The sequence below is a fragment of the Gymnodraco acuticeps genome, unplaced genomic scaffold (assembly GCF_902827175.1).
Source record: "Gymnodraco acuticeps unplaced genomic scaffold, fGymAcu1.1, whole genome shotgun sequence".
Classification (NCBI taxonomy): domain Eukaryota; kingdom Metazoa; phylum Chordata; class Actinopteri; order Perciformes; family Bathydraconidae; genus Gymnodraco; species Gymnodraco acuticeps.
The window spans coordinates 52,791-124,879 of NW_022991435.1; the positions used below are offsets into that span (position 1 = coordinate 52,791).

Here is a 72,089-nt window from a genome sequence, read left to right on the forward strand (position 1 = left end):
TAAAATAGTCGACCTGAGAAGCAGCCCATGATCGCCTTCCTCGATCCTCGGTCCTCCGGCAGAAATAGAGCCATGGGACGGTACTCAAGATGGCGCAGGCAAATCAACTTCCGGTGAGACCGAGGAGCGAGGAAATGAAAATAGTCGACCTGAGAAGCAGCCCGTGTCAGATTTTGGTTATTTTGGGGAGGTCGAGATAAATCATATTGTTTGGTGGATGCAGTTAGAACCAGAGTAGCAGCATGGAGGTCGGAGACAGGGGACAGGAGACACCCCCTTGATGAGAAACTCTAATAAATGATCGGGGAATCCCTCCGGAGTGGAGTCGACGACTGGATCTGAATTATGTTTTTGTATTTGGTGGTTTGTGTCCCAGCTGTCGATCAGCTGTGCGCAGCGTCTCCACTGCAGCCTGTGCATCTCAACCATCTCAACCCCCCCTCGCAGCAAATATCCAGTTAAAGGAAATACAACTAATGTGTTATATTAGCTGTAATTTACCACATATGGTGTTCTTAGTTTCCATACCTCCTGTGTTTTACGAGCGACTTATCAAGTCTTGGCAAACGGCATAAAACCGATTAAACATGGTAGTAAACCATGCTCATATCTACAACCTATAGAAATGCAAAACGGCGTCAGTTTAGACGTAATTCTGTCCTCCTGCTTACCGCATAATTTAAGAGAAAACATTTCATAACATTAACACAACATATTCGAGGTGGTTTTAAATAACATCCGTATTTATTTATTTCTCCAAGTGATGTGTTTGTGTGTGCACTGAGGAGTCGCAAACAGGCGTTTGTTTAATCATTTTAAGATTGGCTTTAATCAATGTTTGAAAAATGAATTCTTCATATATGATAAATGAGAGGTAACATTTTATTTATGGTATTATTTCCACATATTTCTCTCCATTCTTCCTTCTGCCAACGGTGTCGCAGTTTCTCGTCTCTCCCGTTGTTGTGCTTAGTGCGTACGCATGGGTTAGAGCAGGGGTGCCCACACTTTTTGGGCTGGTGAGCTACTTTTGAAATGACCAGCTCACCGAGGTCTACCAACCAAAAATAAATCCCAAATTGCAAGGGTTGCTGAATAACACGTTTTATTTATACATGGGATAATAGGGCTGCAACAAACGACTAATTTGATAATCGATTAATCTATCGATTAATGAAACGACTAATCGACTATTCAGACTATTACTGTATGCCTTGCACAATTTCTCAAACCCTCTTGTTTAGCCATCAACTTTTAGATTTAGCTTGAGGTTGTTTAGGGCATGTTGGAAACTAACAATGAAGACAATAAAGATGAATACTTGATTCAAAAATACATATATTATTAAATTAAACAAATTGTGAACAAAACTAACATTGCTTTTTATTTAAATTAAATAAATAATATTTCACATCAAAAGAAACAACAATGTTTTTAACAAATCGTATTAAATAATCTGATGACAGAACTGTAAACAGAATAGCTGAAACTTTAACAAAATAAAGAGTAACTCAGTTTCCTATAATCATTAAACCCATGTTTGAATCATTTAGTTAACTGCGTGTGTTGCTGCTAGCATACATAACACCTGACGTGGAAACGTTACTCGTGGATGGGGGCTACCGAGCTGCTAGAAAAGACAGTCGAACCCGGTGCATTCCTCCGTCTGGATGTGGTGCACTTTTGCTAAATGTTTAGACACATGCTCGTGTTACCACCCGGCCCTCACATGCTGAACTCTCTTGGCCAAGGAGCAGTGTCCACCTCAGACGGGTAACATTTAACCACACCTTGGAGCGCTTCTCTTCCGCCATCACTCCTCAGTGTGTTGCTGGTCTTGTAAGGCAGCCGCGTGTGTGTAACACTGCCCCACCCCCCTCGCGCACAGACGTGGGGAGAAGAGATCCGTCGTCTCGATTGGAAAAGGATCCGAAAATACAACCGACATTTGTTTGTCGTTTTTGCATGTTAGAAACGAGGTGGCGACACTAAAAGGAAAAAATTGCGGAGATAATAATTTGTGCTATGCAATAATACATGACCTTTCTCTTTCTCAACTCGCTTACTCGGCAGGGGGAAGGTCGCTGTCATAAGTGCCTTGTGAAAACACTCCGAATAAGTGCCTCTCCACTTAATCCTTTCTTTGGGCAGAGTCGACGCTTGCTTACAAATAAGGGGCAAATAACCTTTGAAATGTGACATCACAAACAAATATTCTTCCTCCCATTCTGGGTGCAAGTGGTATGTCTTTAGCTTCTTGCTCGGTCCCGCACTCATTTTGTGGTTTGTCTCTTTAACTTAATTTGAGTTTTCCCGGCACTTGACTGATTTTGTATCGCTTTGCATTCTGGGTTAACCTAGACTGGAAAGCGATAGGTCGCTTTTTCTGCTCAATCAAGTAACTCCTGAATTAAGTGGCAGGGAGGCCAAGGGAGGAGGGATCAAAACCTGTTTTGTCTATTTTACGGAACAGGAATTTTTTTTTATGAATGACTTCGCGAATCTACCAGCATGCCCCCGCGGTCGATCCCGGTGCTGCTGCCGCGGTCGACGTACTGGGCACCTCTGGGTTAGAATTTGCGTGGAGGACCGCACATTTTTCCCGTCAAGTTTAGTATTTTATAAATCGCAAACATTGCGTAGAAACTGGCGTACGCTATTTTTTGAGCGTATATCCCTTTATAAATGAGGCCCCTGGTCACCCAGACGGCTGAGCTGACCGCAGTGCATGAATCGCTGTATAGTTGAAATCTCCTAACAATGTTGTCCATTTTAGAAATAGACCTATTAGGCCTATATTTAGCCCTTAATGCGTCAGGCCGTTGTGTCCTTGGGCAAGACACTTCACCCGAATTTGCTCCTGTGGGTATTGTCCACAGTAGATGACCATTACATGTATGTATGATCTGTATGTGTAATGTGTATCTGTAAAGCGCTTTGAGAGTCATTGATGAAGCGCTATAATAAATATAAGGATTATTATTAATAACATTCATTTTCTGGGCTCAAAGTGTGTCTTGGCCGTTTTCTTTGTGATCGCTAAATTCCCCTTGTTTATCCTTCAACAGGATACTGTAGTGATTCAAAGTGTGATTTTAGCATAGCCTACAGTGCTTTTGTTTCGAAATCACTTTCGTGAGTTTCGTCTGCGCTCTTATTTTGTAAGGTAATTTCCGGTAGCAGAATATGAAAAAACTGTAGTTTTTTTGTTTCTTTTTTCTAGATATTTTATTTTGAGAAGTAGAAAATGAAAATCATCCTGTTTTTTAAGTTTAGTAAATCCCTTTTTGACCATGATAAAGAAAAACGCCTTGTATTTCAATTTTGGTTTTTCAATTTGAAAACGAAAATCAAATATCCAGTCGTTTTTTGTTTTTGAATTCTTTCACACACAGTGACGTCACGAGCTACCCACAATGCAACACGCGCCATATATATATATATAAATACGCCATTTTCATGGAGGTGCAAATATCCTGGAAGTGCAAATATAAACAGCTAGCTAACGTAGCAAGGCAGAGCGCACTAGGTTTTTTTTCTGAATTAACGACCGAAAAAATCGCTGCATGTCTTCGGATTACATCTCTGGACTTGAGGGGTGTGCTCTAGGTCGTTACCAGCGTAAACTAGAGCTGTGTAGGTTGTCGGATTGCCCTTACAGACTGCGTTGATTTTGGCTGCATCTACGTCTAATTTCTGGAAACACCAGGTGAATACCCCACTTCACAATAATATTATCATGCCATTGCATATATGTGGTATTTTAGAGTTGACTAGATATTGATTAAGGCAATAGACTATGATATTCAGTACAGGAAGCTTAGCAACACCTAGACGGTGTACGACTAAACCCTTGGCCTGCTTGCACCTCGCATAAAACGGCGGATACCGGAAGTACGGTGTCGCCCTCAGCCCAATACCCGTATGTGTGTGTGAAAGAATTTCCATTTGTGAAAAGAAAATCCAATGACCAAAACATACACTGACCGTACACGCCTTGAAATACAAGGCGTTTTTCTTTATCATGGTCAAAAAGGGATTTACTAAACTTAAAAAACGGGATGATTTTCATTTTCTACTTCTCAAAACAAAAAATAAAATCACTAGAAAACAGAAACAAAAAAAAAAAAACCCGTTTTTTCATATTCTGCTACCGGAAGTTGTCTTTCAAAATAAGAGCGCAGATGAGGACGGTCAATCCGTGTATCTACGGTCCATTTGTTTTCACAACTAAAACAGCCAAGACACATATTGAGCCCAGAAAATAAATGTTATTAAGGGCTGTAAATATAATAGGCCTATGTCTAAAATGGACAATATTGTTAGGAGATTTAAACTATACAGCGATTCTGCACTGCGGTCAACTCAGCCGTCTCTCGAGTTTGTTATAATTTTTTCTGCCATTAGTTCTTCGTGAGATCGATCCTGTTGGACTCAGTAGGCTATAGTGAAACTACTCCCACAAGTAGGCTACTATGAAGTAGCCTACTTACTGTGTACTTTTTGAGTAATCCGCTGTCAATGTCCCCTCCTGAGAACAAGAATGCATGTTTCTCTGCTATTTTGAATCAGCGTTAAAAAACATTTCTTCATGAGACTTATATTGTTGGACAGAGTATTTTAAGGAGGAGGTAGACATGATATCAGCAATACTTCCAGTCAGTAGTCCGGCAGCAGCATTTTTACCCCTTGGAAAGTCTTGCTCGCTATTTAAATGGACTTTGATTGAAGTTAATAACAATATTGATATTCTATAGATATATAGATATAGCATATGTGATGCAGTCTTTCTGAACACTTTTCAAATAAAATACTGCAAATGAGGAATATTTGTAATGTTCTGCACAAATTTGAAAACAAGTGGCAGATTTATTAATACAGCAGTTGAAAAGATTTGTGGAAGGATACATTCTTCAAGGGCTTCAATGGCTCTCTAGATAAAGGGTGTTTTATGGTTGCTTGTATTATCCTCAGATAGGGGTTTGTTTAAATAACTAGTGACATTTTAATAAATATTGCAAAAAAGGCATATATCCTGGCCGGCTTAGCCAGTGTGTATTTTTTCAAGCACCACAAGATTCATAGTTTATAAAAGTACAATTCTGGGCCATTGATTGTGTTATTTCTCCAAACACCTGTTTTGAAGCCTTAAAATGGTGCAGGAAAAGGACTTTACATTGTATTATACTTAAAGACAGGACTATTCAGTTAAGAGAAGAGAACAAAGGAAAGAAAACTGTTATAATGGGTGATGTAACATTAATGACAGACATAATATGAGGTCCTTGGCACTCAGACTTTAGAGGGGTCATTTTGTGATCATGGGGCATCACCCTTACAGCATCAGGACAATATCCTATGGAGTCAGACACTGGAAGTGTGCTGGAGGCGTTGACTGGGACTGATGGAAGGATGAGGCTGATGAGACTAAAGAATCTGCGAGGAACGAATTAGCGGCTGAGAAATGTATATTATTAAAAGACACCAGCATCATAAGAGGCCAACCAGAGTAACATATGTGTGTCAGTGTGCTGAAGGATATTTGTGACCAGCTATCCAGGCCAGTCTCTAAAGAAGTTCCAAGGTGTAAAAATGCTGCTGCCGGAGTACTGACTGGAAGTATTGCTGATATCGTGTCTACCATCCTCTTAAAATACTCTGTCCAACAATATCAGTCTCAGGAAGAAATGTTTTTTAACGCTTATTAAAAGAAAAACATGCATTCTTGTAGTCGGGAGGGGACATTGATAGAGGAGTGCTGGAAAAGTACACAGTAAGTACTTCATAGTAGCTACTTGTGGGGGTAGCTTCACTAGTACTGAGTCCAACAGGATCAATATCACGAAGAACTAATGGGAACAAAAAATAATTCCCTCATCAAACTTAGCAGAAGTGGCTTGATTTTGTTCTCAGCAGGGGACTTTGACAGAGGATTTCTCAAAAAGTACACAGTAAAATTACTTCAATGTATTGTAAGTAGTAGGCTAACTAATACAAAGTCAAACAGTATCAATTTCATTCAGTGTTATAGCAGAATGTTTAATACAGCGTATTTCTGATATTCATTAAAGATCACATGGCATTCCATATGATGTGTGTTATTGAGTTGGGTCACACACAGTTAAAGAGACAATGGTCGTTCTGAATTATCAATAGATGTATTCATTTTAAGTGAGCTGATGAGGGTAGAGGAAGTTCAGAGAAGGCCTCAGGTTATAAAAACAGTTCACCTGGACTTCCGGTCCGACACAGAGATGGAAGCATAGAGCAACACGCTCCCGACCCAAAATATCTAAAAACACTGTCCGAACAACGCAATCCAACTCTCTGAGAGCATTTAAATCAACGGGGAAATATCGGACTAACGAAAAATGTCCAGAAAGGGAAAGAAAATCAATACCCAAAGTAAAAAGCACGACGAGGAAGAAATCGATCAGCTGTCTCAAGCAAGCAACAGCATGGATGATGACAAGCAGCCAGATGACGCAGATCACAGCGGGGAGGCTAATATGAGTTTAATTCTAAAAGAGCTGCGAGACTTTAGAAAAGACTCCTGCCAACAACTCAATGGAATAAAGGAAGACATCAATAAAATTAACAAAAGAATGGAGGAAGCAGAGGAACGAATTGACGCAGCGGAGACCAGGATCCAGTCATGGGAAGAGGTGGTGACAGGCCTAGTGAAGCTACAGGTACAGACCGAGGCTAAACTGACGGACCTGGAGGGACGAACACGGCGCGAGAACATAAGGATCTACGGAGTAGAGGAAGGTGCAGAAGCCATGTCGACATCTGTGATCGCTTTTGTGGAAGAGCTACTAGTTAAAGGCCTGGAACTGACCCCCTCTACGCTACAGATCGAGAGGGCGCACCGTGCGCTCGGCCCCAAACCTCCGGCAGAGGCCTCACCGAGATCACTGGTGGTGAAATTCTCAAGTTTTAAAATGAAAGAAGACGTAATCAAAAAAGCCTCGCAGAAAAAGGGTTTTTATTTCAAAGAAAAAAAGGTCAACGTGGACCACGATTACGCACCTGAATTGCAGAGAAGGAGAAGGCAGTATGCGGAAGCCAAATCGGCACTTAAGGAAAGAAACATAAGATTCCAGAGCCCATTCCCGGCCAGATTAAAAGTGTTCTATGAGGACAATCCAGTGGTCTACAACTCGGCTGAGGAGGCAACAGCAGACATGGTGAAGAGAGGGATACCAGTGTCTATCCTGCAGAACCCAAGCTCGTTAATGGACCAGATTAACCGGCTGACCTGGGAACCCAGCAGAAAGCGAGGAGATCAACTGCACCCGAGCTCCAAGTTACACTTCAAGGAACGGCTTCGAAGCTTTCGACATCGGGATACCTGATAAGTAGCACTGAGACTATTTTCTTTTTTTCTTCCTCCTTGCCTTTACTATTATTATTTTCCTCTCTACCCAAAGGTTGAGATCAAACTGAATAGAACGCTTATACCACGGGCACATGTGGGCACATTTTGGGTCGGTTTGCTACCCTCTGTATTTTATGGACCTATGTATCAGCTTAAGGGCTGAAGAGGGCCCCCTTCCATCACTAAGAGGAAGAGACTTTCCCTCCACATTCCAACACTCCAAGGCACAATATGTGGCCTTAAATCTGGAAGTCAATGTCATTTATGTTTGTGGATATTATTCTGTTACATTTTTTTTGGTTATAGTTTTGTATTTTATTAATGTTATATACAACAGGGGATGTTGGAAATGATTTAAATGTAGGAACTCATGGATTTAAAATAAAGGCAAATAATCAGCATGCAGAGTAAAGGGTCAATTAAAGTAATTACATACGATGTGAACGGTCTGGGAAACCCAATTAAAAGGAATAAAGTCATGTCAAAATTAAAAAGAGATGGAGTTGAAATAGCCCTCCTTCAGGAGACTCATCTAACAGAACAGGAACACCAAAAACTTAAAAAGTGGAACTTCAGTTCATATTCATCCTCATACAGAAAGGGATCCAGGAGGGGCGTAACAATCTTAATCTCCAGTAAATTAAACTTTGAATGCACATGTGAAAAAAAGGACAAAGATGGGAGATATGTACTGATTCGGGGAAATTTGGAGGGTACTTTAGTTACCCTCCTGAATGTATATGCCCCCCCGGGATCTGAATGGTCATTTTACAAACACATTTTTGAAATAATAACATTGGAGGCCCAAGGAATTCTAATTTGTGGGGGAGATTTCAATGTTAGACTTAACCCAACTTTAGATACATCAAAACCCCTTCCCTCAGGAGGGAAAAAAATCACCAAGAACATTACATTGATCTTGGGAGACCTAGGGCTCTCAGATATATGGCGAGACCTAAATCCGTCTACGAAATATTTTACCTTTTACTCACACTCAGTATATTCAAGGCTCGATTATCTGTTTATGTATCAGAAAGATTTTTACAGGGTCCAAAATTGCAGTATAGGGACCATGGACTTATCAGACCATGCCCCGGTCTCCATGGCACTAAATCTAGGACTAGAAAGGAAAATCACAATCTGGAGATTGAACACAGGAATTCTTAACCAAATTAGGCCTCAAATCAGGACCGATATAAAAGATTATCTGAACGACAATGACAATGGAGAAGTGTCCCCAATAATCTTGTGGGATGCATGCAAAGCTGTCCTAAGAGGAAAAATAATTGGCTATTCCTCAAACATAAATAAGCAAAGAAAAGAGAAAACAAATCAGCTTCAAACAGAACTAAAACATCTAGAAAATATACATAAGAAAACCCTAAATACAAAAACTAAAATGGAAATAGATAAAAAAAAGAACGAACTCCATGAAATCCTCTCTAACGACATAAAAAATAAAATGATCTTTCTAAAACAAAGTTACTATGAGGTAGGAGGTAAATCAGCAAAACTATTGGCTTACAAACTAAAAAAACAACAGGTAGAAAACACAATTTACAAAATAAAAGACCCTGAAAACAAGTATTATACATAGTAATCTAAAAGACATACAACAAACGTTTGTCTGTTTCTATAAAAACCTATACACACAGCCTAAAATAGATAAAAACCAACATCAGGAGTTTCCTTGACTTGATCACTTTCCCTAAAGTGAGGGATGAGCAAAATCACAATTTAATTAGAGAAATTACGGGAAAAGAAATAGAAAAGGCAATCGCTGATTTAAAGCCCCAGGCCCAGACGGTTTCCCTTCTGAATGGTACAGGGAAATGATGGATCTACTGATCCCAACAATGAGGGATGCTTTTAACCACGTGCTTCAGACAGGTATAGCTCCCCCCTCATGGGGCGAAGCAGTAATCTCCCTGATACCAAAAGGAAGGGAAAGACAAAATGTGACTATGGAAGCTATCGTCCAATAAGTGTGCTAAATCAAGACTATAAGATCTTTAACCCACATTTTGGCAAAAAAGACTCGAAGAAAATCCTCCCTTCGGATAATAAATCTAGATCAGACAGGATTTATCAAACAACGGCAAACTCAAGATAATATCCGCAGAACTCTACATATAGTTGAACATATATCCAAAAACAAACTCCAGGCAGTACTTTTGAGCCTTGATGCAGAAAAAAGCCTTCGATCGAGTTAATTGGAAATTCCTATACCAAGTTCTTGAAAAGTTTGGCTTTCACAAGACATTTATTAATACTGTTCAAGCATTGTACGACAACCCTTATGCAAGAATAAAAATAAATGGAGCCATATCAAATTCTTCAACCTTGAGAGAGGGACACGACAGGGATGTCCAATTAGCCCTCTGTTATTCGCAATTTATATCGAAGCTCTGAGTTTGGGGGTTACTCAAAATAACAATATTACCGGCATAAAAGTATATGGCCAGGAACATAAATTATCATTATTTGCTGATGATATAATTAATATACCTGTCCAAACCCAGATGAATCATTCTTGAGTTTACTGACCTTTTTGGATACTTATAGTTCTGTCTCAGGGTACAAACTCAATATAACAAAAACCCAAATACTGAGCTTTAATTACAAGCCAAGCCAACATATAAACTCGACCATTGTTCTTAATTGGGAACTGGACCACTTAAAATATCTGGGAGTAAACATTTCTAAAGATTCAGAGGACTTTTATACACTAAATTTCAACCCTCTAAATCAGAAAATAAAAGAAGACATAAATAGATGGAACTTGATCCCAGTGCTGAGCTTTGAATCTCGAAGTAGAATCAGTGAAAATGAACATCCTACCTAGACTTTTATACCTTTTCCCAGAATCTACCAATTGAAATCCACAGACAAGCAGTTTAACGAATGGGATAAAACCATATCAAGGTACATTGGCAAGGGAAGAAACCAAGGATTAGATTCTGTACTCTTCAACTAGCAAAAACAAGGGAGGAGTAGCGCTCCCCTGCTTGAAGGACTACTATATATCAGCCCAATTAAGAAGCTTGTTCTGCTGGTGCAAGCCAGACTACAGAGGTAGATGGAAAAGAAATTGAGGAATAATGTATCAGGAGAAGTACCAATCGAGGCAAGGTTAGGGGATTAAAAAACGATATTAAAAACTTACTGGAAAAAGATAACCGCTGGATTCAACCTCTCTTTAAAACTATGGCTGAGGGCCATCACCAGGAGTGACTTGCTGGACGGAAATGAAGATATTAAATGGTGCTCACATGATCTTGATTTCACCCCAAGCAGCTAGATACAACATTTAAGGCTGGGCCAAACATGGCCTTACTTCATATTGCACATTTTTCAGCAAAGGAACTATGTTTGATTTTCAAAACATTAAAAAAACGATATGGGTTGAATAAACGGTGCATTTTTTTTAGATTTCTACAGGTACGCCATTACTTAAATAGTTCCCTGTCAGACAGCCAGAAGGCCTTGAAAACCCTTTATTAATAGTTTTCACCAGTGCATACACATCAGACACAGGGATGAAAGTAATCTCCAAACTTTACCAAGCTCTTCAAGATATTAAAAAGGAAAATACTTTCTATATAAAACACAAATGGGAAAACGAACAAAAAAACCATCCCTGACGAAGTTTGGACAAGCTACTGTACTTTTCAATGGAAGATCTCTAGCTCAGGCACCTACAGAATGTTTAGTTGGAAGATGCTGAGCAGGTATTTTTTCAGCCCTGCCCAGTCATCACATCAGCTAGGGCCCCCCAGCTGCTGGAGGAAATGTGGTTCTCAGTTAGCACATCACTACCATTTGTTTTGGACTTGCCCTTTAATAGTAACTTTTTGGCAAAAGATCCATGTAGAAATTGAAATAATACTACAGGAAAAAATCCCATTAAACTGGGACGAATTTCTATTTGGGCTCGTACATTCAATCCCCTCAAACTTAAAAACAAAACAATTATTTGGAATTCTTACTGTTGCAGCAAAAAAAAGCAATAACTAGAAAATGGCTCAAAGCAGACATCCCCTCTCTTGACAACTGGTATGACAAAATCCATGAAATCTATATCATGGAAAGAATCACATTCTCAATGAGGCTACAGGAAAACAAAATTTGAGGAAATATGGAAAAAGTAGAGAATTGACATATCCCAAAGACGACCATCCCTTGTTTGACTGTTCCTATACACCGATTGAATGTATATAGATGTGTATGTATGGACACATGTATGTGTGTGTTGTATTGTATGCATATATGCATGTTGATATGAATGCATATGTACATGTGTAGATATTTGCTATTTCAAACAACCCCTGTGTACTTTTTCGTTTTTATTTTATTTTGACTAATTTTGTTTGCTATTTCATTTGTCACTTTTGGGTCTCTAAAAATATATGATTTGAAAAACTGTACTTGTATTATAATGTGACCCCAAATAAATAAAGAATTAAAAAAAAAAAAAAAACAGTTCACCTTTTTGTTTGTTAACTACTACTAAAGATGTCAACGATGACGTTTAAACATATACAAGTATAGCTTTCAGAGATGACATTTGTGTGGTAGGCTGCATGATCAAATGTGTGTGCGTTAAACATGCTTAGGGAAAATGTGTGTGTGTGTTCATTACAGTGGCTATATATGCTGTATGATTGTTGCTACTGTGGGGGGCATTTCCGCGATTGGCTGCTGTGGCAGCAGGTGATGTACTTCCCATTATTGTTTTGTTTTTTGTTTTTTGTTGCAACAACTAAATAATAATTACTGATCAGCTATGTCTGTGTTTGTGTTTTATTGATTCCTCTTTGTTTCATTCTTTCCTGTTGTGTTATGCTGGAACGCCACAATAAACTAATGGTAACACTGTCTTTTTATCATTCATCAAAGATGAAAGATGTACTCACAAAGTACACAGTAAAAGTACTTCATTTCATTTCTGGTAGTGTAGCACCCATAAGGTCAACCTGATCTCACCAGAATGCGTGACTCCACCACGACTCCTTAACACACATTGCGTGGTGGAGTCACTAACTTTGTTACATTTACGTGTCGGCACCACGCAAACAACCCTAATGTAAAGTGAATGAGGCTCCTTTGTCGTGGTGCACACACGCATGTCTACAACGTCCTGCAGTGAGCTTTGTATTCTATAAAACGTTTTTAAAATCTACTTTATAGCTTGTAACTCACGGGAGGCTTCTTTTATTTTATTTGTATTCATAATCATTTTTGTTTTTCGTCAGAATGTTCAAGGGGTAAGGTCACAGGGCTCGAAATTAACTTTTTTCCTCAGTGTCCCACAACTGTCCCGAATTCTACTTTGTATTGTCCCGGATATAATCAGCAGTGTCCCAAATTTAAATTTGTATCGTCGCCCCCCCAATTATGCAGAATACATATAATTTGATACTTTTTTGTCACTTAATCATCACACCATAGACTCTGGTCCACCATGTAAGTTTAAAATACTTGTTCTTTTAAACATATGAATATTAGTCTGATCTGTTGCCTCTCCTAGAGTAGAAGGGAAGAGAGTTGTTTTAAGACATGTTTTTCTATTGTTTCTCAATATCCAGACTAATTTATCATTGTCATGTCAACATTGAAGAATTCTGATTTGTATTTTTTCAATTCAATATGGTATGGTATGGTCTCTGTGTTTTATGATCGGAACCCTCCATCTGGCAATAAAAGTGGTATGAATGATAATAAAAAAACAGTTCCATAATACAGTTTAATAAATGTATCTGTTTTCAGTTCTAATTACAAGTTATCCTCACAAGTCAGTAGTACTATAGGAATATAAATTGATCTTCTATCTTCATTCATGAATGTCAATCATCTTGCTCTCACTCATTCACCTACCCCCCCCCCCCCCCCCCACCCCCCACCCCCAGCACAAAAAACAACTGGAACATTACTCTCTCTTAACATGACACATTATTCTCATACCAGAGTTGATTCTTGACAAACTAAAATTACCTTGCGACCCCCTTTCTAATCGTCACCCCAATCTGACTGACGTTCTTGACCCAAAAAAACTAAAACACTAAAAAAAGATGAAAAGCTAAATGATTAGCTAAATGCCTTACGTTTTTGCAGCCTGGTCACTGACTGGCTAACAAAGAAAATACAAAAATGATCGGCTACACCTCTTATTCTGATCAACTGTATTTCACATCATTTTCACAAACTTCAAAAGAACATGACACCGCATTTTAGGACGTTTGTATGCATTGTAAGGCACACTTCAGTTGCTAGCGTTAGTTAGCGCTAGCAGCAGTCAGCAGCATAGTGGATGACGTAGAATGCATTCTATGATTTGACAGCCCAATGACGTTGCAAATAACACCCATTTTGAAGTTTACTTTTAATTTTTTTTTCACTGTCCCGAAATAGTCCCAGACAAAATAGATTTGTGTCCCAGTAGGAATTTGTATGGTCCCCGGGACATCGTTAATTGCGAGCCCTGGGTAAGGAGTCTTAGTGCAGTCACGCATTTTTTATATTGGCCTACAATACCCCTTTATTGATCAAATAGGAATATAATTGTCTTTTGAAAAACGTAAACTAAAGGGAACAATCTATTTGACACAGCTGAAGCTCTGGCCTTCCTTAAAAACTAAGTAATTTAAATAACAGTTGTATTACACACAATGCACTGTTTTTTGAGAACAAAAATTGGTAAATAATGCACCATAATACATTCTGACGAAAAACTAAAATTATTATGAATACAAATAAAATAAAAGAAGCCTCCCGTGAGTTACAAGCTATAAAGTAGATTTTAAAAACGTTTTATAGAATACAAAGCTCACTGCAGGACGTTGTAGAAATGCGTGTGTGCACCACGACAAAGGAGCCTCATTCACTTTACATTGGGGTTGTTTGCGTGGTGCCGACACGTAAATCAATCAATCAATCAATGTTTATTTATATAGCCCAATATCACAAATGTTACATTTGTCTCAGTGGACTTTACAGTTTGTACAAAATATCAGTATGACAATACGACACCCTCTGTCCTTAGACCCTCACATCGTACAAGGAAAAACTTCCGAAGAAAACCCACAGTTTAAAGGGAAAAATGGGAGAACCCTCAGGGAGAGCAACAGAGGAGGGATCCCTCTCCCAGGACGGACAGACGTGCAATAGATGCCGTGTGTAAATTACCTGTAACAAAGTTAGTGACTCCACCACGCAATGTGGTGTTAAGGAGTCGTGGTGGAGTCACGCATTCTGGTGAGATCAGGTTGACACACACACACACACGCCTCCCTCCAGAGATCCTGGGACGGGGAGATCTGCTTTTTAACATACTGTGACGTGAATGCGCCTGCATGGGCACTGATTAACTGAACTGAAACAAGTGTGTTAATCAGCGGAGGAACTCACAGCTGGGAAACTGACAGCGGAGAGAGAAAAGACAGTGGAGAACTGTGAATGGGGGTGGAAGGACGCTACATGTGACTCGGCACTCTTTTGGGTGGGAGGGTGTCGTTCGCAGCGGATAGAGCTGCGAGGCAAACCTCTCCTGTGACAAAATGGCATCCAATGTAATAAAAAAAAGTAAATCAAAGAACTAGATTCCTATACCGGATCTCCTCTCTGGTAAACAAAAACACCCTGAAAACTCTGGCAGGAGCACTCATTCAAGGGTACTATGACTATGCTTGCACGTCATGGTACCATAGCACCTCCAAGGCGCTAAAAATAAAACTTCAAACATCGCAAAATAAACTGGTCAGACTACTGCTTGACCTTTCATCTAGAACCCACCTCACCTCTGCCCACTTTGACAACCTAGGATGGCTTAGAGTAGACGACAGAGTACAGCTACTTGCAATGGGCCTGGTCTACAAGATCCACTACACCTCTATGTACATGTCAAAATTCTTCCCAAAGGTCAAGGAATACCATGATCATAACACCAGAGGGAGCTCCACAAATCATGTAAAACCCAGATTTGGCACAAAAAAGGGGGAATACACGTTTCGCAATTATGCCACATCAAGGTGGAACGCTCTTCCCACAACTGTAAAGGAAAGTAAAACTATACTTACCTTCAAAACCTCTCTTAAAGAGCACCTTCGGGGGAGAGCATTGCAAAACTGGCCCCGGTAATGGTACAAATCTCAACCTGTCGTTCAATGGACAGCTTCCCCCCTCCCCCCCATCTATGTATATACTCGCATTTTAGACTCTGTTACTAACCGTATATCTGTAGACTTGGTATGTCTTAAATGTCCGGTTAGGATGTATTAGAACGAAATCTAAAATGAAAATTGTAAATAAGCAATCTGTATGTAAAAAACCACCTGTATGTAAATTGTAAATAAGCCATCTGTATGTAAAATATGTCTTATATGTCTTAAATGACATGATGAATTGGAAATGGGGGACCCTGATGTAAACAAGACGAAAGTCTTTCTCTGGTCTGCATCCCCTTAACAATTGTATGTTTTGAGCTGTACTGTACTGTACCCAATATACAAGCTGTTAATAAACTTTTCAATCAATCAATCAATCAGCTGCCGGCGACGAAGACGTTAGAGTGTCAGGATCGGGAGGCCTGTTACCTCAGATAGTCAGGGCCGGGGTTTTAGTGAGTGTGAGCCGCGATCCCTCCTTACGCACGGCGGTGCCCAAGCAACACGGACACCAGCTGTAGTGACTCAGTTCACGTCGTCCAGCGAAGCCGATCCCCGGGGAGTTGGACGGCGTCCCAAGCGTAGACCCCGGGGGAGGGTCTCGCCAACTGGCGAGTTACGTACACCCATTTATATTGTTGTATGTCTGATTTTAGAAGTATTTTACAGTGTATGGAAGGAGAGCAGCAGGGGAGAGGCTACCACGAATTGGAGCTCTCGCCCTAAATGTGTGAGGATTTGCAGTATCTCCCTCCTTCTTCTCTTCTTTGTTTTATGTTTGTTATGTTCGTTCTGTCTGTCTGTGTGTCTGTCTCCCGGGCTGGGTGTGGCTGACCCACTTCTGATTCCCTCCAACTCACCTCCGCAGCTGCTGCTCATCATCCTGATTACACTACTCACCTTCACCTGCTTATATGCCCGGTCCTCTCCTCCAGTATTCACCAGTTCGTCGTTTCACCTCGCTGGTAATTCGACTTGGTACATGTAGTTTATGGTAAAACTAACTCTCTGTGTTCCTGCCAAATCTAACCCTTGTGTTCTCCGTCAGAATCCATCTGCCTACTCCTCTGCCTGCCACATCCAGCCACGTTCCTCTCGTCTGAGTATCTCCGTGCTTCCACGCACACCAGCTCCAACCTGTCAACTATCGCCAGCTCTGGATCCCCGGCTTCCCTCGCCAGTGTACCTTCGTGCTTCCACGCACACCAGCTCCTTCCTGTCAACTCTCACCAGCTCAGGTTCCCCGGCTCTCCTCGCCAGAGTATCTCCGTGCATATCCGCACCACCTCAGTTGACAAACCCTGGCTTTGGGTTTATTGGATATTAACTCCCTCGTCTGACTCTATATAGGTTTTTGGTTAATAAACCTTTTTCTACCTCAAAAGCTCTGTTTCATCGTCCTGTGTTCAGCATTGTGAGTTCACTCCTGTAACTACCGGTGAGCGTAACAAAATGGTTGGTTGGGTCATTGCCGTGTGTGCTGTGTGTGTTCATTTTGCCTAGTTGTGTACCTCCAGCAGAGGGTGTTTGCATGCCGTGTTCTTGGTGTGGTGTGCCGCGTTAAACGCTAGTAAAACTAGCCCTGCTGAAGTGTATTTAAAAGTGGACTACCGGTGAGCGTAACAGTACGAACTGGTCACTATGAGCTCCGCTGACGCCGGATCGGATCCCGCCTCAGTCAAGCACGCCATTTCCCATCAGGGAAATCTTCTGGGCCATCATGAGCAGATGATTCGAGCCTTAGTGGAGAGCAATCAGTCCATGGCTCTAAACGTCTCAACCCTTGCTGCTCAGGTCTCAGCTTTAACGTCTTCTGCTACATTTCCTGCCTCCTCCTATCCACCTGTGGATTCCACTCCATGCCGGGACTTCCCCATTACCGATCCTGAGCCTTTCCACGGAGAGGTGGAGAAATGCAGAGGATTTCTTTTTCAATGCAATAAGGTATTTCGCCAGCGCCCCGTGTCTTTTTGCTCTGATGGAACTAAGATTAACTATATGTTGAGTTTGCTTCGTGGAAGAGCTTTAACCTGGGCCGAAGCATTGAATTCTTCTGTGGATTACTATACACTTTCCTTTGGAGTTTTTTCGGATCATTTTTCCTCTGTTTTTGATCATCTTGAACACTCTGGCTCAGCTGCTAGTCGTCTGTTGAATCTGCAACAAGGAACTCGAACCGTTGCAGATTATTCTATCGAGTTTCGCACACTGGCGGCAGAAGCCCGATGGGACGAGGCGGCTTTAAGGGCGGTGTTTGTTAGGGGATTGAGGGATCAACTGAAGGATGAGCTGGCTGCAAGAGAGGAGCCTGCTGACCTCCAATCCTTAATCTCCTGGGTTTCTCGTCTCGACAGCCGGCTGCGGGAGCGCCGTGCGGAGCGCACTCAGCGTCCTCCTTTTGCTTTGCCTTATCAGCCAAACAGTTCACCCAGGTTTGCTCCCTCTGTGTCCGGACCATCTGGCTTCTCCTCACCAACCCGCGTGCCCACTTCTGCTATGGCGGAACCTATGCAGTTGGGACGCACTGGATTATCCCCTGAGGAGCGCCTTCGACGTATGAGGTGTGGAGAATGCCTGTACTGTGGAAGGGGTGGCCATATCCTCTCTGGCTGTCCTGTCCGCCCAAACGCAAGGGCTCGTCAGTAAAGTTGGGGGTCCTGACGAGTTCGCAACCTACACCTATTGTAGCCCCAATTTTGAGCCGTTTTTTGATTCCTGCTAGACTTGGTTTCAACGCTCAGACATTGCCCCTTTCTGCTCTCGTTGACTCTGGTGCTGAGGATAGCTTTGTGGACTGTGAACTAGCCAAACAGCTGGGGTTACATTTGGAAACTCTAACGGAACCTTTGACAGCATATGCTTTAAATGGGAAAATCATTTCTAAGGTTACACAGCAGACACAACCCGTAACCTTGTTTATTTCTGGTAATCACAGAGAGGAGATTCAACTGAAGGTTATTTCCTCACCAGCAACCCCTTTGGTTCTTGGATACCCATGGCTTCGCACCCACAATCCACATATTGATTGGGCCGGAGGAAGAATCATGGAATGGAGCCAGTCGTGCCACCTTCACTGTTTACAGTCTGCTGTGCCTCCCGTCCCTGTCGAACCTAAGTCTGCTCCTTGTGTCTCTGCTGAAGTTGACTTGTCTGGTGTTCCTGAAGTTTATCACAGCCTGAGTGGGGTCTTCAACAAGAAGAAAGCTCTCTCTCCCCCTCCTCATCGTCCCTATGATTGTCCCATAAATCTGCTGCCTGGAGCTCCTTTACCCACCAGCAGGCTTTATAATCTGTCTCGGCCTGAAAGAGAGTCCATGGAGAGATACATCGGTGACTCCCTTGCTTCTGGGATAATTCGTCCTTCTTCCTCTCCTCTGGGTGCTGGGTTTTTCTTCGTGGACAAAAAGGATAAGTCTCTCCGACCCTGTATTGACTTTCGTGGGCTAAATAACATTACAGTTACAAACAAGTACCCACTTCCCCTGATAAACTCAGCATTTGAACCTCTCCAAGGTGCCACCATCTTCTCCAAGCTCGACCTCAGGAATGCCTACCACCTTGTTCGAATTCGCCAAGGAGATGAGTGGAAGACAGCTTTCAACACCCCCCTTGGTCACTTCGAATATCTTGTCATGCCCTTTGGACTCTCTAATGCCCCCGCTGTTTTCCAGGCCCTGGTTAATGATGTCCTACGAGACTTCCTTAACCGATTCGTGTTTGTTTACATTGACGACATCTTGATTTTTTCCACGAGTCTGGAGGAACATCAGGACCACGTCAGTCAGGTGCTGCAAAGGCTGCTTGAGAACAAGCTGTTCGTCAAGGCTGAGAAGTGCGAGTTTCACCAGGAGCGGGTCAGCTTCCTGGGATATATCATCAGGCAGGGCAAGTTGGAGGCTGATCCAGGAAAGATCCTAGCGGTCTCCGAGTGGCCAGTCCCCACTACTAGGAAGGAGCTGCAGAGGTTCCTGGGTTTTGCTAACTTCTATCGCCGGTTCATCAGGAACTATAGCAAGGTAGCAGCTCCACTCTCCAGTCTCACTTCTGTCAAGATCAAGTTTACCTGGACTACTGATGCTAACAAGGCATTTCTTCTCCTCAAATCCTTGTTCACATCTGCCCCCATACTCATCCAGCCAGACTCTAGCAAGCAGTTTGTGGTGGAGGTAGATGCATCTGACAGCGGGGTTGGCGCTGTTCTGTCTCAGACGGCAGGGCCAGACAATAAGCTTCACCCATGTGCTTTCTTCTCTCGCCGTCTTTCCCCAGCTGAGAGAAATTATGATGTGGGCAACAGAGAGCTGCTGGCGGTGAAGATGGCATTGGAGGAGTGGCGACACTGGCTCGAGGGCAGCGAGCAGCCATTCCTTGTTTGGACTGACCACAAGAACCTGGAGTACATTCAGTCTGCTAAACGACTAAACTCCCGACAGGCCCGGTGGGCCCTCTTCTTTGGTCGTTTCAACTTCTCTCTTACTTATCGTCCTGGTTCCAAGAATACTAAACCCGACGCCCTGTCCAGGTCGTTTTCGTCTGAGGGACCAGTCACGTCTTTTGACTCTATTCTTCCCCTGAGCTGTGTTGTGGGTGGCCTCACCTGGGAAATCAGTAACTCCATCCAGGAGGCGCTATTGGAGCAACCGGACCCTGGTTGTGGTCCGCCAAACCGTCAGTTTGTCCCCAACTCTGTCCGTTCTCAAGTCCTGCAGTGGGTCCACAGCTCCCTTTTCGCTAATCATCCTGGTGCCAACCGCACACTCTCTCTTCTCCGGAGACATTTCTGGTGGCCAACAGTTGACAAGGACACTAAGGAGTTTGTTTCAACCTGCACTACATGTGCTAGGAGCAAGGCCTCTCATCAGAGACCTGCAGGATTGCTCCAGCCCCTTCATATCCCAAGTCGACCTTGGTCTCATATTGCACTAGATTTTGTCACCGGCCTACCTCCCTCACAAGGAAACACAACTATTCTAACAGTTGTAGACCGTTTCTCCAAATGTGCCCATTTTGTAGCTCTGCCCAAGCTTCCCTCAGCCCTGGAGACCGGTCAACTTCTCACCCAGCATGTTTTCCGCCTGCATGGAATCCCGGCTGACATCGTCTCCGACCGTGGACCTCAGTTCATCTCTCTGGTTTGGAAGAATTTCTGTCATTCACTTGGTGCATCTGTCAGTCTAACTTCTGGTTATCATCCCCAGTCAAACGGTCAAACTGAAAGGGCCAATCAAGACCTGGAAGCTACTCTCCGCTGTGTTGCCAATCGCAATCAATCTACCTGGAGCTCCCTTCTACCCTGGGTGGAGTATTCCTTTAATCCACTCACGTCATCTGCAACTGCTCTCTCTCCTTTTGAAGTCTCCTTAGGGTACCAACCTCCCCTGTTTCCTGAGGAGGAGAGTGAGTTGGCAGTTCCTTCTGTCCAGCATCACATTCAACGGTGCCGTAAGATTTGGAGGAACACTCGCTCAGAACTCCTCCGGACTTCTACCAGGAATCAACGGTCAGCTAACCGTCACAGACATGCCGCTCCCCATTACACCCCTGGACAATCAGTTTGGTTGTCTTCCAAAAATATCTCACTCCTCACCGAGTCAAAGAAACTGTCCCCTCGGTTCCTTGGGCCTTTCCTCATTGAGCGCATTATTAACCCCTCTGCTGTCCGCTTGAGACTCCCCAGATCCATGAAGGTTCATCCAACCTTTCATGTTTCCCAGATCAAGCCAGTCCACACTAGTGACCTGTGCCCTCCAACCATTCCCCCTCCTCCCCCCCGAGTCATCGATGATCATCCTGCCTACACCGTGCGTCGGCTTATGGATGTCAGACGCCGGGGCAGGGGCTTTCAGTACTTGGTTGATTGGGAGGGTTACAACCTGGAGGAACGTTGCTGGGTGCCTCGGTCACGCATCATGGACCCTGTCATGGTGAGGGAGTTCCACAGAGCACACCCTGACAAGCCTGGTGGTCGCCAGGAGGCTCCCGTGGAGGGGGGGGGGGTACTGTGAGGATTTGCAGTATCTCCCTCCTTCTTCTCTTCTTTGTTTTATGTTTGTTATGTTCGTTCTGTCTGTCTGTGTGTCTGTCTCCCGGGCTGGGTGTGGCTGACCCACTTCTGATTCCCTCCAACTCACCTCCGCAGCTGCTGCTCATCATCCTGATTACACTATTCACCTTCACCTGCTTATATGCCCGGTCCTCTCATCCAGTATTCACCAGTTCGTCGTTTCACCTCGCTGGTAATTCGACTTGGTACATGTAGTTTATGGTAAAACTAACTCTCTGTGTTCCTGCCAAATCTAACCCTTGTGTTCTCCGTCAGAATCCATCTGCCTACTCCTCTGCCTGCCACATCCAGCCACGTTCCTCTCGTCTGAGTATCTCCGTGCTTCCACGCACACCAGCTGTCAACTATCGCCAGCTCTGGATCCCCGGCTTCCCTCGCCAGTGTACCTTCGTGCTTCCACGCACACCAGCTCCTTCCTGTCAACTCTCACCAGCTCAGGTTCCCCGGCTCTCCTCGCCAGAGTATCTCCGTGCATATCCGCACCACCTCAGTTGACAAACCCTGGCTTTGGGTTTATTGGATATTAACTCCCTCGTCTGACTCTATATAGGTTTTTGGTTAATAAACCTTTTTCTACCTCAAAAGCTCTGTTTCATCGTCCTGTGTTCAGCATTGTGAGTTCACTCCTGTAACTACCGGTGAGCGTAACAAAATGGTTGGTTGGGTCATTGCCGTGTGTGCTGTGTGTGTTCATTTTGCCTAGTTGTGTACCTCCAGCAGAGGGTGTTTGCATGCCGTGTTCTTGGTGTGGTGTGCCGCGTTAAACGCTAGTAAAACTAGCCCTGCTGAAGTGTATTTAAAAGTGGACTCCACAGTGGGTTTCTGGTGCCTCGTGGACTCGCTTCCTCTTGTTCTCTCCTCTTACCAATTAACTGTGTTGTTAAAATAAAGATTGCCCTATATTTTGTACAAAGCTGCCTCTGTATTTATTGGAAGGTTCTGACAAAGTGGTAGTGTTTCCTGCCACACCTGAAGCGAATCCAACATATATTACAATACTCTGCCGCCGTTCCGTGGTCCAGCTCCGCTCTGCACTTTTTAACCACTCTTTTGAAACGGTCTTGTCCTTACGGAGCTTTTACAATGCTTTTAAAAGGGATTTTATAAGGTTTATGTTTACGGAGGTTTTTAATGTTTTTTTAAACACCTATTTACCGAGAGCCAGTGCACTACGCAGGGCTCCTCCTGCGCTCTTCCCCAACCTAATCCAGCAGAGCCTCGGTTTTTAACTCCTCATTTCTCTCCTTCCCAACAACTTTTAAGGAACTTGATCTTACGTTTGAACTGGTTTTATATGGTTTTAAAACTCCTAAAAACGTATCGCTCGTGCCTGTTCCATTAGCCCCTGTCATCGGCCACTTTATCCTGTCCATCATCTTCTACTCATTTGTATTAATTTCACTGGCTATGCTTACCTTTTTTAAAGGAAGCCTTTTATTTTATTTGTTCCCTTCCCAGTACACTATGTTTTACCTTGATACAGCATGCTGTTATAATTCGTATAACTTTAATAGATCTGATGACGCAAAACAAAAACGGGGGGAAACACCCCCCCCCCCAAAAAAACAACGAAAAATGAATAATTTATATTTTATTTGTATTCCATAAAATGTTGTCATCAGATTTTACTTTGATTGTCTTTCTTTTACTCCTTCTTTCACCACTTTCTTTTATCCTGCATTCTTATGTGCACCTCTCCCCCCTGAGTCACTACCTGTCCCTTTTTAAAGGATTGTTCCTCCGCCTCCTGATGAGGTCATAACGGACTGGGCCAATCCCAAACGGCACTACGCACGTCCTGTTACTAACATTTTCATTTATAAAGATGTGCCAAGGGACGGCTCGGACTCATTCTCCTTCTATCCTCCTGAAGAAGCCTTAGCGGCGAAACATCGAGGAAACCCCCTCCTCTCCCTCTACTCTTTTAAATACCTTTTGGTTATTTCAAAACTACTCTTATCTATTTATAAAACATTTTTTTGTTTTATATTTTAATTTTAATTTTTGGTATGATCGTTTTTAACGGCTCTGCTCACATGGACTATTTTTAACAAGTACATGCAGCAAACAAACGTTTAAGGTATCCTACAAGAGATTAAAGGAGCCCACGGACAACAACTGCTTCAAACGGTGAGTGACGGACATAAGAAAGAGTGTGCACACTGAAGACTCCGTAATACCTCACCAGGAAGCCGGGCTCCTCCAGACTCATCCCGAGCTGGTTTTAATCTTCTCTCTTGTATGTTAGCACGGAAAGGGTTTTTACCCGTGATGATCCCCCTCGGGGGCTCCTAACCTGTACGTTTTTTGAGACCGTTTTTAAACCATCATTTAAATCAGGGGTAGGGAACCTTTTTCCTCTCAAGGGCCATTTAAATGTTTTCAACATCCTCCGAGGGCCGTACAAATTATTGACCTCTGCTTAAAAATACTAAAATCACAGCCCACTCATTTCACCTTTCTTTCATGCTGTGCAAAGAAAAAGCAACCTCTTAATTCAGATATCTTGCCATGACTCACGCATGCATGCACATGCACGGTTGTGGCATGACCACCAAAACAGAAAGATATGGACACAAGATGTGTGCAAATGTATTTAGTTTCCTATCCATGTGGACATGATTTAAGTGGGGGTCCGGGGGCATGCACCCCCGGGAAGATTTTTTTTTTAAATGTCGAAGTTAAAAGCATCAATCTGGTGCACTTTGAGAGCAACATTAGATCTATGGATACATCTCTCAACACCCATATGAAACATAACTGTAAGCAGATTTTCTTTTTCTTTATGGATATTTTACAAATCACTCCCCTTTCAAACTGTATTCTTGTTTATTAATAACAACTTTTTTTTACTGTCATATAGTATTTTATACCCGTTTACTTTATTCTCTAATTTGTTTATAACTATAATGATCATATAAAGATGTGCCTTTACCTCACTGGTTGTAGAAAAAGCTTCTTATATTTGTTAGCATAGCTAGCTAACCAGATGCTAATAACAACAAAGTTATTGACTGTATGATCAGTATGACAGATCGCCACTGGGCTAACAACTAAGACACAGCCACGCAAAAACTGCAGCATATGTACGGCTCCTTATGGGTACTGCAATTTTTGGAAGTGCCGGAGCGGAGCTGCGTTCTGGTGCTCCCCGTCAGAACTACACCCCTGTCAGACGAGATATATACCACGTGATGACACGTTAGGCTTGTGTTGTGTTCAAGGACCCTGACCTTGGCCAGGAAAAACAGGCACTCACTTGTTTAATTATTTTGCGGTCTAGATTTCTTTAATTTTTTTCTTTTTTGCGTGTGTTTATAAATTACCTCGAGGGCCACACCAAATGGTCTCGCGGGCCGTATACGGCCCGGAGGCCGGAGGTTCCCCACCCCTGATTTAAATCTTTAACCACTGTTTTTCTATATTTTCCTTTTTAACTCGTTGCGTGTCCCTTCCCAATTGTAATTGTTTATAATTTTACTGTGTTTTTATCTCCTTGTTACTTCCTCCAGTCTTCTATTACCCATTTTTATTAATTATTTGCCAGTGCAACTTAATTTGTTTTATTTAAATACTCTCTCTCTGATTGCCTCTTCCCATCACCTCCGTGGCTGCCACAATGACATTCCTGTGGATGAGTTGATCGGCTGTGATTTCTTTACACCCTTTTTCCCCCTCTCCTCTGGCTCCACAGCGGTATGAACATTCCCCTCTCCAACCGCTTTGCATTGCTGGCTCCTTCCCCTGCTGGCGTGGGGAGGGGGAGACGCAAAACTAGCTATCCCCCCACCTGTCCGGCAGGGCCCAGCACGCAGCCAGCTACATCACATCACTTCCCACCAGAACTCCATTTACTCACTAAACAATATTTTAGACTCCTTCAAGCCATCCACCACTCACAAATAATCAACTACACCTTCACCAACAATACTTTCCCACAGGGGATGATGAAAAAGGTACACAGCTTAACAGCATTCATCAAACCCGCTTCACCCAATAGTATAACATTTGACAAAGTACAACAGAACACCAACACCTGGATGTACAATAACATGAAAATACTCAGACACCATTATGACCAGGTTATTGCTGTGGAGCTAGCTCACCTCCCTCCCTTTAACCAGGCTGCCTTTGACAGGTCTGCCCAGTGGGGTCGGACGAGATATGCCCGCAAACTCAGGCCCTTCTCCCTATCCACCTTGAGGGACCTCCTAACCAGGGGGCCCCCAACTGAGGAGGGCCCCGCGGCACCCTCGTTTGCCCCCTCTGACTTTCCTCCTCTTCTTCATCCACCAGCAGCCAATCTGCCCCTCCACACTCATCACTCTGCTCACCAGTGGCGGCGCCAGAGATTTTCTCTAGGGGGTGCTGTGGGGTAACTTGACTTTTCATAGAGGGTGCTCAAACATGAAGGGTTTCCCATTAATGCACCAGCGCTACAGTTGAATTTTCTACTGCAACACTGCCCACACGCACACACAGTGTACCCGCAACTGTTACAATGAAGGCTCGGTAATCGGCTCACGACATATAGGTGTAAGCAGGGGTAAAGTGCTATTTTTACAAGTGGGGAGTGGACCTCACCTCCTCTAGGAGGGTCCTCACCTTCTCTAGTGGAAGCTCCCCCGGGATGATTTAAATATTGAGGTTAAAAGCATCAATCTGGTGCACTTTGAGAGCAAAATGAAGAGATCTATGGATATACTGTATCTCTCAACATACATATGAAACAGAACTGTAAACAGATTTTCTATTTCTTTATAGATATTTTAAAAATCACTCCCCTTTTAAAACAAACTGTTTGAGACCCACTGAGATAACTAGACTAAAGTTAACTATCTAAACACAGAGTCCTTTACTTCGCCTGAGCTGAGGTTATCTGAGACTCTCAGTCTGACAGGAGAGAGTTCTCCCTCCACCTTGTTGTTGAAAAAGCTCCTTATATCCGTTAGCTTGGCTAGCTAGCACCAGATGCTAACCACAACGATCTCCGGTAGATACCCACCGGTGCGCTCTCTCTCTCTCGCACGCACACAACATGGCTCGTTCCATACACACACAGAGCAGAGCTTGAATGAAACACAGAGACCCAGAAGTAAGCTACTTGTACTCACGAGGCCTACTATGTGCATAATCCCTCTCGCTTTCAGTTGGTTTTGATTGAGTGTCCACACGTGGACGTTTAAGGACTAAAAAACTATCCATTTGTCACTTTGCTGTTAGCAAATTATTTGGGGCTCCAGCTAACAGGAAGTCACTCAAGTGTCACAAAGTAATTTAGCCTATGGGTAGGTCAAAAATCTAATGGGTGCTGGCCATTGGCCTAATCATATCACCTGTGTTGGCTTTATGTTTTTGGTCAAACATTTATTTGTTTCACATTTGAATTGATGTAATCAATAATTTTTCTGATTTATTTAATAAAAATAATAATAATAATTGTCGAAAAAAATAAATAATAATAATATTTCTTGGCGGTGCTTAGGGGGTGCTTTGGCAATCCTGGGGGGTGCTTCAGCACCCCCTAGCTCCCCCTGGCGCCACCCCTGCTGCTCACCCCCCTCCCCATCCCTCTTCTCCCTGCTCTCCTCCCCCCCTCCTCCCCCTTCTGCTCCAGTTCCTATTCCCTCAACTCACCTTTCTAACCCCTACCCTGCCCCTAATCCTAAACCTAAGGTCTCCCTTCCCTCGCCTAATCCTAATCTGGCCCCAGGCCCTAAACCCAACCTCACCCCAAGCCCTAAACCCAATCTCACTCTCCCTCCTGCCTCATCTCCCTCTGACACTCACCCTCACCTCCCCCTTCCTCCTCCCCCCATTTCCTCAATCCACACCTGGCCCAAATACAAACCTCCCACTAAAACCCCCCTTCTAAACTGACTCCTCACCCCTCTTCCTTCCCTACCTCTCTTTCTACTGCCTCAGGCCTCTGTGCGTCGGGGGGGAGGGCTGTGGCGGGGGGCGCTTCCTCAGCCCCTGCCTCAGCGCGCTCTTGGAGGCCGAGTGCGGGTTGAGGTCCATCCGCTCCCTCGGACCGTGCTCGACCGTCTGGGAGCCGATGGGACTGGGTTCTTGACCTGGCCCTCCGTCTCTCCTTCCTCCCCTCCCTCCGTACCACCCTCCCCACAGACAGTAGATACCCCCTTAATACAGACACCTACCTCCCCCTCCCATCTCATTTAAATGTATTCACCTCCCTCTCCACCCTCCATACAGATACACAGTAATGTTGCTCTCCCCTGCAGTAACACTATCTCCTCTTTTTCACCTCCAGTTCTACACAACAACCAGCAGAGGGAGCCAGAGCTGTTTGCTGTGGAGCCCCTGGAAAGCATACTGAGCCCTGAGGTGGATGTAAACATAACATCAGTGATGATGAAAGGCCCAATGAGAGTCAGTTTGACTTCAAGCCTAACATCTGAGACATCCACCTCCCATTCCACAGGGGTCTCTGCAGCGGCACCTGGCTACCCCACACGCCCGGAACCGTACACACATCCCAGAACTTTTAAGAAACTACAGATATGGTCGTTGGAGTTGCTGAAGAGGACCCTTATTGTCGGGGACTCCAATCTCTCCCGCATCCCCACCTTTACAGACCCCACCTTCAGATAGATCAACCCAGTCTCACGGCATTTCGTGTTCACCAACACGATTTTTAATCTATTGATTCGTGTTCACCAACACGATTTGTCCCTTTTTTTCGTGTTGCACAGCACGATTTTAAAAGCAATGTATTTCTACTGCCTGCAGCACGTCTTTTTCTCCGGTCGGGTCGAGGAAGACCGGAAGCTGTGTGGTTCATAAAAACATGTTCTTACTCAATATCAAGCCACAGTTATTGCTTTTATTTGAAATCGTATAATTTCGGACTTTTGTTGCCGTCTGTGAGGAAAATAAATGGGGCTCAGAGCCTCAGGATACTGAAATCTGTATTTTTTAAATCTTTTTTTTCCTTCTAATTTGTTATTATTTTCAAAATAACACACTGTTATTTACTCACCAATAACACACAATTATCCTTGCTTTTATTTATTGGTTTAATTCCATAATCTCGGGCTTTTTTGGCGTCCGTCAGGAACTGAATTTCAAAATAAAAATAACCGGAAACAGACGTAGGCATTTCAAGCGATTACCCAAGATCCTCAGCTATGGTTTTAAGCTCGCTTATTGGATGTTTTAGCCGCAATGCATGCTGGGATTTGATGTTTATATGATATGAAATCCGGAAAACATTTTAAAAGAATAAAATAATACTTAATTCCGAGCGCTCTTGCTTTTCTCTTTGAAAGTCATCACATAACGTAATACACGGTTCGGCTGCATTGTATATTACAGATCTGCCGTAGTTCTTTATTTATAGAGCCCTGATGAGAAGACCTTTGGAAAAACTGAGAAAATGCCGCCGAAACTGAATACTTGACGTGGATCATAAATATATTCAACAATTAAACAACATCTTCAATTTCTCTTTACAAAATACGTCTCCTTGCAGTATCAACACTAATTCGGCTGACTTTTACATTTGATCTAATTCACAGATAGGTTATATTTACACCATAACGGTGCACAGCTGATATAAAAGGACTGTAGTTTTTAAAGATATTACTGATTTTCTTTGAATGTAAGAATGTAAATACTGAGTCTGAAATAGTATAGCAATATGCTGTAAAATGGCTGTGTGTACCTTGTGTGCACCGCCTAGTGGTTAAAGCACGTTATTGAATTATTGTGTTTTATTTGATTGAAAAAATATTAAGAGTACATACTTTCATAAGGGGAAAGTATAAATATAGAATATAAAAAATCAAGAAGATACTAAAAGTGATCTCAGTTTAGTGCAGAATGTACAAAGATATTAATAGGAGGAGGTGCAAAACAGAAAAACGAATTAACCTTTATTTAAACATTAAATAACAGATTAAGGTCTTCTTTTAAATAAGAAAAAAACTTTGGGGGTATCTATCCACAGATAAATATTAAGCCTGACAAAGTACTTAACGTCTAATATATTGCTTTCCTGCAATGTTAACTATGTTGAAGCACTTATTTTAACTGATATTATACATATGAATTATACGCTTATGTATGTAGATAGAATAATAAATGTGCAGAATATGACAGTTTAATGGTGGAGGTACACACATATTGATAGATGTCTTGTAATGCACTGTTGAGGAACCTGTGACCCAAGTGTTTCATTCATTGCATAACTACACCGTAGTTGTGTATATGATATGTCAATACACCTTTGAAAATCTTGAAAGGGATGTGCAAAATAGCCATAATATACAGTCTTTAATTAACTATTAGTAGAGAATAACGAGTAATGAATATACTTTATTACTCGTTTCCATTCATGTCAATTGCAGATACATGTTTAGTCTTCTCAAGCACCAACTATCAAAAATCTCTCCTGATTGTTGGCACTTGACAATCACCTTACCTGAATTTTACTCAGGTGTAACTAAAGTCTGATTTAAGGGTCGTTTATATTTCACATAATTAATCAGAATCTGCAAAGTAACTCAAATAAATGCAGTGGAGTAAAAATACCAGGTTAACCTCTGAATTGTAGTGGAGTATAATTACAAAGTAACAATGAGCTGTCATGTGGGTATTAATGCTGCGCATTATGGACACAAGCGATTTTCACCCATGTATTAATGATATGTTTTACATTTGATAACACCAATGTGTTTAATATTGGCAACTTCTAATTGTGGGAAAAACGAAAACGTTCAGTAGAGACGTCCCATAGAACATTTTGCGAAACACAATAGCCAGCATGTGTAGTTCTGGGGGGGGTGTTCGATTCCAGTTTTGGATAGTCTGGCGTGGTTTCGTTCCATTTCACACAGCTGTTTGACGCTCTGCGTAACCTTACGGGGACTGTAGTCCTAAACAATAGCTGGGGATTATGGGTAGTGTAGTGTCTTCGGCCATCCTAAACTCAGAAATGTTGACAATCGCAATGATGCTCGAAATGTCCCTTATAGGCCTACGTCTGTTTCCGGTTATTTTTATTTTGAAATTCAGTTCCTGACGGACACCAAAAAAGCCCGAGATTATGGAATTAAACCAATAAATAAAAGCAAGGATAATTGTGTGTTATTGGTGAGTAAATAACAGTGTGTTATTTTGAAAAGAATATCGAATTAGAAGGAAAAAAAGATTTAAAAATACAGATTTCCGTATTCTGAGGCTCTGAGCCCCATTTATTTTCCTCACAGACGGCAACAAAAGTCCGAAATTATACGATTTCAAATAAAAGCAATAACTGTGGCTTGATATTGAGTAAGAACATGTTTTTATGAACCACACAGCTTCCGGTCTTCCTCGACCCGACCGGAGAAAAAGACTTGCTGCAGGCAGTAGAAATACATTGCTTTTAAAATCGTGCTGTGCAACACGAAAAAAAGGGGAAAATCGTGTTGGTGAACACGAATCAATAGATTAAAAATCGTGTTGGTGAACACGAAATGGCGTGAGACTGGGTTGGATAGATAGCTTTCCGGGTGCTAAATTCCAGCACAGAACCTCGATTCTCAATAAACTTCCCCCATGTCACAACACCTTACAAGTTATAATATCAGTAGGACTCAATAATGGACTCTCAGACACTGCACTCTCATCTTCGATTAAACAACTGCACGCCATGTGGAAACAGAGTACTCTCTGCTTTCCAAACGCCACCATTTGCATCCCCATCATAAACTTTTCCAACAGTCTGACCATCCACCAGCAGACTGCACTCACCACACTCAACAACACCATAGCTTCCAAATACAACTTCATACCGGAAATAAACCCACTACTCCGCCATGTCACTTCACGTGACAACATACACTGGACCCTGCAGACGGCCGAGATGTTACTCAAGTACTGGAAGCAGCATTTAAACTACTGAACGGGGATCATAATTGCATTACAACTCCCCACCGCTCAAAGATAACCAACCTCTCTGCCGTTTTCTCCCCCACGGCCGTACAGCTGGAGCTACTGGAAAAAGGTTTATCATTCATTCCAACACCCAAACTCCCCACCCGACCGGAGATCGGGGCAGACCTCCACGCCTTCCACAGGCGGATTAAGATCATGGACCACTTCCTGGGGAGCCAGGGGCGGGAGCCTGTTCTGTTCACCGGACTGTCCACCTGGGAACCACACATGGCAACATCAACACCTGAAATAACACAACTAATTAATAAAAATCTACTAGCACTCACACATTGGCTCCCCCTTCCACATAGCACACACAACATTAGCCAGGAACAATTACAAATTATTAAAACATTAGGTAACAGCCAACCCATAGTCATCAAACCTGCAGATAAGGGGGGCCAAATAGTCATACAAGATAGGGACAATTACAGTGGGGCAAAAAAGTATTTAGTCAGCCACCAATTGTGCAAGTTCTCCCACTTAAAAAGATGAGAGGCCTGTAATGTTCATCCTAGGTACACTTCAACTATGAGAGACAAAAAAAATCCAGAAAATCACATTGTCTGATTTTTAAAGAATTTATTTGTAAATTATGGTGGAAAATAAGTATTTGATCAATAACAAAAGTTCATCTCAATACTTTGTTATATACCCTTTGTTGGCAATGACAGAGGTCAAACGTTTTCTGTAAGTCTTCACAAGGTTTTCACACACGGTTGCTGGTATTTTGGCCCATTCCTCCATGCAGATCTCCTCTAGAGCAGTGATGTTTTGGGGCTGTTGCTGGGCAACACGAACTTTCAACTCCCTCCAAAGATTTTATATGGGGTTGAGATCTGGACACTGGCTAGGCCACTCCAGGACCTTGAAATGCTTCTTACGAAGCCACTCCTTTGTTGCCCGGGCGGTGAGTTTGGGATCATTGTCATGCTGAAAGACCCAGCCACGTTTCATCTTCAATGCCCTTGCTGATGGAAGGAGGTTGTCACTCAAAATCTCACGATACATAGTCCCATTCATTCTTTCCTTTACACGGATCAGTCGTCCTGGTCCCTTTGCAGAAAAACAGCCCCAAAGCATGATGTTTCCACCCCCATGTTTCACAGTAGGAATGGTGTTCTTTGGATGCAACTCAGCATTCTTTCACCTCCAAACACGTCTAGTTGAGTTTTTACCAAAAAGTTTTATTTTGGTTTCATCTGACCATATGACATTCTCCCAATCCTCTTCTGGATCATCTAAATGCTCTCTAGAAAACTTCAGACGGGCCTGGACATGTACTGGCTTAAGCAGGGGGACACGTCTGGCACTGCAGGATTTGAGTCCCTGGCGGCGTAGTGTGTTACTGATGGTAGCCTTTGTTACTTTGGTCCCAGCTCTCTGCAGGACATTGACTAGGTCCCCCCGTGTGGTTCTGGGATTTTTGCTCACCATTCTTGTGATCATTTTGACCCCACGGGGTGAGATCTTGTGTGGAGCCCCAGATCGAGGGAGATTATCAGTTGTCTTGTATGTCTTCCATTTTCTAATAATTGCTCCCACAGTTGATTTCTTCACACCAAGCTGCTTACCTATTGCAGATTCAGTCTTCCCAGCCTGGTGCAGGTCTACAATTTTGTTTCTGGTATCCTTTGAGGGCTCTTTGGTCTTGGCCATAGTGAAGTTTGGAGTGTGACTGTTTGAGGTTGTGGACAGGTGTCTTTTATACTGATAACGAGTTCAAAGAGGTGCCATTAATACAGTTAACAAGTGGAGGACAGAGGAGGCTCTTAAAGAAGAAGTTACAGGTCTGTGAGAGCCAGAAATCTTGTTTGTTTGTAGGTGACCAAATACTTATTTTACCGAGGAATTTACCAATTAATTAATTCAAAATCCTACAATGTGATTTCCTGGATTCTTTCCCCCCATTCTGTCTCTCATAGTTGAAGTGTACCTAGGATGAAAATGACAGGCCTCTCTCATCTTTTTAAGTGGGAGAACTTGCACAATTGGTGGCTGACTAAATACTTTTTTGCCCCACTGTATATATTGGAAGCACATAGGCAGTTAAATTACAACACATACTACAGATCACTGACGCACCCACTTCAATTGGAAACACAAACACTAGTTAGGGACATTACAGCAACACTTTACACCAGGGGTCTTCAACTAAAATTCAACGTTAGGTCCGGAACATTAAAATGTCTAACTTGCTTCATGAATTAGTGTGATATATATATTGAAGTGACCTGTAGCTTTATCAACGTCTGCATGTAATCAACAACTGTTGATTCAAAAACAACTATTTATTGTCAATTAACATTACTTAAATACTGTGGATATGTGTAATGTTCCTCTCGGGCTGCATTTACAAATAAAATAGAGAAAATAAATAAAATAGCTTTTGAAAATATGTGCATCTTAAAAGTGCTTAATTTTAGATAAATAAAATAAAGTGTAGCAGCAGCTTGAGTGTCCCTTTTTCTTTGTTAACCGTTTCACAGCATGACTTAACATTTTCAGCCGATTCACGGGCGTCGCAGCCATTATATCAGGGTGGTACAACGTACAAGTCCCCCCCACTTTTTGAAATGATTAGTTTAGACCCCCCCACTTTTACCATGTGGAAAGTCCGTGAATCGGTCTATCCACTCGCCGCACTCTGTAGAGCGCTATGTCAGTGCTTCACTATCAAATCCATTCCACTTGCTTATTGAGAGAATGCCCAAATCAATGAAACTCCGTACCAAGTTTTCCCTGCTACTTTGTACCAAGGCAGATTCTCCCATAGCGCGCGCATGTTCAAGGAGTGTTGTCATAGTTGGACAGCTCAGACCTGTTATATGAAGCGATGCCGGTAGAAGAGGTAAGGCACACACACCAAATGTTCAGGTCAGGACATTGTTAATACAGCGAAAATCAAAGCTGACGATCTCTTGGTTTGATATGTTTTCTCCCCCAGACAACATGGATATAAGAACATTGTTTTCGAAGAAGAGGAAAGTAAGTAATGAGCTGGTGGCAGTTAATCAGTTAACAGTGATGGCGGCAAAAGCGTCTCACTTCTGGAGAGGAGTTTCGTCTTTATGTCATGATAGAGAGATACAAATACTAAATAGTTTAGTTGAGAAAAGGCAACGAAATGCCAGGTTACTAGTATTTATCATGTAAACAGGGAACATGAATAACCCGATCTCTCTGTGCTCATGTAAACACCATGATGTCCATGTAGAGACGCAGTCAGTGTGTTTTACTGGAGCCTCAGTTCGATAAGAGATTATTTTTTGAGTTCTTTAACTTCGGTACTCTCTCTCAAAATGGTAATGTGGATTATGTTTTAATTATACTTCTTATCATTCAGAAGCTTTTTGTGTGTGTTTATGTTTTACTGAGTGCTTATAGGCCATTTCCATCCCAGTATTCAGTTAACTGTTTATTTTCCGTGCACATTACATAGACTAGCTAATATTCTACTGCTTGGGACTTTGAGTCTTCAAAATGTCCAATGTCACAGACTGGGACTTACTTTAGAGTCAGTTGTATTTACATTCAGTATGACTTGGTGTGAAAGAGTATACTGCTCAATAAATAATGATCACTTCACCACCTCTCTTGACATCTAGGTGCTTGAGAGTGAGTCAGAGGCAGAACACAGGGACAGTGGAGAGAGGTCCGTTGCTGAGGTGAGTGATGAAAGGGAAATGACAGTTTAGAGCAGGGATCACCAACTACATTTGTGCAAAGGCCAAAATGTATCCAAATAGACACTATCGCGGGCCAGCGATTTTTATATAGTCCACAATGCTAATGGAGCACGCTCAGGTACTGCGGACCGCATAAAGCTTAGCAGACTCTTCACGCTAACGAAGCATCACTTCTAGGCAGGGTTGGGAGGGTTACTTTGTAAATGTAATCAGTTACTGAATACTGAATACATGCTCTGAAAGTAATCAGAATACAGTTAGTAACGTATTCAGATTACTTTTAGAATACTTTCTTTTTCCATAACAGATGGGTATGTTTTGGTGAACAGGAGACACTTATTTTACTGTTTTAATGGCTTATCAAGAACTCAAACACAACATCTTGGTGTCATTCTGGACAGCTCCCTCTCATCTGCACCCCACATAAAAAACATCACCCGGACTGCATTCTTTGTACTGCCTTAAAACCTTTCCTTGGAATATGTTATGAATTGTAAGGTGTCCTTGGTGCTTTGAAAGGCGCCCCTAAATAGAATGAATTATTATTATTATGTATTATTATTAGGGATGTCCCGATCACCTTTTTTTGCTCCCGATCCGATTCCGATCATTTGATTTTGACAATCTGCCGATACCGATTTTTCCCGATCCGATCTTTATGCAATGCATTAAGAGAGAAAAAAGGTAACAGATAACGGCTGGTCATCCAACGCGATGAATTCAGCTATCTTAGCTGTTATTTTTTTGGCCTTTTCACTGTTCTGGGGCAGTTTCTCTTTCCTGAAAGTGTCTGTTGTTTCAGTGCCGTTACCTGAGTGGCCGCTGTGTACTCGTCGTGTTGTTGGTGTTTGTTTCTCAGGTGGCGTATTAGATTGGTCGTGTTGAACGTAGCTCTGTTCTTTCCACCACGCGGAACCTCCGCCTTGCAAACATTGCATCTGGCTGTTACACTGCCTTCGCTTTCAATTTTATAATACTTCCAAACTCCTGACATTTTCCCTGTCCCGACTCCCGAGTCACCAGCTGAACGTAGCCTCTCGTTAGCTTACTGCTACTATTAGACACTGCGCCCACTCTGTTGCCAGATTTGAGAGAAATAAGCAACCAGGTCTATGAAAACAAGCCCAAAGAAAGCAACACATACATGATGTTGTGTAATTGTAAACCAAAACTAAGGCCTCAGGATGACTTAAAGATGTGAACATGGTCATTTTTGTTTTGTAACATTAAATAAAATAATAAAAATATTTAATTTAAAAAAAATCCCGATCCCCGATTTTTTTCTCCCGATTCTGATCTTTTCAAAATCACGTGATCGGCTCCGATCCCCGATCACGTGATCGGATCGGGACATCTCTAATTATTATTATCTGAAACGATGTAATAACTTTAAAAACTTTTTCCAGTCACTTGCCCCATGCCTTCAGCAGCAGCAGGCCATTCACTTTGATTTGATCCCGTTATGAAATGTCATCATTTCGACAATAAAGAAATGCTACATAAACGTTATCTTGCACATTTTATTTAACCATCTCTGTTTCTAACTTTCAATATATTTTAAAAGAGATCTCTCTCTTTCATCTGCGTGCGGGGGCGGGGCCTCACAGACACACTGCATCTCTCTCTCGCTATGCTGCAGCGCCGTGCAGTGTGCACACAGTTCTGCCGGTAATGAATATTACATTTTGTGAGGAAACTTTTCCACTAATAATTCCACAGTCACATGCATTCCGGGGGCCAGAGCGGGCGACGTTGAGGCGCATCTTAAACTGCTGGCTAAAAATAAACGTAAATACAGTAGGATTGTTATTCACGTCGGTGGTAATGATGTTCGTATACGCCAATCAGAATGCACCAAACTTAATGTGGAGTCGGTGTGTAGTTATGCTAAAACAATGTCGGACACCGTAATCTTCTCTGGTCCCCTCCCCAATCTGATCAATGATGACATGTATAGCCGCATGTCATCATTTCTGCGCTGGTTGTCTTGGTGGTGCCCAGCAAACAATGTGGGCTTCGTAAATAATTGGACAGCCTTCTGGGGAAAACCTGGTCTGATTAAGAGAGACGGCATTCATCCTACTTTGGAAGGTGCAAATCTCATTTCGGCAAACATTTCAGGGCTTTGTGGACTTAATCCATGACAAACTGGAGTTGAGACCAGGAGGCGGAGTCGCAGTCTTACACGCTTCTCTGCGCTCTCTCCTAGGCAGTCATCCATAGGAATCCCGAACCCAATAAAATACCCAATATTAGCGGTGTGTGTATCTGGTTAAATAAAGGTTAAATAAAAAAATAAAAAAGATTCCAATCTGTATATAGACTCTTATTGCACTATTTCACTATTTTTTCTGTGTATCTGTTTTATTGTGTTGCACTGTTGGAGGAGCCTGCGACCTAAGGGGGGGGGGGGGGGGGGGGATAGGACACGTTCGATTCTTGTTTTGAATAGTGTGCCATCGATGGGCTTCATTCCATTTCAAGGTGCTTTTTGACGCTCCGTGTAAACTTCGCGCACTGCCACTCCAACATCCAATCACAGAGCTTGAGGACTGATCACGGGGTTTGTCAAGCTAAGCACATGGTGTAGTCCCAAACGATAGCTGAGGATTCTGGGTAGTGTAGTGTCTTCTGCCATCCAAAAACTCCGAAAAAAGATTCGTTTCTCCGAATCGAAGGGGAAAAATACAAAAGCATTGTACACAATTTAAACCAATCAATGTTGTGTAATTAACAAGGATAATTTGGTGTTTTTTAGTTGATGAGTAGTGCAGATATCACTGTAAAATCAATCGACAGTAAGGAGAATACTTACTTCCGGGTGTAACATTGTCCGTTATCCAATGGGAATGGACGCTCGTAATACAATAAAGGGGACATGATCATTATCTTTTAAATAACGTTAACTAAAGGGAACAATCTATTTGACACAGCTGAAGCTCTGGCCTTCCTTAAAAACTAACTAATTTAATAAAAATCACAGTTGTATTACACACAATGCACTGTTTTTTGAGAACAAAAATTCGTAACTAATGTAATTTTTACATTCTGACGAAAAATAAAAATGATTATGAATACAAATAAAATAAAAGAAGCCTCCCGTGAGTTACTACAAGCTATAAAGTAGATTTAAAAAACGTTTTATAGAATAAAAGCTCACTGTGGAACGTTGTAGAATGCGTGTGTGCACCACGACAAAAGAGCCTCATTCACTTTACATTGGGGTTTTTTGCGTGGTGCAGACACGCAAATGTAGCAGAATGCGTGACTCCACCACGCAATGCGGTGTTAAGGAATCGTGGTGGAGTCACGCATTCTGGTGAGATCAGGTTGGACTGGCCTGTATAATCCTATGGGACAAAGCTGGTTATACTTCCTCACTTTCAGAAGGTAACCCTTTAACTGCCAGCGCCACCATTTGGTAGAGCACATTTTGTGTCTTGATATCTTGTTGAAAAAAAAAAAAAAAAGTTTAACTCCATCTGATTCAGCCAGCTCTACTCTTTGGTTGATATGTTATGCACAAACCAACCTCTAGATTTCACTGTGGTTCGAACAGAAAGCCCTTCAGCTAGTTTAAATATCAGGCCTACAGCATGGCCACAAACCCCATCTAAAAACAGAGGCTCTGTCCTAATTACCTGATTGCATGCACCTGGGTGACTTGGCTCTACCCAATAACTACCATTTAACTTTAAACCACACTTAAAATAATAATTATACATATTTATATGTCTACAGTATAGCAGCTAATACATGTTTTAAATAAAAAATATTCAAATGTGAAAGACACCTTCAATTAATATTTAAAATTTACACAAAATCAGATTCTTGTAAAAATTAGAGTACATGCATTGTTCCATCTGTCAAGCTAAGATATATACATATATCTTAGCTTGAAATGCTAACTGAACGAGCATGTTCAGTTAGCATATACGCTAACTGAACGTCAAGCATGTCAAGCTAAGATATATATATATATATATAATATATAATAATTATATAATGCAATATAAGGAAAAACATCACACTTTAGCTAAATGCAAACAACTTATAAGCAAAACACTTCAGAATCAGAAATCAGTATCACAAATACTTTATTAATCCCCCGCAGGGAAACTGTGTTAAAAGTACTTAAAAGTAAACATTTGCTCTGTGCCATTTGCAACTAAAAAACTATTGCTGCAATATTATCTGAAATATACTGAACTGGTGATATTAAAACATGACCTGTTCCAAAAGAGATATCTACCATTAACACCATTTACCAGCCAAATGCTGGTAAATCATGCAAGTGGCTGGTACTGTATGTTGCATGCACCAGCCAAAAATAACAATGGCAATCTATTGAGTGGCTGGTAACATTTCAACATTCACTAGGCTAGCCATTTGGCCAGTGGACAACATTTTTAAAATTTGACCTCTGCAACCGTATTGTTTAATTACACTGGGTCTCTAATTACATATTTTAAGTCTACTATAAATAAACATATTCCTCTATCCTCTCACTCAAACCCAGTGTAATGGTAACCTGATAAACCTGTAACATTAACGTTACGTGCAATAAACCTGTAACCTGCCTATAAACCGACAGATGTATTTATGTATGTAACTAGGCCTATGTATTTTTCTACGTTTAACGTTAGCCAGTAGATGGTGGCAGCGGAACGGGTAACACTTTACAATAAGGTACACAAAATGTGCTTAGTTACTGCTTAGTTACTGAGGAACTACTAGATAGTTAATGGTTAGTTAATGAGTAGTTCCTCAGTGACTGCGATTGAGGAACTGATGGTTAGTTACTGGTAAACAGACTGGGGATACTGTATTAACGAATCATTCGTTAATGGTTAGTTAATGAGTAGTTCCTCAGTGAACTTATGGTTAGTTACTGGTAAACAGACTGGGGGGTACTGTATTAATGAATCATTCGTTAATGGTTACTTTATGAGGAGTTCCTGGGAGACTTTGATTGAAGCAATGGTCCGCTGCAGCAGGGCACATTTAAACCTGCCATATTCGGCTGGCTTGGGTCCCACCCTGGATCAACTGGTGGAGGTGGATCCGATTTACCTTACCATTACTTAGGCCGTTTGGGTATGGTAAACTCAAGGAACGCAAACAAAAACAGTAGTTACCCATTACCTAATGATTACCTTACCGTTACTAAAACAGTAGTTACCCATTAAGTAATGCTTACCTGCCTACCTGCCTGTCAGCCTTCCATCGGGGCACAAATTTATCTCGTGCCCTCATTGGTCATGTGCGTGTTCGTGTGTGTTGGAGGAGGGGCTCTGTGAGGAAGTGGCAGATTTTCTCCGGTTGTGTACAGTATTTTCAAATTCTAGCGATCTCGAGCTGGTTTCTCAAATGTACCTACCCCACCTTTAATACGCCAAAAATAGAAAACACAATGATTGTTCACGAGTCCCAAAACACGAGTCCAAGTCAAGTCCGAAGTCTTTTGAGCAGGAGTCCAAGTCAAGTCTGAAGTCTCTGTGTGTGCGACTTAAGTGCGACTCGAGTCCGAGTCACAAACTCCAGTCCCCATCTCTGTATACACACAAGTACAGAAGACAGCCTGTCCGTATGTCTGTCTTTCTATGTATATGTCTGTCTCGATGTCTTTCTATCTCGATGTCTGTCTTTCTGTAACTATATTTTAGAGTTTAAAGCGTAGCCACTTTTACTCCACTTCATGTATTTAAAACCTTTAGTAACTTTACAGATTTGGATTAATTATGTGAAATGTAATCAACACTTAAATCAGACTTTAGTTCCACCTGGAGTAAATTCACAAGCTACCCTGCAGTATACAAATTCATTCAAACTAGCTGCACCTTTACCAGCTTTGAGAACACTTATGATCAATCATTATAAAACATATCATATATTGTTCTGAAATGGACCAATCTGCACAATGACTACTTTTACTGTCGCTACTTTCACTATATTTTGATGATAATACTTTTCTACTTTCACTTGAGGAACATTTTTGAATGCAGGACTTTTACTGTAACAGAGTATTCCTACACTCTGGTACTTCTATTTTTACTCAAGTACAAGATCTGAGTACTTCTACTTTTACTCAAGTACAAGATCTGAGTACTTCTACTTTTACTCAAGTACAAGATCTGAGTACTTCTACTTTTACTCCAGTACAAGATCTGAGTACTTCTACTTTTACTCAAGTACAAGATCTAATTACTTCGACAACCTCTGATTAATGGTTGATTTCCAAATGTTCTGTTGGTGCGTGGATGATAAAATAATAGTGTTTCATTGTATTGCCTTGCAGCTATTTGCCTGTGTTTAGAAACATAATTAAACATACCATGGACACACATTCAAACAATTTTCCATTTATTAAACATTGCAGATGAACAATTAACAAGTCATACAGCTAAAGAAAACTACAACAATAATTTTCTGTATGATGATATCATGGAACCTGGAATTTGAACACACGGCACTTAACAATAAACTTAACAATAAAACGACTGAACTGCTGTCCACTTTAGGGTAGGGCCCTTACAGAGCCTGTGACACGAGTTTCCCCCATCATCCAAACCCATCAATTTGAGTAAATATTGTCCCGTTGAAAACCGTTACTGAACTGATTTTGGATATTTGTACTTTGATAACCATTAATCTGCCCTTCAATGTTGACCATTTTCTGGATCTTCTCGGGGATTCTTCAAGTCCCGCCAAATTATGTGTGACGTCATTGCGGTCACAGCGCTCCAGCTGCACCGTTCAGGATCCCAGCATCTGCATGTAAACGCACGATGGTGCACACAGCAGCAAGCTCAGACAGCGATGACAGTTTAATTTTGAACGTGTCTGAGAGCTCATATGAGGCTGAAGGATCGCTTTATGTTGTATCTGTTAGAAGTTTAGGAATTAGGTGCGTCAATATGGGCGATCATACGGTCATGTAGCCAGTGGTGGACTGGGACTAAAAATCATCCCGGGACTCTCGACCGGCCCACTTCGGTACCGCTAGTAAATTGTCAACGGGGGGAGTGGGGGATGTCAGGGGCGGCGGGTCCTGTAAATAGTAAATGTAAATATATAAATATTTGTGTCACTGCATCCTGGTAAAATACAAATATAATGCAATGTCTGTGTCTTTGACATTAGCGCTGCTAGCCACCTGTGCCCTGTACTACGAAGCCAGTTCAACATACTCTGGATATGTTTGAGTAACAAACAAACTAACAACAACAAACTAACAAACGAGATCTCGCTAAGCGGTCCTACGACGCTGGTTATCAACTCGGTAAATCAAGCCAGGGTTTCTCTCACCAGCTGAGAGCGCGTTCACGTCTAAGACATGAGTGGATCTGACTTTAATTACATTTGACTCGAGTGTTTCGTCAACATAATGTGTTGCTTAAAAATAATACTTCTGCATACAGTATGTGACACTGTAAGTGTTGCACGGCCAGATACGGCTGGAGAAGCTGACTCAGATAAGGAAATATATGATATATTATGATATTATATGATCGATGATCTGATTGATGATGTAATATGAATGATAAGTGCGACACGTCGGCGTCTTCTCTGCATACGGCAGTTTAAACTGTATTTCCTTTATCCTGTAATATGACTTGAGAGATTTAAACTCCGCACACTGAGTTGATCCCTTTTCTATAGACGCCGGAGGCGTAAAAAAAGTTATTTAGCCTTCCCAAACCTGAGCCTCACGCGCCGCCTATGGGGAATGTGCTATAGTGATTTATCCGACAGGTGTTCCGGATTGACTGGTTCCCCGATCAACTGGTTGACAGATGTGGAGGCGTGGCCTCGACTGAAATACACATTTCGATCGCTTCTTCTGTCGTTTACATACATATTTTGGTATATTTGGCTGGATAGGAACACTTTGATGCACATTCAGTATGAGGTTGTGGTTACGATGGCGATATCCGGACGCGAACAGCGAGGACTACAAAAAGAAAAACGAGTTGATCGGGGATGTCTGTTCAAAACATTGCGAGCTCCAATAAATCATTTAAACCAGCTATTGTTGCCAGACTTATTTCTGAATATCGTTCTTAATGTGATACCAAGTCCATCTGAGACCTGTGTACACCTTCAGACAGCCTCCAAGTGAAGCACATGTTCTTTACTCACAGTTTGAAAGCAGCGTGGAGAAGTCTTCAGCTGTGTTAAGCTGTGATCGCTCGAATAAATCCTTAAAACCAGCTATTGTTGCCCGATTTATCACTGAATATCGTTCCTAATGTGATACCAAGTCCATCTGAGACATGTGTACACCTTCAGACAGCCTCCCAGTGAAGCGTACGTTGTTTACTCAGAGTTTGAAAGCAGCGTGGAGAAGTCTTCAGCTGTGTTAAACTGTTCCTCTCAGGTAAACTGTGATTCGCCCATGGGAAAATGGGATCCGCCCAGATTAAACTGTGTTACGACTTCTGTGGCTATCTACCAGCGATCATGTTTAATATGAAAGACACACACATCTACATGCCTTATAAAAACGGCATTCTGCAGCACTCATCCAGATAACATGTGACTGTTAACTCGTTTTGCAAAGATAGCAGCAGAAATGTCATTGCTGCATGTGCAGGGATATTAGACTTTAAAATGCTGATGGGTCATTAATGTTGGTCTCGGCAAACAATATTAGGAATCCTTTATTCAAACTACATAATATTCAGTGTCCATCGACATGAAAATAACAAAAAAGTTCATGCTGGACTCAAACCCGAGTTAGAAACAGCAAAAGTCACTCCAGCCCTGCGCGTTATGAGTGCGCCACAGATCAACACGAGGTATCGAACCACCACACTATAATATTTTAGATTAACCTTAACACACTTATATGTAAAACTAACACTTATCACAACATAATGTGGGCTCGCAGGCTGATAAACTAGGATATCTGATCTCGGTGGGTCTTAATGAGGCTTGATACAGACCTCAGTCAGTAGGCTATACTATATTATAATATGTATATTATATGGCTTAAAGTGTACATTCGCTCACATTATAAATGATGGTCGGGTTGCATTTTTCTGGAACTTTTTAACAAGGTTAATCTAAAATATTATAGTGTGGTGGTTCGATACCTCGTGTTGATCTGTGGCGCACTCATAACGCGCAGGGCTGGAGTGACTTTTGCTGTTTCTAACTCGGGTTTGAGTCCAGCATGAACTTTTTTGTTATTTTCATGTCGATGGACACTGAATATTATGTAGTTTGAATAAAGGATTCCTAATATTGTTTGCCGAGACCAACATTAATGACCCATCAGCATTTTAAAGTCTAATATCCCTGCACATGCAGCAATGACATTTCTGCTGCTATCTTTGCAAAACGAGTTAACAGCATGTTATCTGGATGAGTGCTGCAGAATGCCGTTTTTATAAGGCATGTAGATGTGTGTGTCTTTCATATTAAACATGATCGCTGGTCACAGCGACAGAAGTCGTAACACAGTTTAACCTGGGCGGATCCCATTTTCCCATGGGTGGATCCCAGTTGACCCTGAGCGAATCACAGTTTACCTGAGAGGAACAGTTTAACACAGCTGAAAACTTCTCCACGCTGCTTTCAAACTCTGAGTAAACAACGCACGCTTCACTGGGAGGCTGACTGAAGGTGTACACATGTTTCAGATGGACTTGGTATCACATTAGGAACGATATTCAGTGATAAGTCGGGCAACAATAGCTGGTTTTAATGATGTATTCGAGCGGATCACAACTTAACACAGCTGAAGACTTCTCCACGCTGCTTTCAAACTGTGAGTAAACAACGTGTGCTTCTCTTGGAGGCTGTCTGAAGGTGTACACAGGTCTCAGATGGACTTGGTATCACATTAAGAACGATATTCAGTAATTAGTCTGGCAACAATAGCTGGTTTAAATGATTTATTGGAGCTCGCAATGTTTTGAACAGACATCCCCATGTCAACTCGTTTTTCTTTTTGTAGTCCTCGCTGTTCGCGTCCGGATATCGTCATCGTAACCACAACCTCACACACTGGTACTGAATGTGCATCAAAGTGTTCCTATCGAAGCCTAATATACCAAAAGATTTATGTAAACGACAGAAGAAGCGATCGAAATGTGTATTTCAGTCGAAGGCCACGCCTCCACATCTGTCAACCAGTTGATCGGGGAACCAGTTAATCCGGAACACCGGCCCACTTCGGTACCGGCCCATCGGGATTCGTCCCGATGGCCAGTCCGCCACTGCACCCAGCCCACGTAAACTGTCAACGGGGGGAGCCTCGCTGCGAGGAAACGGTGGACCTAGTGTCCCGATCGGAGTGGGAATAATAATAATAATAATCCGTGCATTTTATCCATTAATTTCCCCAACATTGTGGTGTAAAAAACACACGTTTAATCCATGTTGGTGTATTACAACTACAAAAAGCATCGGTTTGTTTTCTCATCAGGATATGCAGACCGGCTCAAACAAACGATTTGTAATCATCATTCTCACGCAGGGGCGGCGCCAGGGGGGAGCTAGGGGGTGCTGAAGCACCCCCAGGATTGCCAAAGCACCCCCAAGAAATATGTGTTTTTTGTTTTTTTCGAAAATTATTATTATTATTTTTATTAAATTAAATTAGAAATATTATTGATTACATCAATGCATATGTGAAACAAACACATTTTTGACCAAAAACAAAGCCAACACAGGTGATATGATTAGGCCAATGGCCAGCACCCATTCGATGTTTGACCTACCCATAGGCTAAATTACTTTGTGACACTTGAGTGACTTCCTGTTAGCTAGAGCGCCAAATGATTTGCTAACAGCAAAGTGAAAAATGGATCGTTTTTTAGTCCTTAAACGTCCACGTGTGGACACTCAATCAAAACCAACTGAAAGCGAGAGGGATTCTGCACATAATAGGCCTTGTGAGTACAAGTAGCTTACTTCTGGGTCTCTGTGTTTCATTCAAGCCCTGCTCTGTGTGTGTGTGTGTGTGTGTGTGTGTGTGGTGTGTGTGTGTGTGGTGTGTGTGTGTGTGTGTGTGTGTGTGTGTGTGTGTGTGTGTGTGTGTGTGGTGTGTGTGTGGTGTGTTTGTGTGTGTGTGTGTGTGTGTGTGTGTGTGTGTGTGTGTGTGTGTGTGTGTGTGTGTGTGTGTGTGTGTGTGTGTGTGTGTGTGTGTGGCACGAGCCATTTTGTGTGCGTGCGTGCGCGAGCGAGAGAGCTCGCCTCGCGCACCAGTGGGTATCTACCGGGAGATCGTTGTGGTTAGCATCTGGTGCTAGCTAGCCAAGCTAATGGATATAAGGAGCTTTTTCAACAACAAGGTGGAGGGAGAACTCTCTCCTGTCAGACGGAGAGTCTCAGGTAACCTCAACTCAGGTGAAGTAAAGGTCTCTCTCAGTGTTTAGATAGTTAACTTTAGTCTAGTTATCTCAGTGGGTCTCAAACGGTTTGTTTTAAAAGGGGAGTGATTTGTAAAATATCTATAAAGAAATAGAAAATCTGTTGACAGTTCTGTTTCGTATGGGTGTTGAGAGATGTATCCATAGATCTCTTAATGTTGCTCTCAAAGTGCACCAGATTGATGCTTTTAACTTCAATATTTAACAAAAAATCTTCCCCGGGGGAGCTAGCCCCCGGACCCCCCTAGAGGAGGTGAGGACCCTCCTAGAGGAGGTGAGGTCCGCTCCCCACTTGTAAAAATAGCACTTTACCCCTGCCTATATGCCGTGAGCTGATTATCGAGCCTTCATTGTAACAGTCGCGGGTGCACTGTGTGTGTGTGCGTGGGGAGTGTTGCAGTAGAAAATTCAACTGTAGCGCTGGTGCATTAATGGGAAACCCTACATGTTTGAGCACCCTCTATGAAACGTCAAGCTACCCCACAGCACCCCCTAGAGAAAATCTCTGGCGCCGCCACTGTTCTCACGATCATTTAATCTATCGAATTGACATGAAAGCACTAATAAATGTAGTTTCATCCACTTGAGTTTACAACTACAAAAATAATCAATTTGTTTTTATATCACATCCTACGGGAGGAAATTCAGTAGCTCTCACTACCGATTTGTAATCCTAATGTAATAATCATCTTCACCACGATCATTTATGTTTATGTTCGCCGAATTTACATGAAAGCACTGACAAATATGAATATACTGTAGTCAACTTCATTAAAACGTTATTAACGTGCCTAAACTCAGTAATTCACCATTTCTACGCATGACAACACACTTTGTCCGTGTTTGGCTCTCTCGCCGCACAGTGAAGCGTTCCCGCATTGACGTCACTTCCGACAAGTTTCCCCGCGAAGTTCGAAATTATTGATATTTAACGGAACGGTATCGCTTTTTCTTTTTTAAACTGACGGTTCGAGATTACCAGTAGCCCAATATTTCATTGCACAACAGTTGTTGGGATGCTGTCACAGGCTCTTTAAAGCATCCAGTGCTGCAGACAGTCCAGCAACCTGGGTACACTGGCTCCTGATCCCTGCACTTAAGGCATTGGGGAGATGTTATCCTCCACACAGAGCCTGCATCCCACGATGCTTCGGCAGCAGGAGGAAAACATGGGTCCAGTCATTGTGTCTTTGTCTTTGTGTCGCTTTTGTACCCAAAATGGTATAGGCAGAGAGCGAGTGCACGATTCCCAACTGGAAGTAGTGGTTGCTAAAGCAGCTGTTGAGGTGAGGTAGGCCTATGGCTTAATTCAGTGATGTAAAGTAATTACGTAGATTTACTCAAGTACTGTACTTATTACTTAATAGAGTGGTGTAGTGAAGCCTCCTAAAACCCGGAAGTAAGTTCCTTCTGGTTCCCTCGACAAAAAAGCTATGCAATTTCGCCATAGGATTTTGGAAAATAGCTCGAAATAATGTCTGTGGTTGACACACATTTAAGAGACGGATCACGTTTTGTTCAGTCGGATAATCTCCACATGTCTACCCTACTTTTATAATTTTATAATCATAAATCGAATCGAAAGATTTATGATTTTAGGACGTGTCACTGCACGACTCTATAGACTACTGTTGGGTTTCGGAATGCTGGAAGGAGTAAATGGCCAGAAAGAATCCAAGAAACTTCTTGTAAAATTGACAGGGTTTTAATTATAGTAAACATGACGTTCCTCTGAGGCTGCGACGGGAGAGGGGCCGTATAAACGTTTCAGCTCCGATTATAAACTCTCTGGTACTTCCAGTCTTCTCCCATTGGTTGGCGGCGTCATATTCCGTTGCCCTCTATTGACGTAGCAAAACATCCATTGATTGATTGATTGATTGAAAAGTTTATTAACAGCTTGTATATTGGGTACAGTACAGTACAGCTCAAAACATACAATTGTTAAGGGGATGCAGACCAGAGAAAGACTTTCGTCTTGGTTACATCAGGGTCCCCCATTTCCAATTCATCATATCATTTAAGACATATAAGACCTATTTTACATACAGATGGCTTATTTACAATTCATAAGCATTTAAATAGCTATACATGATAGTTAACCATATAGTAACAGTTGATATGTTAGCATCGATGAGTGGCAGTTGGAGACGGTGTGTTTAGTATGTAACGACACACGTTTGTATCCATCTCTTCACTATGCTGCTTGATATGCTAAATCCTACTGTGAATGCTAAAAACAATGCAACTTACGGTTCCGGAAGCTACTACCCTCGATATTTGTCCGTGGGGGAACAATACATCAGTGGACTAAAGTTCCGGTTTCATTTGTATATTGATTATTCTCACAATACAAACAAATGTAACGAGCCCTGAATTATGGGTTTTCTTTGAGACGTAGGAGCTGAGTTGAGGCTTAACAATGATGTGACAGAAATACTCACTAATAACTTTGGACATAATTGTGTAAATAATAATGAGATAACTATTCTGGGGTTTTTTGGTTTCAATTAGAACTAAAAAACAAATGGTTAAAACGTACCGTGGTCCTATTTAGTTTTAGTTTTGTGTTTACAAATTCAGACTGGACCAACATATGGAAGAAAAATGATGACTGGTTACCTGGCCTCAAAAGGAATCCGAGCATCAGAGGGGCGTGTTGGTCGTGTCCTCAGAGAAACTAACCAGCCATATCATGCAGATCGGTATCGTGTAGGTATTATTAAAAAACATATAGATTTTCCTGTATTGTACATTGCTGTGAACATATTGTGAGAACAATAACATTGTGTTTAATTCCTCAGAGATAAAGGAATTTAAATCCAGTGCCATACAGTGCAGAGTACATGGGTCACAAATTGCACATTGACCAAAACGAGAAACTGGTGATGTATGGGGTGACCCACGTCCTTGCCTTGGACGGATTCTCCAGCAACATTGTACGCCACTCCACCATGCCAGTGAAAAAACAACCTGACCATATATCAAGAGGTTTACCAGTAAGTTTCAGTGCCCTGTTTCTGTTATAATAATATCCTAATAAACAGCAGACAGTAAATAATTTAGTAAACATTTAGCTAAATAAAAACACAATGGCTAAATGTAGCTTTATTTGAACAGTTTTATTTGGGAAAAATATTGTAAATCGAAAACTACTGACAGGTAACCACTGTATATTGTACGTTACTTGGTAATTGATTGATGAGATCAACATTTTAACTGCGTACACAATTCGCTTTAGCAATGCTTAGGTTGTAACAACAATGAAATTCTGTTACATGTCATAAGACTTTTGTATTGCTGTTTTGCAGGAGTGCTGTCCTACGATATGGAATGTGGGACCAAATCCGAGTAGACCATGGAAAATAATTCTACTTGACTCTTTTCATGCAGGAGAAATTGGCAGACTACCGGAATAACACAGGCAGACAGCCATACATGCAAACAAAGTCAACACAGGCGAGTTGTTTTTTTATCTGAATTGCAATCAACGTGTTCATACATTACATTACATGTCCCTTGTTAGACGCTTTTATCCAAAGCGACTTACATACTCAATACTGTGGACAATCCCCACATAGCCATTTTTGTCTTGTATTCCTCACTTTATCTGCTGTAATCATGTAAATTACCCTGTGGCGAGACAAATAAAAGATTTCTGATCTCATTCCATTATTCACCCAACTGCTAGCTGATAAAGCTGTCAATAGACCCATGGCGTTCACTAAACTTCTCTAGGGGAGTGCTAGCTTTTTCCTATGACATAGGAGAGATACACAGTACTTTTGAACTGGATACAACATGAAATGGATCAAATACAAAGCCGGAAATTGGGAAATTAACAATGGGAAATTACAATGTGCTCTCTACATTTGACTCTTCTCATTTTTGTTTACTTTAAATTACAGAATCATATTATAGAAAGGATGTGGCCAGAGGTAAACAACAGGGTAAACTACCCTCTGAAAGGCGCACTCAACCACCTTGTTGACCAGGAGGAACTAAACCTCGAAGACAACATCACACGATATTGTGTGTCCACTCTTACCTGTCAGGTAGCCAAAATTGGACTTGACCGGATGGTGCAGTCCTGGAATGCACACAGAATCCAAGGTTTGTATAGCAGTTTTCAGAATGTTACTTATGCCCCATAACAAATGACCTTCTTTATGTATTTTTATAAGTTGTACTTATATCCTACATTTGTTTCTCTCTGTATCCCCTTTTTTACACGAGGTTGATGGAAATGTTTAAATGTGGCATGTATATATTACAATATTTCAATAATTGTCTGAGTAAAGACATATCTACTATCTAGTTTATAGATTGCTCTTATTGCATGAAACATATATATCTGGTAAGTACATAAACAGTCAAATTAAAAACATACTTTTTAAAGTTTGTAAGAAGTGTACTAATAGCACAAGTACCATTTTTTGTAAGGGCAGGCTATGGTTACACGCTGTGTGAGGTTCATTGATATGCATGATATGTAACATTACACTAACAATGGCCACTTATTTATGTTTTTTTTTTTAAGGTAAGGGTATCCCAGATCAACTTGCTCATGGTGGGTGCCCAAAGAGACTGCCTGCAGATCTTTTGCCTGCAGCTACAGATGCTGCAGACTGCTATCATCAGGAAGTGGGGTCCTCTCTGACACGAGTGTCGCTGTTTGGGAGAAACCCATTTGCCACTGTGGAGCACCAGACAGCAGCTGAACAAGAATTTGCAAGGAACTATGCGGACATTGCTGAACTCTTTGAGCGTGCCATTCATAACGAGCCAGCACCATTCCAAAACGGGATAAAGGATCTCATAGGCATTGTAAGAAGATATGTGTAAAGGCAAGTGCAGGGATCAGGAGCCAGTGTATACCCAGGTTGCTGGACTGTCTGCAGAACTGGATGCTTTAAGGGCCCTACCCTAAAGTGGACAGCAGTTCAGTTGTTTATTGTTAAGTTTATTAGTACGTTTATTGTTTATTGTTAAGTGCCGTGTGTTCAAATTCCAGGTTCCATGATATCATCATACAGAAAATTATTGTTGTAGTTTTCTTTAGCTGTATGACTTGTTAATTGTTCATCTGCAATGTTTAATAAATGGAAAATTGTTTGAATGTGTGTCCATGGTATGTTTAATTATGTTTCTAAACACAGGCAAATAGCTGCAAGGCAATACAATCAAACACTATTATTTTATCATCCACGCACCAACAGAACATTTGGAAATCAACCATTAATCAGAGGTTGTCGAAGTAATCAGATCTTGTACTTGAGTAAAAGTAGAAGTACTCAGATCTTGTACTTTAGTCAAAGTAGAAGTACCAGAGTGTAGGAATACTCTGTTTCAGTAAAAGTCCTGCATTCAAAATGTTCCTCAAGTGAAAGTAGAAAAGTATTATCATCAAAAAATAGTGAAAGTCGCGACAGTAAAAGTAGTCGTTGTGCAGATTGGTCCATTTCAGAATAATATATATGATATGTTTTATAATGATTGATCATCAAAGTGTTCTCAAAGCTGGTAAAGGTGCAGCTAGTTTGAATGACTTTGTATACTGCAGGGTAGCTTGTGGATTTACTCCAGGTGGAACTAAAGTCTGATTTAACACTTGATTACATTTCACATAATTAATCCAAATCTGTAAAGTTACTAAAGGTTTTAAATATATGTAGTGGAGTAAAAGTGGCTACGCTTTAAACTCTAAAATATAGTTACAGAAAGACAGACAGACAGACATCGAGATAGAAAGACATCGAGACAGACATATACATAGAAAGACAGACATACGGATAGACTGTCTTCTGTACTTGTATGTATGAATATAATAATATACGTATATTTGTAACGCAGTCTAAAGGCAAAGACGTAGAACCTTTATTTTGAAGAGTACAGCGCAAGCATAGGGCACACTAGCCAATCAGAAGCAAGGAGGCGCTGGAGACACACCCACTTATGGAAACGAAACATTGAGTAGTATACTTGTTTTAACAGTAAGAACAGAAAAACGAAAAAACGAGCTGAATTTCCGTTTTTTCGTTTTGGGGCAAAATTGAAAAACAAAAAAACGACCCGTTTCTGCTTTTTTTTTTTTCAATTAGAACGAAAAAACAAACGGTTAAAACGTACCTTCGTCATACACGGATTCCAAAAACGCCTTGTATTTCAATTTTGGTTTTTCAATTTGAAAACGAAAATCAAATATCCAGTCGTTTTTTGTTTTTGAATATCCATTTGTGAAAAGAAAATCACAAACGGTCAGTGTATGTTTTGGTCATTGGACTTCCGGTTTGTACTGTGTCGGTAAATCCAGTGTCCAGCTTGCCGTTCTGTGACAACCATAGACTGGTGACAGCGTCATGTTTGTTGCATACCTGCAAGATAAGATAAGAACTATCGCCCTACTTTCACCTGCACCCAGCAGCAAGCGGGAGAACGATATATCATACAGTCGACCCCTACAACAGTTCACACAGTAAATGGAACAGTTGTTAATTTGTCCAACTAGTCTACATTATGAATTTGATGTTTGTCTAAACTGCTAATTTTATTTTTATTTATTTAACCTTTATTTAACCAGATAAAAGCATTGAGATAGAATCTCATTTGCAATGCTGACCTGGCCAAGAAGGCAGCAACGTTACACATAACACATAACACAAACATATAAAATACAGAGAACATAACTAAGAAAACAAAAGACAAAAAAGCAGTCACTACATTGTGCACATTAGGACAGTAAGAAGCTGACAGCTGAGGTAGAACAGAAAGACATGCAGGCCATAATCACTAGACGCTCAAAAGTGTGTGTGTAAGGGTTACATGAACTGAATTGAAACACTGTCCATTAGTTGATTAATAAACAAGACATTCAAGTCAAAGTTTTAGGCATTTTCATGTGTAGCACGCTGTAAATATGGACTGAACACATGCAATGTGGAAACACACAAATAGGTTTATTCTCAATACTCATAACAGTATCAGACACAATGACTTTACTGAGATTGAAGATGACATGAACATAGTTACTGTATGGTACTGAAGACAAAATACAGTATATTGCATTTACCTCTTCCTCTAACTCTCTCTCCAAAAGTGGCCTCCATTTTTGTGCACAACAAAGTGTTCAAGCTCAGGGTGCAGGGGCTTGATAATTGAGTGTGGTATTTCAGTGGCAGTGTTTTGCAAACAACACACAGGCTGTTGGTTTTGAATAACGTGTCTAATGTAAATAAGAGTGTGCAGTTATTTGGTTAATCCAGTGTCCAGCTTGTCGCTGTGTGACAACGTTATGTTTGTTGTGATATACCTGCAAGATTTACCTGTGACAAATGTCAGCGATGTAAACAGAAATGTCGACCTACTTTCACCTGCACCCAGCAGCAAGCGGGAGACATGTTTCAAGTTGTACTTGTGAAGTTATTTCTACAATTAGGAGGGTGAGTAATTAAGCTTTTATTTCTGTAACATTAAACTTATTGTTTTTCTTCAACAAGTTTGACTACATTGAAAGACAGAGGAGGGACAGTATGTGCATTCTTAATGAACATACTTTGTATTTTAGTGTCAGGGTATTATGCTACAGGTCCATGAGGACAGGCCCCACAGTGAGTTCAGGGGGGTATACTACGAAGCAGGATTTTCGCTTAGCCGGCTAAATTCAGGGAAAACTCCGGCTTTCCGGTCCTACGAAGCTGGTTCTCTTTTTAGCAGGCTAGATCTCCATGGTAACTTATGCTTAGCGGCTAACCTGGTCGGGACCAGGTTAGGTTGCAGGCTAAGAGCTCAACTCAGTGAAAGCACTGCCTGCTGACCAATCAGAGCTCAGTGTGCGGAGTTTAAAGCGATCAAGTCATATTACAGGAGAAAGGAAATACAGAAAAGCTGCCGTCGCAGGAAAGACGGCCGGCAAAAATCACCGACTGTGTGAACGTGAACATTAATAGAATCACCTCCCATCTTCAGAGCAATCTGACTATTATAACATTAGCGTTAAGAAAGCTTACTTAAATATCTGCCACAACATAAGTAACCGGATCAGAGTAACATTAAGTACAGTCCGCGGCATATCACTTCATAATGTATCATATATCTCCTTATCTGAGTCAGCTGAGCCGTATCTGGCCGTGGAACACTCCGTGTCACATAGCCTACTGTATGCAGAAGTATTATTTTAAGCAACACATTAAGTTGACAAAACACTCGAGACAAATGTAATTAAAGTCAGATCATGTTTTAGACGGGGCAGTGATATCATAAACCTGTTAATGTGCATTCAAACACTTTTTCGTTTACCAGCTGTATTCACCTTGCAGGTGGCTTTTATCCTGGATAAAGTGTTTAAGACATGGATGTTTAAAGTTTAACTTCTTCATTTTTGACTAGTATTAAAGTTCACTTTTCATTCAGGAAGTATGACGCTGCGCTTTGAGTACGCTTCTCCATGTTTGTGATTGGTCGAATGCTCCAAATACCACCCCTTTCATGCAGTGCTGGAATTGGGCCGGTACTCACCGGTACGCAGTACCGGCACTTCTGGTTCTGACCCATGGAGTACCGGCACTTCTTGCTCAGTACCGGCATGCTGGCGGTACTCCGGTACTCATGCACCGTGCCAGTACTCAACACTCTCCCGCCGTTCTTATTATACATCCATATATATATATATACAGCCGCCCGGTACTCAGTAGATGCGTCATGAGGTGCCGAACGGACATTCTCATCGCTCTAACCGCTGGAGTTTCACAGCGGCTGTCAGCTGTTTACTCCTGTCATTCAAACAGAACGTGCTGGAGAGGGGGCGGGGCTTATCTTCTCCATGTAAATACTGTGGTGGAAACGACTATGTCAAAATTAACCTATTTGACCGTGATTTAATAGTAATACACGTTTCAAAATAATAATAATAATAATGCCGAAGTAACAACATACTGAAAACTGTTAGTAAAACCATGTTTTAATGCTTTACAATTTACATACCTAGATGCACGTGTGTTGTGTTTATGCAGTGCAACTCCCACCCAGTGGGTGGCTATGTAGAGTGATAGAACAGAGCAGGCACGCCCCCGAGAGAAGGAAAGCAAGTCACGTCACAAATTAGCATTTCTAAAATGTTAGCGTGGATTAATAAAAGTGCAAAAAGACAGTGGTTGTCGCCGGAAGAAACTTCAAATACAGAGAATGCTGTGCCTGTGTTGGAAATTGTGTCTGATGGGGAGCTTTCTTTGGTTGATCCTCCTGCTCCAAGTTCTAGTGCATTAGCATTAGCACTAGCTCCGCCGCCTCCTCCAGAGCCTCTAACGTTAGCTGCTGCTGGCGCAACTGCCACCACCAACACCGGGCAAAGCGATGCACCTGACTGCTGGACAACGGACCAGGTGCAATATTTTTGCAAGACCAATGCATGGCTCCTTCTTAAAGATAAGAAGCTAGGATGTCGGATATGCAGAGATGTCAAATCTTTGGGAATACACACTGGACAAGGACTGAAACTGTCAACTGAATGGGGTGAGTGTGCAGTGTCTCATTTCGGTGTTGACAAGGGCAAACAACAAGCTAGCCTGAGAAAAAAAAATCAAAGAACATAAAGAATCACAAGCCCATGTAAAAGCTGCTGACATCCTTACATCTGCTTCACGTGAAACTATTCAACATCAAGTGCAGTCTATGCATAAATCTGAATTAGACACCACTATCAGAGTTTTTCGAACGGCATATAAAATTGGCAAACATAGCCGGCCATTCACAGACATGCCAATTGATTTGAATGTACAGAAACTGAATGGGCTGAACGTGGGCAGGGTTTTGCACTCCAATAAAACCTGTGGCGAAATCATCGACCACATAGCTCATGAGCTGAAGAAAAAAATGGCAAAAGACATTACAGAAAACCAAAGAAAACTCTGTGTTTTGGTCGATGAATCTACCACTATTAGTGGTAAAACGGTGCTTGTTGTGTGTCTACGCTCAGCATTAGCTGATGCTGAGCCCGAAACGTTTTTTTGGGAGCTGATCGAGTTGGATGGAACAACGGCTGATGACATCACAAAGGCGTTAATGGAGTGTCTTGGAAGAGATTTTAACGAGGACTTTTTAGGTCAGTGTTTCGTTTCTTTTGCATGTGATGGGGCTTCAGTCATGCTAGGGAAGAGAACAGGCGTTGCTACCCAGTTGTGTAGTAAATTCCCAAGCCTGTTTGTGTGGCACTGCTCCAATCATCGTCTAGAGCTGGCAGTTGGGGATGTGGTCAAGGAGGTCTCAGGGCTCAATCATTTCCAGATCTTTTTTGACAAACTCTATTCCTTGTTCCATGCCTCCCCCAAAAATCAGAGGCAGTTAGCGCAGTGTGCGCAAGCAGTCGGACAGCGTCTCCTGGTGATAGGGCGTGTTTTGTCCATCCGCTGGGTGGCTTCAAGTGAAAGGAGCGTCAGAGCAGTCTGGGAAAACTACCGAGTGCTTCATGATCACTTCACAAATGCTGCAAACGACACGAGCAGGGATTCCAGAGACAGAGCAAAGTACAAGGGCCTGGATGATGTGCTCACATCTGCAACGTTTGTCAGCAATCTGGGACTGATGTACGATGCGCTCACAGAGCTCAGCGACCTCTCTCGGCAACTCCAAAAAAGAGAGATGACACTGCCTACAGCAGATAGGCTCTTAACTCGAGAAATACGAGTTTTTGAATCCATGGTCACCATGCCTGGCCCACACATGACTACAGTTCATACAGCTCTAGCTGAGAAGTCCTTCAAGGGTGTTGCCCTGCGTGAGAATGGCAGGCTTGTACAGATTCATGCAGGTCAGTTTTTCCGCAGTATGGTAGAGAATCTGAGACACAGAATGACTTCCACAACCTCCTCTCATGTCAGCACAAGAGAAATCCCATTACATGGCCGGGAGGCCCGGGACAATCAGCTAATCCAGGACATGAAAGTTATCCATCCTGGAAGTTGGCCTGAAGAGGAGTTAGACGTACAGTATGGGGACGTAGAGGTGCTACGTTTGTGCGAAGTGCTGAAAGTGGACAGAAGAGAGACTGTTCAGGGCTTTCGCGAATACAAGGAAACCAGGGCATCCCGTACACCTGCTGCCATGGAGCCTCTACTGAAAGCAGTCCGAACCATCGCTGTCTCCACTAGTGAGTGTGAGCGGGCATTCAGCTGCATGAACGATATCCTTACTGCAAAAAGGAATGCTCTCTCTGTCAGCCGACTGTCCAGCCTGGTTTTCATTAAATGTAATGGACCATCACTAGGACAGTTCAATCCGGAACAGTATGTGAGGTCCTGGCTGGCAAAGGGAAGGAGAAGTGCTGATGAAAGAGCCTGTCCAGCTCCAGCCCCTGATACTGATGTCCCCAAGGCCTTCTGGAGCCTTTTCTAACAATGTGAAGTATATTGCAAAGCAGCTCACCCAGTGAGAAGACTTTTGGCATAATGTGCCGATTTGTACAGATCCTGGAGATAGAAGGACTTCAGACCAACCAGGGAGTTATCTGATCAGCTTGGTGTTCAATGTAACTCTTTACCATGGCTCAGACTTTGTTACTTGCAGTTACAGTTTCTCATTTTAGATTGTGCAAATTTTGCATTTGTTTTTACATGTTCTTTGTTCATGCTCTTTATCATTTTTCTGAGTTGGAAAGTTAGATTGCATCATAGTTTACTTTATACATATTTGTATTCTTCAGTGGTGAAGTATATTGCAAAGCAGCTCAGCCATGTGAGAAGACTTTTGGCACTTTTTCGTTTTTCGTTTTCTGAGTTGGAAAGTTAGATTGCATTCAAAATGTACAGAAATACTTAATTTTGTTAAAGCTTTTTATAAAAAATGCTTCTGACCAGAGCTTTGTTTCCTTGTCATTAATGTTGAACACCACCAGAGGGGCTCTCACCTGAAAGGTCTCTGCTTCATGTGTCTTCAGCAGAAGATCTAGACTTTGATTGCTATATTTTCAGTTAATATTGACCTTACTGAGCTTTAGCCATATCCGCTGCCTATCATAAAAAATGTTAAGTACAGTGAACCTTTCTAAAATATACAGTAGTAAAGAGACAAACCCACCAGCATTATAGTAGCCAAATTCTTGTTTGTGGGCTGTATATATAAAATTGACTTGAAAAAGTTGCTGATTTTAGAGTACTGGCACCTTTTTCATTCCAATTCAAGCACTGCTTTCATGTGAACGCGCACCTAACTAGATAGGAAACGGCTGGCTTGAGCGATCCACTTGATAACCAGCGTCGTAGTACAGTTTAGTGAGAGCGCGTATGTTTTGGATTAGGCCAACCGGCTAACTCAAACATATCCAGGTTAGGTTGAACCAGCTTCGTAGTATAGGCCCCTGGATGAAGTGTTACTGTCTTAGTTACCGTCTGGTTCAACATGTTCCTGGGGATTCGGCTCATCTTCTTGATATTTTATATTTCTATCATTGACCTTCCCCCTATTTTGTATGTACTCTTAATATTTAATTGTTTTCATCAAATATAACACATTATATAATTATATACATTAATTATATACATTATATAACACATAACACATGCTGCAGACCATAGGCAAGGCAAGTTCATTTATATAGCACCTTTCAACACAAGGCAATTCAAAGTGCTTTACAAAAAGACATTAAGAAAAAGGCATTTAAAAACAGTCATTAAAAAGCAACACAATCTACATTACAATGACTCTAAACATGTAATAACGTGCTTTAACCAGTAGATGGTGCGGATTAAAAAACGTCTAGTTTACAATGTTAACACAGTTATACTGCTGTTTATATATTTTGTTATCCATTCCACACTGTTGTTTTTATATTTGTAACAAAAAAGCGATGGGAAAATGTAGGCTACATGTTAAAAGTCATGTAACCAATTAGATCACTTAGAAACCTGAGTTTAAACACTTGCATGGGATTTATGGGGGTTATTCCCTATCTTTATTCAAGAGCGTGGTCTTTAAATTTGAGAGCATACTTTATTGATTTCACGTTCAGAATATGTATTTATTTCCCTCAAAACCTGTCCTCACACTCAAATAGTGCCTGCTTGCACTTAGATCTACTCTGCTTCAGTTCAAACAGTACGCTTGCACTCAGATACATTGCTGTTTACAGATTTCCTGTGTTCCAGTTTAAAACCTTCTCCTCGCACTCAGGCTGTTTCTGTGCGCTCGTGAAATGTCTGTTCCCAGGTGTCCTTGCGGGTGCGTTCGCTTTACTTATTAGAGCGTCCCGTAAGGGCGGTTACTCTTTGGTTTATAAACTACCGCCCTCCACGGCTTTATAACATAACATGTACTTCACTTGTTTAATTTACAACTTTTGGGGAAGCACAGTTAGTATATATACCAGCACCTTACATAATAGCTACGTTCAGTGGCGGACTGGGACTAAAAATCAGCCTATTATATGCAGAGTTGGGTGTAACGCAACGTATTATTTCTTCAACAAGTTTGACTACATTGAAAGACAGAGGAGGGACAGTATGTGCATTCTTAATGAACATACTATGTATTTTTGTATGTGTCAGGGTGTTATGCTACAGGTCCATGAAGACAGGCCCCACAGTGAGTTCAGGATGAAGTGTTACTGTCTTAGTTACCGTCTGGTTCAACATGTTCCTGGGGATTTGGCTCATTTTAGACAGGTTAGACACAGCCAATAGTAAAACATCAACTTTAATATAACTAGCACAAGGTAGCTACTCCCCAGAAATTGACTGACTGGTCTGTGTGTGCTGCACAGAGGTCACAGTTGTGTTTTGTTCTGTTGTTAAAGAGTCATTTTTCTTCGTTCATAGTGTAAAAGTAAATCAATTCATATCAGTATAAGAAGTTGTAAGTATAGAAAAGAACAAAGTCATATAGGAACAAAGATATGACTTATTTTTTACTCCTTAAAATAGCACAATGTTATTAAACCAAAATGTTACCATAAAATAAATAATACAAAGCAAACTGAATACGTATTTATTTTGTTTCTCTTCTTACAGGTGGGGCTGAAAGACTCGACCCCCGTTGAGCTGGAGCATCATGGCTGCAGGTGTGACGTGTGTTACTCTCCTGCTCCAGTCACATGACTCCCAGTGGGTCCCCAGTACTCAGCTGTACAGAGCAGCAGTGGTACAAACCAAGAACTATGGCAAGTCTGAGAATAATGTCATTGTAATTCAAATACTAAAACTACACACTCATCATGTCTCATCATTTCTATATCTTGCTTAAACCCACAGTGTGTAAAACCAGGCCCGGTAGAGAATATGGCTGGGATGTCCACAAATCCAAAGCAGAGAACAATGTCAGAGAGAGTAAAGTGAGAGATTAGTAGTTATGTGAAAGTAATCTATGCACACAGAATAGTTGATGTGTTGATGTCTCTGAGAGCTGAGAGCTGCTGGATCTGTCTGCCCTCAAAGTGCCAGGGATCTACAAGGACTTCACCGCTGCTTCTGCACCATAGGTGCCACTAGTGGACTCTGCTCTCGGTAAAGTTCAAGCTGGCAGTCCCTTGTCATATGAACATCACCATGACAGCTAGAAGTCACACTGCTGCCCACCACCATGCTCCACCACAGCCAGATCTACCACTGTCTGGCTACAGACTACAACCATCTGCATGCGTTTTTTGTTGTTGTGAACATCAACAGCTGCCCTTAAGGGGATAGTTCTGGTCTTTTGAAGTGGGGTAGTGTGTGGTATATATCCATAATCAGTGTATTACCTACAGTAGACCAGTGGAGAAACATAGGAGCATAGCCATGTACTGCTGAGGACACAACCCAGTCTCACGGCATTTCGTGTTCACCAACACGATTTTTAATCTATTGATTCGTGTTCACCAACACGATTTGCCCCTATTTTTCGTGTTGCACAGCATGATTTTAAAAGCAATGTATTTCTACTGCCTGCAGCACGTCTTTTTCTCCGGTCGGGTCGTGGGAGACCGGAAGCTGTGTGGTTCATAAAAACATGTTCTTACTCAATATCAAGCCACAATTATTGCTTTTATTTTAAATCGTATAATTTCGGACTTTTGTTGCCGTCTGTGAGGAAAATAAATGGGGCTCAGAGCCTCAGAATACGGGAATCTGTATTTTAAAATATTTTTTTCCTTCTAATTCGTTATTCTTTTCAAAATAACACATTGTTATTTACTCACCAATAACACACAATTATCCTTGCTTTTATTTATTGGTTTAATTCCATAATCTCGGGCTTTTTTGGCGTCCGTCAGGAACTGAATTTCAAAATAAAAAATAACCGGAAACAGACGTAGGCCTATAAGGTACATTTCGAGCATTATTGCGATTGTCAACATTTCTGAGTTTAGGATGGCCGAAGACACTACACTACCCATAATCCCCAGCTATCGTTTAGGACTACAGTCCCCGTAAGGTTACGCAGAGCGTCAAACAGCTGTGTGAAATGGAACGAAACCACGCCAGACTATCCAACACTGGAATCGAACGCCCCCCCCAGAACTACACATGCTGGCTATTGTGTTTCGCAAAATGTTCTATGGGACGTCTCTACTGAACGTTTTCGTTTTTCCCACAATTAGAAGTTGTCAGTATTAAATACATTGGTGTTATCAAATGTAAAACATATCATTAATAAATGGGTGAAAATCGCTTGTGTCCATAATGCGCAGCATTAATACCCACATGACAGCTCATTGTTACTTTGTAATTATACTCCACTACAATTCAGAGGTTAACCTGGTATTTTTACTCCACTACATTTATTTGAGTTACTTTGCAGATTCTGATTAATGATGTGAAATATAAACAACCCTTAAATCAGACTTTAGTTACACCTGAGTAAAATTCAGGTAAGGTGATTGTCAAGTGCCAACAATCAGGAGAGATATTTGATAGTTGGTGCTTGAGAAGACTAAACATGTATCTGCAATTGACATGAATGGAAACGAGTAATAAAGTATATTCATTACTCGTTATTCTCTACTAATAGTTAATTAAAGACTGTATATTATGGCTATTTTGCACATCCTTTTCAAGATTTCCAAAGGTGTATTGACATATCATATACACAACTACGGTGTAGTTATGCAATGAATGAAACACTTGGGTCACAGGTTCCTCAACAAGACATCTATCAATATGTGTGTACCTCCACCATCAAACTGTCATATTCTGCACATTTCTTATTCTATCTACATACATAAGAGTATAATTCATATGTATAATATCAGTTAAAAATAAGTGCTTCAACATAGTTAACATTGCAGGAAAGCAATATATTAGACGTTAAGTACTTTGTCAGGCTTAATATTTATCTGTAGATAGATACCCCCAAAGTTTTTTTCTTATTTAAAAGAAGACCTTAATCTGTTATTTAATGTTTAAATAAAGGTTAATTCGTTTTTCTGTTTTGCACCTCCTCCTATTAATATCTTTGTACATTCTGCACTAAACTGTTTTATTGTAGAGATCACTTAGAGTATCTTCTTGATTTTTTACATTCTATATTTATACTTTCCCCCTATGAAAGTATGTACTCTTAATATTTTTTTAATCAAATGTAAAAATAATTCAATAACGTGCTTTTACCACTAGGAGGTGCACACAAGGTACACACAGCCATAATAACTTTGTATTATAAATGTACACACTGAAGATGTGTAGTTTTATGCATGCTTTCACATAATTTTACAGCATATTGCTATACTATTTCAGACTCAGTATTTACATTCTTACATTCAAAGAAAATCAGTAATATCTTTAAAAACTACAGTCCTTTTATTTCAGCTGTGCACCGTTATGGTTTAAATATAACCTATCTGTGTATTGTGTGAAGAGAAATTGAAGATGTTGTTTAATTGTTGAATATATTTATGATCCACGTCAAGTATTCAGTTTCGGCGGCATTTTCTCAGTTTTTCCAAAGGTCTTCTCATCAGGGCTCTATAAATAAAGAACTACGGCAGATCTGTAATATGTAATGCAGCCGAACCGTGTATTACAATGCCGTTATGTGATGACTTTCAAAGAGAAAAGCAAGAGCGCTCGGAATTAAGTATTATTTTATTCTTTTAAAATGTTTTCCGGATTTCATATCATATAAACACCAAATCCCAGCATACATTGCGGCTAAAACATCCAATAAGCGAGCTTAAAACCATAGCTGAGGATCTTGGGTAATCGCTCGAAATGCCTACGTCTGTTTCCGGTTATTTTTATTTTGAAATTCAGTTCCTGACGGACGCCAAAAAAGCCCGAGATTATGAAATTAAACCAATAAATAAAAGCAAAGATAATTGTGTGTTATTGGTGAGTAAATAACAGTGTGTTATTTTGAAAAGAATAACAAATTAGAAGGAAAAAAAGACGTGCTGCAGGCAGTAGAAATACATTGCTTTTAAAATCGTGCTGTGCAACACGAAAAAAAGGGGCAAATCGTGTTGGTGAACACGAATCAATAGATTAAAAATCGTGTTGGTGAACACGAAATGCCGTGAGACTGGGTTGGAGGACATGGGCAGAAGCAACATTTATTTTATTCACCCAAAAAAGTTATATCAGTTTAAGTGTACATTATTTAATGCTAAATATAACGATTTTTTCAGGTGGGCCTTCATTTTTGGGTGGATTGCTGCTGGATTAGGTTTTGCTGCTGTGCTGGTACTCCTGTCTCTCCTACTAACTGGGGTCGTGCCGACCGCTGTCTTCTGGAGGTTATACACTGACTGGATAAGAACCTCAGCCCCATTTCAAACAATCCAAACTATCATCTTAAAGTCTCTTGAGGTCAAGAGTTATGTGCACAATAATGGAGGCCAATATCGGAGAGAGAGTTAGAGGAAGAGGTAAATGCAATATACTGTATGTTGTCTTCAGTACCATACAGTAACTATGTTCATGTCATCTTCACTCTCAGTAAAGTCATTGTGTCTGATACTATTATGAGTATTGAGAATAAACCTATTTGTGTGTTTCCACATTGCATGTGTTCATTCATAGTCCATATTTACAGCATGCTACAAATGCAAATGCCTACAAATTTGACTTGAATGTCTTGTTTATTAATCAACTAATGGACAGTGTTTCAATTCAGTTCATGTAAGCCTTACACACACTCTTTTGAGCGTCTAGTGATTATGGCCTGCATTTCTTTCTGTTCTAACTGAGCTGTCAGCTTCTTAGCAGTTTAGACAAACATCAAATTCATAATGTAGAGACTAGTTGGACAAAATAATGCTTAACAACTGTTCCATTACTGTGTGAACTGTTTTAGGGGTCGACTGTATGATATATTGTTCTCCCGCTTGCTGCTGGGTGCAGGTGAAAGTAGGGTGACAGTTCTGTTCACATCGCTGACATTTGTCACAGGTAAATCTTGCAGGTATGCAACAAACATGACGTTGTTCAATGGTTGTCAGTCACACAACGACAAGCTGGACACTGGATTTGCAGACACAGTACAAACCGGAAGTCAGCTAAATCAAGTTATGCACAGAGCTTGCATACTTGAATTAATCTCTATAAACGCATATCTGCATGTGAATGCAGAAATAAACGTATCCTCGTCAGCATGGGTGCCGGAAGCAGGGGGGCCAAGGGTCGTCAGACTTCTGGGTCTTTTACAGCATTGCCATTATATCCTCCTGTCTTTTATTTTGAAATATGTTCTTTAACTTCCGGTCCACCGGACTGCTTTTCTTCATTCTTCAATACAAAACGGAAAATTGAATGAAGTTGTTATCAAAAACCAAAATCAGACCGTTTTTTTATATTAGGTCTTCTTGTTATCCGTTTTTTGACATAAACAACAAACAGGAAAACGGCATTAGTTTCACGTTTTTGATTTAAAACGAAAAAAGGCTGGTATTTTCGTTTTTTTGGTTCAAACGAAAAATCAAACTAACAACACGTACAGACTTTTTTTGTATTAGGTTTTCTCGTTATCCGTCTTTTGATTCAGACAACACAAACGGGAAAACGGCTTTGGTTTTCCGTTTTAAATAAAAAACGGAAAAAGGCTGGTATTTTCGTTTTTTGGCTTTTGGTTTAAACGAAAAATCAAACTGACAAAACGTACACGGACCATACACTGACCATTTTCATGTACTTCTCAAAACGAAAAATAAAATCACTAGAAAACAGAAACAAAAAACCCCCCCCCGTTTTTTCATATTCTGCTAACGGAAGTTGTCTTTCAAAATAAGAGCGCAGATGAGGACGGTCAATCCGTGTATCTACGGTCCATTTGTTTTCACAACGAAAACAGCCAAGATACATATTGAGCCCAGAAAATGAATGTTATTAAGGGCTGTAAATATAATAGGCCTATTTCTAAAATCGACAACATTATTAGGAGATTTCAACTATACAGCGATTCTGCACTGCGTTCTGCTCAGCCGTCTCTCGAGTTTGTTATACTTTTTTCTGCCATTAGTTCTTCGTGAGATCGATCCTGTTGGACTCAGTAGGCTAGTAGTGAAACTACTCCCACAAGTAGGCCTACTATGAAGTAGCCTACTTACTGTGTACTTTTTGACTAATCCTCTGTCAATGTCCCCTCCTGAGAACAAGAATGCATGTTTCTCTACTCTTTTGAATCAGCGTTAAAACACCTTTCTTCATGAGACTGATATTGTTGGACTGAGTATTTTAAGAGGATATCAGCAATACTTCCAGTCAGTAGTCTGGCAGCAGCATTTGTACCCCTTGGAAAGTCTTGCTCGCTATTTCAATTAAAGTTAAAGCCTTTTATTGTCATTATACACAGAGTATAACGAGATTCAGAGTTCAACTCTGTCCCGGTGTGCAAAAAATACAAACAAATACATAACACTAAAAAACACGGCAATAGGACAGACAACATACAATCATACGGGCAGGGGCGGATCTAGACAAATATTCATGGGGTGGCAAGAGGGTGGCAGGAGATTTTGAGGGGTGGCATCCCCTGACAGAAGTATATGCTGATTGAAATCGAAATCATATCAATCAATTAGGGGTGTAACGGTACACGTACCCGTACTGAAATTATTCTGTACGGGCCCTTCGGTTCGGTACACGTGTGTACCGAACGAATATAGCGTTAAACGTAAAAAATTGAGAACAACTTTCTGGAAGTAATCTCAGGTATATATCAGAGAGCGACCAAGTCATTTCATTGGACGAGAGGCATACTATGAGAGCTGGTCACAGGGATGCGTTCAAATGTAGTCAGTAATTTGAGGAACTGTCGAAATGGCGAACGCAGATAAAGTTGAGCTGAAAATCCTCCAGCATCATTGAAGTCTCCGGTTTGGGAACATTTTGGTTTTGCAGTTACGTACAAGGATGACGGACAAAGACAGGTGGACCGAACCAAAGCTGTTTGTCGACATTGTTCAACTAACATTGGTTACGCAGCTGGCAATACATCACACTCATTTAAAAAGGCATCACCGAACGTGAATATCACCGGTACCAAAAGAAAAAAGACTGAAGTGCAAACCCAACTCCCACTAGCATGTAAGCCTCCACCACTCGCAGAAAGTTCAGACCGAGCCAAAGCTATTACAAATGCCAAGTATCCTTATGTTGCCATGTTAGCAAAGCGCTACCTGGCTATGCTACCTCTGTCCCTAGAGAGGGTGTTCTCCACAGCAGGAGACATTGTTAGTGCCAGCAGATCTGCCATTTCAGCAAGCAATGTGGACAAGTTCATCTTTCTTTAGAACAACATGAAAATACAATGACAAGCAAGTCCTAATGTCAAGCCGGCTGCTTAGTACAGTTCAAATACAGATTATTTCATTTCATCGAAATGCTGCACCTTAATGTTTATTTTACTATATTTTGTATTTATTTGAATACATTAGTCACAGTTTAATAATCTTTTTTTTTTTTTAAATGTAATGTTTTGTGATAAAAAAAATTCTGCTGTACCGAAAATGTACCGAACCGTGACCTAAAAACGAGGTACGTACCGAACCGAAATGTTTGTGAACCGTTACACCCCTACAATCAATGTTAACTTGGAAAGCCACAATATTCATATTTTTAACTCAATCACATAGGTGATATTATTGTGGCACATCAGTAAAGCCTTACATATAAGGTGGCAGACGTAATTTAATGAATTTTAACTGAACAATAACTGAATGAGTTTGTCTCACTCTTAGACCAGCAGGGGTACCAAATATATACAGACTGCTGCAATAAATACATTAATTAACTGTCTCATCGATGTTTGTCTGAATGAATATGATAATATTAACAATGATATTATTCCTATCAGCTGTCAATCACTGTTAATAAATAATAATAATAATAATAATAGATTTAATTTGTTAGCGTTTTTACAGGTGCTCAAAGACGCTTTACAGATATAGTGAAGAACTGTTCACATATTCATTTATTATTGAATAAACTATATTTTTTGGAGGAGTTAATGATGAATGTTCATCAAGATGCTTGCTCACCCTCCTTCAAATTTGAAAAACAAGTAATTATATCATTATTGATATACAGTTACAACCTTGACTTTACATCAGAAAGAACAAACATTAAAGAAGTGACTAACTGCATCAGTGAGGGTTAAAAAACGTGTATTCAGCTAAAACATATACATCGCTGCAGTTATTATCCAGTGGAAGGTCCTTACCTACTGGCCTAGTTAAATCAAAGTGGTTACTTTCTGTTGGCTGGGCAGTGTAGTTTTACACACCGTCTTATTTTACTTTCTCAGGACTTAAAACAGTTTTTTGGGGGCAGACCCCCTCAAAGAAAAAAATATATACACGCATACAAGGTCATCATCTTAACAGTTTGTTATTCTCATCGAGTCATCCGTGAGCAGAGCATCAAGTTGGCATGTCTATTACAGCTGAATGCGGCGATTACTATTTTGTTCAGCAAAACGCCTCACAAACTTATTAAGATCAATAGCTTTTTGCGTTTTGATTCAATGCTGAGTACAGCCAAACTTGACATTCTCTGCTCTGTCATTGTGGACCGCAACTACCTCATTCCTTCAGTACTTGGGTCCGAAAGGCTTCTCGTTTTGCGCCGTCCCCCCGTTCAAGTGAATTCGCCACCAATCATATTTCCACTATCGCGCCAGGACCGGGGGAGGGGTTACATGACGTGCATCTTGTGCTGCATTCACTTGCACTCGGACATTAGAGACTTTCTCTCATAAATGTCCGATGAGCCAGAACTTTTCTTTCAAAACAAAGATGCCAACTGGGGTGGCAGTTGGGGTGGCAAGGCTATTGTTTAGGGTGGCAGTTGCCACCCCATGCCACCCCGGTAGATCCGCCCCTGCATACGGGGGAATAAATAGTTACAAATATTGATGTAAAAAATAGTATATAAAGTGCATTTAAAAGTGTGTGTATGTGTGAGAATGGTTACAGTTATTGCATTATGTGTGGTGGTTGAGCAGCCTGACGGCCCAGGGGTAGAAACTGTTTTTGAGTCTGTTTCGTGACTTGAAGCTCCTGTATCTCCTCCCAGAAGGCAGGAGAGAGAACAGTCTGTGACCTGGGTGAGAGCTGTCCTTTATAATTTTGTTAGCTCTGCTGAGGCAGCGGGAGGTGGAGATGTGTTCCAGAGAGGGCAGGGGGCAGCTGATGGTTTTCTCTGCCATCCTGATCACTCTCTGCAGGGCTTTCTTGTCCGCAGCTGAGCATCCTGCATACCACCCCGAGATGGAGTATGACAGCACGCTCTCGATGGTCGCCCGGTAGAAGGACACCAGCAGCTTCTTGTTCAGTCGGTTCCTCCGAAGCACCCTCAGGAAGTGTAGTCGCTGCTGGGCCTTCTTAACTGCTGCAGTGGTGTGTGCTGTCCAGCTGAGGCTCTCCGAGATGTGAACCCCCAGGAACTTAAAGGTGGAGACCCTCTCCACTCTCTCTCCATTGAGGTGAAGGTGGGCGGGTTCTGGACGGTGCTTTCTGAAGTCTATGATGATTTCTTTTGTTTTGCTTGTGTTCAGATACAGATTGTTTGCTGAACACCACACAGACAGCTTCAGGATCTCGTCTCGTCTCCCTTATATATTTGGCCGACCACAGTGGTGTCATCTGCAAATTTGATAATGGAGCAAGTCATGGTAACGACGAGCCAAAACTAGGCAAGGCAAGGCAAGGCAAGTTTATTTATATAGCACTTTTCTGTATGCAACAATTCAAAGTGCTTTTACAGAGTACGTCTCCTTGGGCGAGGCAGAGTCGGGTACCCACGACGTCACCTGTGGTGTCCCTCAAGGATCAGTTCTCGGTCCCACCCTTTTCACACTCTCCATGCTCCCCCTTGACTAGGTGATGGAAGCTAGATGCGAAGAGATGGGTTTTGAGTTTGCTTTTAAAGGAGTCAACGGTTATAAAACCAAAAAGATGCCATTTGGTTTCCCAACATACAGTATCTGGGACTTTCATAGCATGCATAAGGCACCAATAGTGTATTTAGTCCATGGCTGAAGAAACATTGTTGGTATCTGGGCAGGTGTGTGATGCAGTGGACTAGTGCGTCAGCATGTCGTTGTGTCCCTGAGACACTTCACCCCAAATTGCTCCTGTGGGGATTGCCCACAGTATTGAATGTATGAAAGTCGCGTTGGATAAAAGCGTCTAACAAGTAACATGTAATGTAATGTAATGTATTTACATGGAGATAAGCCACACCTTCTTGTTTGAGTGACACAAGTAAAAACACACTTCATCAGTATACAGCGAGATACCCTAGGGGTGGGGGAATAATCGATACAGCATAGTATCGCGATACTTTGCCTGGCGATATTGTAACTTTACCATTCAATCTCGTCCAACTGATCTTGCAGCTGTCACTCCTCAGCTCTTGGTAGTTCAGGCATTTATCAAACCTGGCAACTCCGGGGTTCCTGGCAGCTGTCAATCAAAGTCCAGTGGCTCCGACCCAAAGTGTCAGAAACTTTTCACCCGCGCGTAGACAGACTCCGCGAGCAGTGAGGCTGACACTCCCGCGAGGGAGCAAGAGGGCTGTCGCTCGCGGGGGTTTAATCTGTGCGTGAGGGTCATTTCATGCGCGTGTAAAAGCACATTTTCCGCTCGTGAGTAGCTTGTTTTACGTGCTAGAATATTGACCCAAATCTGACTCCATACCTGCCGCCATTTTAGGTTCGACTTTTGCAACACAAACGTTTCACTTTGAGATATAACTTAAAACAATATAAAAATACTGTCTTACACGTAAGATAAATCATTTTTCAAGTGAGGCAGATATTAAATGTAGGCTAGCTAACAAGAGCTCAAATCAAACTAACACACCATGCGACACAAAGTGCATTAGATGCAGAAATGAATAACACATCATTTAAATACTGTGCAAAGGCAAGACGTAACTCACCAGAGTAGTGCGGGCCAAAAAAAAGGATCACGATTCCGGCAGTGAGAGCACAGTGGGCAAAGTATTCTTAAAAGTCTGAGCGACTTCAACAGAGGCGAGGAGTTATTGGCGGAATCTGGTGAAGGCATGGGTGATAGAACGTTTAGGCACGTCGGGGCGGAGCACATACGTGATGACGTCAGACCAGCGTCAGACAGATTCAGTACAAATGTTTGAGTACTATTACCAATATGACCCTAAGTGGTTGAACACTGTATACACAATATTAAAAATCAGTTCATAGTCATCAGAAAATTAGCGGTGAATTAACTTTTTTAAATATTTGAGTTAAAACAACCCATTTTCTTTCAGAAGCTTGTAATGTTCGGTCTTACAGTGTGCAAGAACACTGGTGATTCTGTGAAATCACTGGTTGATTAGTGGTTTTTCAAAATCACTTAGTTACTAGTGATTCAACAAGTTACAGAATTGTATAATTATATAAATATAGGTAAAATATAGTGATAAAATATAGGTTACATATGCCTACCTTGTGTTGTGAGAAATGACAAAAAGATGGTTCCAGAATGATTCAGAAGTAGGAAAATGAATAAAGCAACCTCTGGGTTAAAAATAACCCAGGCAGGTGTTCAACTGCAATTGAAGCCCTAATAACCCCTTTGACCCAGCATGTACAACCCACCAGTGTGTTTACAGTACCCAAATAACTCATAATTATGACCCAGCCAAATCAACCCAGCAATGTGTTTATATAAATAACCCAGCATTTTTTAGAGTGTATATATAATTGATTAAGCCTTACGGGTCCCTTTTAAAAAATATATATATATTTTGTATAATGTACTGGGCTGATCGTGCCTGATTTTCTATTTGAAAACACATGGCAATTTTATTAATACAGCAGATGAAAATATTTGCAATTCTTCATGGGTGTCATTGGCTCTCGAGATAAAGGCAGTATCTGTTTGCTAACCTCAGATATTGATTTAATAAAATAAGTGACCTTTGAATACATTGCAAACATAAAAAGGTGCAGGAAAGGACTTCAAATATGACATAAAGACTGGACTTTTTAATTCAGTCAAGAGAAGAGAAAAGAGAAGAAAGGAAAGAAAATTGTTATAAGGGG

At 41.4% G+C, this 72,089-nt stretch overlaps 1 long non-coding RNA gene across 1 annotated transcript; it reads left to right on the forward strand.

The window, feature by feature from the left end:
* The first annotated feature begins 34,360 nt into the window (after positions 1 to 34,360).
* Positions 34,361 to 49,553, forward strand: LOC117532702. The gene is made up of 4 exons (XR_004566907.1): positions 34,361 to 34,400; positions 34,497 to 34,537; positions 49,203 to 49,331; positions 49,424 to 49,553. It is a non-coding gene; the product is annotated as an uncharacterized LOC117532702 (long non-coding RNA).
* The last annotated feature ends 22,536 nt before the right edge of the window (positions 49,554 to 72,089 follow it).